At 38.4% G+C, this 72,089-nt stretch overlaps 3 protein-coding genes and 8 long non-coding RNA genes across 12 annotated transcripts; 6 read left to right on the top strand and 5 right to left on the bottom strand.

Annotated features, from left to right (window-relative positions):
• Positions 1-1,529: 1,529 nt before the first annotated feature.
• LOC125196767 (uncharacterized) lies at positions 1,530-3,429 on the bottom strand. The gene is made up of 3 exons (XR_007171941.2): positions 3,034-3,429; positions 2,890-2,957; positions 1,530-1,729 (listed from the first exon to the last, which is right to left on the bottom strand). It is a non-coding gene; the product is annotated as an uncharacterized LOC125196767 (long non-coding RNA).
• Positions 2,206-3,447, top strand: LOC148927484 (uncharacterized). Its single transcript, XR_016128734.1, has 2 exons — positions 2,206-2,617; positions 2,700-3,447. It is a non-coding gene; the product is annotated as an uncharacterized LOC148927484 (long non-coding RNA).
• Positions 3,448-10,160: 6,713 nt separating this feature from the next.
• Positions 10,161-11,792, bottom strand: LOC148927485 (uncharacterized). The gene is made up of 3 exons (XR_016128792.1): positions 11,666-11,792; positions 11,522-11,589; positions 10,161-10,360 (listed from the first exon to the last, which is right to left on the bottom strand). It is a non-coding gene; the product is annotated as an uncharacterized LOC148927485 (long non-coding RNA).
• On the top strand, positions 10,838-12,079 carry LOC125204958 (uncharacterized). Its single transcript, XR_007173681.2, has 2 exons — positions 10,838-11,249; positions 11,740-12,079. It is a non-coding gene; the product is annotated as an uncharacterized LOC125204958 (long non-coding RNA).
• Positions 12,080-20,571: 8,492 nt separating this feature from the next.
• LOC148927486 (uncharacterized) lies at positions 20,572-22,172 on the bottom strand. Its single transcript, XR_016128799.1, has 3 exons — positions 22,046-22,172; positions 21,902-21,969; positions 20,572-20,686 (listed from the first exon to the last, which is right to left on the bottom strand). It is a non-coding gene; the product is annotated as an uncharacterized LOC148927486 (long non-coding RNA).
• Positions 21,363-22,459, top strand: LOC148927487 (uncharacterized). Its single transcript, XR_016128800.1, has 2 exons — positions 21,363-21,629; positions 22,120-22,459. It is a non-coding gene; the product is annotated as an uncharacterized LOC148927487 (long non-coding RNA).
• Positions 22,460-29,172: 6,713 nt separating this feature from the next.
• Positions 29,173-30,858, bottom strand: LOC148927488 (uncharacterized). The gene is made up of 3 exons (XR_016128788.1): positions 30,732-30,858; positions 30,588-30,655; positions 29,173-29,372 (listed from the first exon to the last, which is right to left on the bottom strand). It is a non-coding gene; the product is annotated as an uncharacterized LOC148927488 (long non-coding RNA).
• LOC125193850 (uncharacterized) lies at positions 30,049-31,145 on the top strand. Its single transcript, XR_007171648.2, has 2 exons — positions 30,049-30,315; positions 30,806-31,145. It is a non-coding gene; the product is annotated as an uncharacterized LOC125193850 (long non-coding RNA).
• Positions 31,146-35,205: 4,060 nt separating this feature from the next.
• Positions 35,206-37,950, top strand: LOC125196754 (ATP12 protein-like protein). 2 transcript variants are annotated; one of them, XR_007171940.2, is made up of 5 exons: positions 35,206-35,666; positions 36,340-36,514; positions 36,600-37,007; positions 37,576-37,675; positions 37,781-37,950. XR_007171940.2 is itself a non-coding variant. In XM_048095367.2 (4 exons), exons 1-3 carry the CDS (start codon positions 35,268-35,270, stop codon positions 36,983-36,985), a joined length of 960 nt encoding a protein of 319 aa, XP_047951324.1. In that variant the 5' UTR covers positions 35,206-35,267; the 3' UTR covers positions 36,986-37,007; positions 37,576-37,950. The 2 variants fall into 2 exon arrangements, 1 of the variants encoding a protein (XP_047951324.1); XM_048095367.2 differs by having other exon boundaries at positions 37,576-37,950.
• A 6,761-nt stretch (positions 37,951-44,711) lies between these two features.
• On the top strand, positions 44,712-47,376 carry LOC125195710 (very-long-chain 3-oxoacyl-CoA reductase 1-like). Its single transcript, XM_048093882.2, has 3 exons — positions 44,712-45,399; positions 46,606-46,675; positions 46,887-47,376. The coding sequence occupies exons 1-3, from the start codon at positions 44,762-44,764 to the stop codon at positions 47,139-47,141; spliced, it is 963 nt and encodes a 320-aa protein (XP_047949839.1). The 5' UTR covers positions 44,712-44,761; the 3' UTR covers positions 47,142-47,376.
• On the bottom strand, positions 47,343-49,578 carry LOC125195709 (putative membrane protein At3g27390). Its single transcript, XM_048093881.2, has 7 exons — positions 49,466-49,578; positions 49,269-49,377; positions 48,989-49,181; positions 48,776-48,903; positions 48,192-48,693; positions 47,936-48,122; positions 47,343-47,861 (listed from the first exon to the last, which is right to left on the bottom strand). Exons 1-7 carry the CDS (start codon positions 49,557-49,559, stop codon positions 47,422-47,424), a joined length of 1,653 nt encoding a protein of 550 aa, XP_047949838.2. The 5' UTR covers positions 49,560-49,578; the 3' UTR covers positions 47,343-47,421.
• Between the last annotated feature and the right edge of the window lie 22,511 nt (positions 49,579-72,089).

Raw genomic sequence — 72,089 nt, forward strand, 5'->3', positions numbered from 1 at the left:
TAAGCTACTCGGCGTGCTAGACTAATCCCCCCGTGGCTCTGATACCACTGTAGGTATGAGATTAGTCTAGATCCACTAATTACCGAGACCTCTTTGTTCTTGTACAAGAGAACTCAGCCAAACTCTCAACCACGCGGCTGATTTATACAAATACAATGGTGTAAATGTACTAAGGATACAAGTAATTGAACCCTAACTATTACAAGCTTCTTGATCGAAACCCTAGCTGGTTCACCCACTTGATTCGTGCCCTGCACACTCAAGAAACGAGTCAGTAACTTCACACAAGATCCTCTTGGATCAAAGATGAGAGACTAACACAAAGAGAATAAACAAATCAGATGAGATCACAAGTCCAGAGCCTTTGTCCTAGCGGCAAGGAGCTTAGACATCAATGTATGAGGTGCCATGTTCGAGCCCTCTTAACCTCAGTTGTAATTTCCTCCTTTCTTAGGAGTTTATTATAATATCCTCCTTCACATAAGAGTTAATTTAAAAAAAAAAATCAGAATAGATCACAAAATATGGCTCAGAACCCGCCACAACCACACCGATCTATTCTACCAGAACAAGATCCAAGGGAGCACAACTGGACCGGTTAGAGTTCACCCTCACACCATCGATGCCTTCACCACAAGTTCCCCTCACACCAGATCAAGTTCCACCGAACAAAACCTCAGAACAGAACCTTCACGTCTCACAAACCCTAGTTCTTCTCCAGCACCCAAGCAATCGAAGAGATTGCCTTATTCCAGCACTCACAAAAGATCTACCACTCAAAGAATCGAGAGAGAATACACAGAATCGAGTGTAGAGAGAGAGATATTAGAGAGTGAATGTCACGCCCGTATTTTCTAAGGATAGAAAATACGGTTGATCGCGACTAGGGGATGATTAAAGAAGCGGGGAAGAAAGGGGGAAACATACATCTTTGACCAAAATATTTAAATAATTGAAATAACTTAGAAAACAACATAGTATCATTTCAACAAAGTACCAATTCTAAGAAATAAAGACTAGAAAGTAGACAATTTTAAAAAGAGTTAGGTTCTCAATACTAAAACAATTTTGAAGAAAAGACACCTAGCGGAAGCGTTCAAGACACGGAAAATGCCGAGTATGAAGACACGACATATCTAACAATATTAAGCCAAACATAAATAATCCATGAATTCTGCTCAACATCCTCCACACCCGTCGTCGCTCAATCTGCACATTAAGAAAAACAAATATGCAGGGCTGAGTACTTGATGCACTCAGTGGACCAATGCCAAATCAGTTTGTCAAGCCATACCGAGTGATCTTGGGGGTTTTAAATGAAAAGAACCCAAGTCACTAAAAAGCATTTTCACATAAAGTTCGGTTCCAACCATCTTCCATCCACATCACCATCACCATATCTGAACATACATGACAAGGAACGTGGCCACGAACCAAGTCACTAGACCGGCCAACTCCAAAGAGATAGCGTACGATCTACTGGGTGTACACTAGTCCGAGCAGGGTTTGCGGCCCTACTGGGACCCGAATTCGATTAAACATACATGGCATAGCCACTTCAGATAGGTTCATTCAAACACAAAACATGGCAAGACAAACAAATTTTCACCTCCTTTCACATAAAATAGTATTTAGGACATAGTCCTTATTTAAAACGAAAGCCCATCTCAAAAGCTTAGCTCCTCCACCAACTTCCTGTCCCAACCTCAACAACGTGCAAAAGTTCACCCTTTTTTTTAAAAACATGATATGCAAAAAATCAGGCTTTGCTAAATAATTTAATTAAAGACAATGCATGCATCCTATGTGGGTGTGAAAAATTTATCCATCGTACATAAATAATAAAACAGACTCATCAATCAAACACAAAACCCAATGGTGGCCGACATACTTGAACTCTCGGTTATTACTAAAAAAATAGACCAAGCGACTAAATTCTAAATCCCATAAATATAAGGTTCTCATATTTTCATGATTTAATTCATCGCCAAATAAACGGCCCGAAATAATTAATTAAACCCCCAAACTAAGCAAGTACTATTAAATTGGCCGAAACAAAATTCGATTGCAATTAGCAAACAATTCACTGGCCTAAACAAATCATATGCCAAAAGAATAAGGAACATACATACTATACTCCCAATCAAACTCACGTACAACTTCCTACACAACTCCATACACCATACTACCAAACCACCTAAACAATTAAACTGGTCCACTTCTAGACAAATGCCCCAGTAAGCCTATTATACAAAGAATTTAGTTAGAGGCCCAATTCATGAAATTAAAGTGGCCCATTACATAAATGAAACTAAAGAAAATGACAAGTAAATAAAAGGGTAAAAAGTATACTCCTTGTCACCACCATCGTATCTCTCTCATAAATCTCAAAAAGAACAGACAACCTCAACGGCACAACTCGTCTCTCTCTCATCTCTAACTCCTCTCAATTTTCATCTCAAATTACCAAATCAGAAACAGCAAGCTCATCTCCCTTCCTATCTACTATCTTAAAAAATTAAGGAAAACATCCATAGCTACTGTCACTGCCCCTCCGTCGCCGCTAAGCTCCAACCGGCTCAGCATCCGTCCTCGGCGGCGCCGCTACCCACAACCGGTAAGTCCCTCTTTGTTTTTCCCCAAATTTAGAAATTCTATTTGTTTGATTTCACTTATTAATGGGCAGAGGTATCTCACAGAATTTAGGTTGAAAAGAGATATAAAATGGCAACTTCTAAAGCATCAAAGATCGGAGCTTTAGGCGGTAAAAAAATATCCTTCAACAAGTTTCAAGAAATTCAAGACTAAATCTTTTCTAGCCGTGAACTACTATGAATATATATAACTATGATGTGAAATGCAGAGAATTTCAGGAATTTGTATAAATACCTTCGGAAGAGAAAATTGTCTAGTCAGGAGAATTGATTTCATGATAAGTCTCGGTTTCTCCTCTCAAACTGTGATATTGAGAATTTTGATTATGGAACCAAAGTATGGAGATTTTTCATATTCAATGGAATAAGGAGAATTTACCTTTGTGGAAGAAGATAAGAAAATAACAGCAGATTGGATGTTGAACTCACGGTATTTGCGATTTCTTTTCTCAGATTTTGGATGGAAGAATGGGTGAGGAAGAGATGGCTGCGTGAGTTAAAAATAAGGAGAGGAAAATCAGTTGGAGATTTTGAGGGAAGATGGAGATATGGCAAAACCGTGTGGGAGAAGTTGGGAGAATTATTTGACCAAAAATTTGACTGCAGAAAAGAATTTATTTTATTGGGCTTCCCAACAAAAAAAGGGGCTAGAACAAGATTGATAAAGTAATAGGCCCATATATTTAAGTCAGAACATAGGTTAAATTGTTGTGTCTTTATTTTAGTACTTTGGTGTTATTCCGAGTACTTGTCAACGACTGCCCATTTTTCTAATCAACGAATCTCACGTCAATCTCGTCGACTATTTTCACCACACGATTAACCAACAACAATTCGAGCATTCACTATTTCCAATCGTAACCAAACAAAACGAAGACGGTATTTTAATCAAGGTCTATCACTCACTCATTCTCAAAACAAAACTAATCGCGAAAGGTACTAAAAGACGGGTGTTACAATCTACCCACCTTCACAAAAATTTCGTCCCGAAATTTGCTTAGATTATTCGAACAGTTCCGGGTACTTCTCCTTCATCTTGTCTTCTAGATCCCACGTAGCTTCCTCAACACCATGATTTCTCCACCGAACCTTCACTGAAGCAATAGACTTGTTTCTTAACTCTTGAACCTTCCGATCTAGAATAGCTTCAGGCTTCTCTTCATAACTCAAATTCAGATTCAAGATCATCATCTCCTATTGATGAATTATGTGGCTAGGGTTGAACACATACTTCCTCAAATTCTGACACATGGAAGACATCGTGCACATTCCCAAAGCATGGTGGTAACGCCAATCTATACGCTACGGGACCTACTCTATCAAGAATCTCATACAGTCCAATAAATCGTGGTCTCAACTTGCCCTTCACACCGAACCGAGTTATCCCTTTAGACGAAGCTACTTTTAGAAAGACTTTATCACCTGTTTCGAACTGTAGATCGGTTCTTCGAACATCAGCATACGATTTCTGTCGATCCTGAGCTTCCTTGATCCTCTCACGGATTTGTCGGACAATCTCTATCATTTCTTCCACGGAATCAGGTCCAAGGACTCTTCTCTCACCCACTTCATCCCAATAAAGTGGAGATCTACATTTCTTCCCATACAATGCCTCATACGGGGCCATGTTAATAGTCGCCTGGTAACTATTGTTGTAAGCGAACTCTATTAGTGGCAGTACTTCCTCCCATCCTACTCCTCGATCTAGCACTACAGCTCTCAACATGTCCTCCAAAGATTGTATCGTCCTCTCTGTTTGTCCATCAGTCTGCGGGTGGAACGCAGTACTGAAATTCAACTTGGTGCCTAACTCTCGCTGTAGGCTAATCCAAAATCTAGATGTAAACTTCGAATCACGATCACATGTAATTGTCACCGGTACTCCATGTAAGCGTATGATCTCTCGCACATACATCTTGGACAACTTATTAGCTCCATAAGTATCACGAACCGGTACAAAGTGGGCAGATTTGGTGAGACGATCAATAATCACCCAAATAACCGTGTTTCCTCGTTGAGATCTCGGTAATCCTGTCACGATGTCTATTGCAACATGCTCCCCTTTCCATTCCGGAATCTCTAGTGGTTGCAGTCTCCCTTAGGGTCGTTGATGTAGGGCTTTCACTTGTTGACATGCTAGACACCTCTCCACAAATGCCGCAACATGTATTTTCATGCCATTCTACCAAAACTGTTTTTTCAAATCTTGATACATCTTGGTACTCCCCGGATGCGCAGTATACGGTGTTTCATGCGCTTCCCTCATGATTTCATTCCTAAGTTCTTCGTCTTTAGGCACACACAACCTTCCCTTGTAGGTGAGGGCATTATCCGCCTCCTCGTGAAAATTTTCTTGTTCTCCTGCCCTCACTCCCGAACGGATTTTCTCTAGTAGAGTATCGCATCTTTGAGCCTCGACAATTCTAGCTCTTAGGTCAGGTTCCATCACCAAGGTGGCGATCCTTCCTTGTACTGTCTTGGGCGCTCTCACGACTTCCAATTGCATCCTACTGAACTCTTATATCAAGTGCTCTTCATTTGTGAGAAAAGTGGCTAATTGAGGTTGAGACTTTCTACTTAGGGCATCAGCCACTACGTTCGCCTTTCCTAGGTGGTAGTTTATGTTACAATCGTAATCCTTCACCAACTCGAGCTATCTACGTTGGCGCATGTCAAAATCCTTTTGTTCAAAAAGTACTTGAGGCTTTTATGGTCTCTATATATATCTCATACCGAACTCCACAAAGATGGTGTCTCCAAATCTTCAAAGCATGTACAACTGCGGCCAACTCCAAGTCATGCGTCGGGTAGTTCAACTCATGTGGCCTCAACTGCCTTGATGCGTACACAACCACTTTCCCATTCTGCATAAGTACACATCCCAGTCCAACCTTCGATGCATCAGTATATACCACATAGTTAGTGTCGGGCTCTGGCACAGCGAGAATCGGTACGGTGGTCAACTTCTTCTTCAACAACTGGAAACTCGCCTCACATTCCGGTGTCCAATTCACTTTGACTCACTTCTTCAATTGTTGAGTCATTGGCCTTGCTATCTTTGAAAATCCCTCGATGAATCTCCGATAATATCCCGCTAGTTCTAAGAAACTCCGAATCTCATCTGGTATAGTCGGTGACTTCCATTGTTGTACCGCTTCTACCTTTGCAGGGTTCATTCGAATTCCATCCGCGGTCACTATGTATCCAAGGAAATTCACTTCCTTAAGCCAAAACTCGCATTTGCTGAACTTAGCATAGAGATTCTCTGCCCTTAACGTCTCCAAGGTAGTCCTCAAATGCTCTTCATGTTCCTCCTTGTTCTTTGAGTAGATAAGTACATCATCTATGAAGACTAGGACGAACTTGTCCAAGTATGGATGAAACACACGATTCATAAGGTCCATAAATACAGCCGGGGCATTTGTTAATCCGAAAGGCATCACTATAAACTCATAGTGGCCGTACCTAGTTCGGAAAGCCGTCTTGGGTACATCTTCTCGTCAGACTCTAGTTGATGGTATTCAGATGTCAAATCCATTTTCACAAGGATATCAGCTCCTCGAAGCTGATTAAATAAATCATCTATTCTCGATAGTGGAAACGTGTTCTAAAGTGTCATCTCGTTCAGCTCTCGATAATTTGTACGCATCTCAGCGTTCCGTCATTCTTCTTCGGAAATAGTATTGGTGCACCCCATGCTGGCACACTGAATTTGATGAAGCCCAGGTCTTACAGTTCTTGCAGTTGCATCGTGAGTTCTTCCAACTCCTTAGTCATCATTTTGTATGTTATCTTAAGTACTTAGGGTTGATCTTGGCTCCAAGTCAATTGTAAACTACGGCTGTCGATTTGTCACGAAAGGTACTCCAACATGAGTTTCCAACATATCATTAAATATTTCTTCCAACATTCCTTCCATTTTCTTCGTATGCGAAAAATCGTATAATAATGTTACTAACTCTTTACTTGGGTTGAGGAGGTATTGGGGCTACCACACGTTCTTTCTTTCGATTGCTTTTCCTACTTTACATATCTCGTCTAGGACGTTTCTCTCTTAGTTGATGGTATTTACCTTGTTAGCATACTCGTATTTTTGCCATGATTGTCGTATTGTAGTAGTGATATTTAAATACTCCATTCCTCGTGATTCACTTAGTTTTATTCATCATCCTCATATCTATCGATCAACTAGTTTCATATAGATCACTACACCGTACAAGATAATTAGGCCTATGTGCCTAAAATTTTCCTTAACATTAGGTTCTCCAATATCATTATCTATGTACATAACATGACATTCAATTTCTAGATCGCTACAAGCGGTTCGTAAATTCAAAATATTCCTCATCTCGTACTATTTGTCATGTCTATACTTCTAGTTGATGTATCATTTCAGCGCGTGTCTGTCTATAAAAATTTATTTCCCACATGTATCTCAAAAGATCAAGCTTTTGCCTTTCCTTACAGTGTTGCATCAAGAACTCAGAATACGTATCAAGAACTCAAAATTTAATCAAACAGTCTTAACTTGGATATGGACCGATTTCAAATTATAACAACACAGCTAAAAATGTCCTTAAATTAGAAGAGTTCCAGAATCACTCAACGAAACAATAATTACAATTTCAGCTCGACTTTTGTTTTGAATCTCAGCACTAACTTGCAACAATTGGTTTGGGTCATCCCAACGGAGCTTGAAAGATCATAAGATAGGTCACGAAAATTGGATGGAATTGAAATAAATCTCAATTCCTGAAATAGGCTACTAAACAAGATAATTCAGTTGTCCGACCAAATCTGAATGATCTATACATCAATGGATAATGAACCCAACATATCATGGCTAGAAACAATCAGTTGCATGAGGATTTACAAACGTAGGGAGTTGCCACGAAGCAACACTAATCATGGCTCAACAAAATTCATAATATGGAATAATGATATCACACCAATGGGTTCATAAGTTTGTGAAAGGCAGCCATAGTCAAGAGGACTTTTGAAAAAATAACTGGTTAAATCTGTTAAGGGAAAGTACAAAATGTAGGTCGTAACCTCGTTTTGCAGAAAGAAAAGTTCTAATATGGAGACGATACATGTATTGGGACTGGACCAAAAAGAATTTCACTTCTATAAGAAAGAACTTGTCACATACATGGTTACAAAATGAAAAGCTGAATAAAAGTTCGAAGAATAATATCCCATAGAAAACATGTATGAGAGACGTGGCCATAGTGAAAGACATAATTACAACATGTATGAGAGACGTGGCCATAGTGAAAGACATAATTACAAGCACTTTAGGAATAGAGAGTTCAATGGCGGAGGCTCACAAAGTCAAAATATTGTCCTTATGAATGATGAGTCAAAGAAGACTACAATCAATCCAGGTGTCCAAAGTTATAAAGGCAAATGCCAATTTCCAAGAACTGAAAGTGAGTTATGACTCAATGGAGGAAAAAAAATAATGGGCATTACTTGCAATTATGAGTCAAAGAAAGTGTTAAATGGACAAGGGCTCACGGTTATTCGAAAGGTCCCGAAGAAGAACTTCTTAAAATCCAAGTAAGTACTGTTGATTAAAATCGTTCGTTCTAGCTATTAAGGTCGCACCCCCTCATTCATCTCTCACAAGCCGAAACATGGTAACATCGTTCTAAGAAACTGTGGATTCCAAGTTGAGATTCTTCGTGCTGTTACCACCAATAACGATGATCAGAATCCATATCTTCATAATATTCTTTGCACGTCATAACAATCATTCTCTTAAAAACATTGTAATTATACTCCCGCTCTCAACATGCAATAACATCTGTTTTCGTCGCATCGCCACTTTTGACATAAGATTGGGTTTAACTTATTAGATCGCATGTACAATTTTCCCCCCGTTGTAGGATTACATCATTTAACATCTCCTCTTGTCTCGAATATTTTCTCGTTCGGAACTTCTCTTCAATTTGCACACCTTTTCCTCTTGAACTCATTATCGTACGTAATGTCTCTTCGCATTCTCATTATTCTTATCGTTCCGAAAGACAATAGTGAATTTGTAATTATCCAAATAAGTTCGAATTCGCACCACATATTTCCATTTGTCCTATCACTTAGAAAAGTGATATTGCCGTTGTTACAACTAAGTTCGATATCGTTCGATCTAACAGACATTTCGGGCATTCTATGTTTGCATACAAAGTTCATAGCATCATACTTCCATTCTATCAACAAATTCACAATATACCTCATACTTCACTGTCCATACTCTATTAATTAAAACGTTATTCATATACCACATAGCTAATCATGTATAAACGCATATTTTATACATCTCAAGACAAAACAACATCATACTTCTCATTCACTTCAAAATCTCAATTTCCCAAAAGAAATGAACTAGCAAGCTTTCATTTGAAGTTCAAAGATTTCTGAAATTTCAACAATTTTCCTCAACATAAATATTTTCCTCAACCAAATTTCCACCAAAACAACTAGTCATTACCACTGAAAGCATTCACCTCAAAATCTTTTTCCATATTTTTTTACAAGTATCAAACACCATGCAACTCTTTCAAAACTCATAACTCGTTCTTTTCTCCACACAACAAAATAACTCTTCCTTTACTATACCAACATTTTCAACTTCCTCTTTAAAAAAATTGCATTACCTCTTTTTAGGTTGAGCGCGACGGTCGGATGTTGAGCCATTGACCCTCTAAATTTTATTTATTTATTTATTTTGATCTAGAGAAACGAATCTAGATCACGACAGAAAGAAGACTCTTGGGTCCAGAGCGGAAAGAACTTGGCTTTGATACCACTTTGTCACGCCCGTATTTTCTAAGGATAGAAAATACGGTTGATCGCGACTAGGGGATGATTAAAGAAGCGGGGAAGAAAGGGGGAAACACACATCTTTGACCAAAATATTTAAATAATTGAAATAACTTAGAAAACAACATAGTATCATTTCAACAAAGTACCAATTCTAAGAAATAAAGACTAGAAAGTAGACAATTTTGAAAAGAGTTAGGTTCTCAATACTAAAACAATTTTGAAGAAAAGACACCTAGCGGAAGCGTTCAAGACACGGAAAATTCCGAGTATGAAGACACGACATATCTAACAATATTAAGCCAAACATAAATAATCCATGAATTCTGCTCAACATCCTCCACACCCGTCGTCGCTCAATCTGCACATTAAGAAAAACAAATATGCATGGCTGAGTACTTGATGCACTCAGTGGACACATGCCAAATCAGTTTGTCAAGCCATACCGAGTGATCTTGGGGGTTTTAAATGAAAAGAACCCAAGTCACTAAAAAGCATTTTCACATAAAGTTCGGTTGCAACCATCTTCTATCCACATCACCATCACCATATCTGAACATACATGACAAGGAACGTGGCCACGAACCAAGTCACTAGACCGGCCAACTCCAAAGAGATAGCGTACGATCTACTGGGTGTACACTAGTCCGAGCAGGGTTTGCGGCCCTACTGGGACCCGAATTCGATTAAACATACATGGCATAGCCACTTCAGATAGGTTCATTCAAACACAAAACATGGCAAGACAAACAAATTTTCACCTCCTTTCACATAAAATAGTATTTAGGACATAGTCCTTATTTAAAACGAAAGCCCATCTCAAAAGCTTAGCTCCTCCACCAACTTCCTGTCCCAACCTCAACAACGTGCAAAAGTTCACCCTTTTTTTTAAAAACATGATATGCAAAAAATCAGGCTTTGCTAAATAATTTAATTAAAGACAATGCATGCATCCTATGTGGGTGTGAAAAATTTATCCATCGTACATAAATAATAAAACAGACTCATCAATCAAACACAAAACCCAATGGTGGCCGACATACTTGAACTCTCGGTTATTACTAAAAAAAATAGACCAAGCGACTAAATTCTAAATCCCATAAATATAAGGTTCTCATATTTGCATGATTTAATTCATCGCCAAATAAACGGCCCGAAATAATTAATTAAACCCCCAAACTAAGCAAGTACTATTAAATTGGCCGAAACAAAATTCGATTGCAATTAGCAAACAATTCACTGGCCTAAACAAATCATATGCCAAAAGAATAAGGAACATACATACTATACTCCCAATCAAACTCACGTACAACTTCCTACACAACTCCATACACCATACTACCAAACCACCTAAACAATTAAACTGGTCCACTTCTAGACAAATGCCCCAGTAAGCCTATTATACAAAGAATTTAGTTAGAGGCCCAATTCATGAAATTAAAGTGGCCCATTACATAAATGAAACTAAAGAAAATGACAAGTAAATAAAAGGGTAAAAAGTATACTCCTTGTCACCACCATCGTATCTCTCTCATAAATCTCAAAAAGAACAGACAACCTCAACGGCACAACTCGTCTCTCTCTCATCTCTAACTCCTCTCAATTTTCATCTCAAATTACCAAATCAGAAACAGCAAGCTCATCTCCCTTCCTATCTACTATCTTAAAAAATTAAGGAAAACATCCATAGCTACTGTCACTGCCCCTCCGTCGCCGCTAAGCTCCAACCGGCTCAGCATCCGTCCTCGGCGGCGCCGCTACCCACAACCGGTAAGTCCCTCTTTGTTTTTCCCCAAATTTAGAAATTCTATTTGTTTGATTTCACTTATTAATGGGCAGAGGTATCTCACAGAATTTAGGTTGAAAAGAGATATAAAATGGCAACTTCTAAAGCATCAAAGATCGGAGCTTTAGGCGGTAAAAAAATATCCTTCAACAAGTTTCAAGAAATTCAAGACTAAATCTTTTCTAGCCGTGAACTACTATGAATATATATAACTATGATGTGAAATGCAGAGAATTTCAGGAATTTGTTTAAATACCTTCGGAAGAGAAAATTGTCTAGTCAGGAGAATTGATTTCATGATAAGTCTCGGTTTCTCCTCTCAAACTGTGATATTGAGAATTTTGATTATGGAACCAAAGTATGGAGATTTTTCATATTCAATGGAATAAGGAGAATTTACCTTTGTGGAAGAAGATAAGAAAATAACAGCAGATTGGATGTTGAACTCACGGTATTTGCGATTTCTTTTCTCAGATTTTGGATGGAAGAATGGGTGAGGAAGAGATGGCTGCGTGAGTTAAAAATAAGGAGAGGAAAATCAGTTGGAGATTTTGAGGGAAGATGGAGATATGGCAAAACCGTGTGGGAGAAGTTGGGAGAATTATTTGACCAAAAATTTGACTGCAGAAAAGAATTTATTTTATTGGGCTTCCCAACAAAAAAAGGGGCTAGAACAAGATTGATAAAGTAATAGGCCCATATATTTAAGTCAGAACATAGGTTAAATTGTTGTGTCTTTATTTTAGTACTTTGGTGTTATTCCGAGTACTTGTCAACGACTGCCCATTTTTCTAATCAACGAATCTCACGTCAATCTCGTCGACTATTTTCACCACACGATTAACCAACAACAATTCGAGCATTCACTATTTCCAATCGTAACCAAACAAAACGAAGACGGTATTTTAATCAAGGTCTATCACTCACTCATTCTCAAAACAAAACTAATCGCGAAAGGTACTAAAAGACGGGTGTTACAATCTACCCACCTTCACAAAAATTTCGTCCCGAAATTTGCTTAGATTATTCGAACAGTTCCGGGTACTTCTCCTTCATCTTGTCTTCTAGATCCCACGTAGCTTCCTCAACACCATGATTTCTCCACCGAACCTTCACTGAAGCAATAGACTTGTTTCTTAACTCTTGAACCTTCCGATCTAGAATAGCTTCAGGCTTCTCTTCATAACTCAAATTCAGATTCAAGATCATCATCTCCTATTGATGAATTATGTGGCTAGGGTTGAACACATACTTCCTCAAATTCTGACACATGGAAGACATCGTGCACATTCCCAAAGCATGGTGGTAACGCCAATCTATACGCTACGGGACCTACTCTATCAAGAATCTCATACAGTCCAATAAATCGTGGTCTCAACTTGCCCTTCACACCGAACCGAGTTATCCCTTTAGACGAAGCTACTTTTAGAAAGACTTTATCACCTGTTTCGAACTGTAGATCGGTTCTTCGAACATCAGCATACGATTTCTGTCGATCCTGAGCTTCCTTGATCCTCTCACGGATTTGTCAGACAATCTCTATCATTTCTTCCACGGAATCAGGTCCAAGGACTCTTCTCTCACCCACTTCATCCCAATAAAGTGGAGATCTACATTTCTTCCCATACAATGCCTCATACGGGGCCATGTTAATAGTCGCCTGGTAACTATTGTTGTAAGCGAACTCTATTAGTGGCAGTACTTCCTCCCATCCTACTCCTCGATCTAGCACTACAGCTCTCAACATGTCCTCCAAAGTTTGTATCGTCCTCTCTGTTTGTCCATCAGTCTGCGGGTGGAACGCAGTACTGAAATTCAACTTGGTGCCTAACTCTCGTTGTAGGCTCATCTAAAATATAGATGTAAACTTCGAATCACGATCACATGTAATTGTCACCGGTACTCCATGTAAGCGTATGATCTCTCGCACATACATCTTGGACAACTTATTAGCTCCATAAGTATCACGAACCGGTACAAAGTGGGCAGATTTGGTGAGACGATCAATAATCACCCAAATAATCGTGTTTCCTCGTTGAGATCTCGGTAATCCTGTCACGATGTCTATTGCAACATGCTCCCCTTTCCATTCCGGAATCTCTAGTGGTTGCAGTCTCCCTTAGGGTCGTTGATGTAGGGCTTTCACTTGTTGACATGCTAGACACCTCTCCACAAATGAAAGAATGGGTGAGGAAGAGATGGCTGCGTGAGTTAAAAATAAGGAGAGGAAAATCAGTTGGAGATTTTGAGGGAAGATGGAGATATGGCAAAACCGTGTGGGAGAAGTTGGGAGAATTATTTGACCAAAAATTTGACTGCAGAAAAGAATTTATTTTATTGGGCTTCCCAACAAAAAAAGGGACTAGAACAAGATTGATAAAGTAATAGGCCCATATATTTAAGTCAGAACATAGGTTAAATTGTTGTGTCTTTATTTTAGTACTTTGGTGTTATTCCGAGTACTTGTCAACGACTGCCCATTTTTCTAATCAACGAATCTCACGTCAATCTCGTCGACTATTTTCACCACACGATTAACCAACAACAATTCGAGCATTCACTATTTCCAATCGTAACCAAACAAAACGAAGACGGTATTTTAATCAAGGTCTATCACTCACTCATTCTCAAAACAAAACTAATCGCGAAAGGTACTAAAAGACGGGTGTTACAATCTACCCACCTTCACAAAAATTTCGTCCCGAAATTTGCTTAGATTATTCGAACAGTTCCGGGTACTTCTCCTTCATCTTGTCTTCTAGATCCCACGTAGCTTCCTCAACACCATGATTTCTCCACCGAACCTTCACTGAAGCAATAGACTTGTTTCTTAACTCTTGAACCTTCCGATCTAGAATAGCTTCAGGCTTCTCTTCATAACTCAAATTCAGATTCAAGATCATCATCTCCTATTGATGAATTATGTGGCTAGGGTTGAACACATACTTCCTCAAATTCTGACACATGGAAGACATCGTGCACATTCCCAAAGCATGGTGGTAACGCCAATCTATACGCTACGGGACCTACTCTATCAAGAATCTCATACAGTCCAATAAATCGTGGTCTCAACTTGCCCTTCACACCGAACCGAGTTATCCCTTTAGACGAAGCTACTTTTAGAAAGACTTTATCACCTGTTTCGAACTGTAGATCGGTTCTTCGAACATCAGCATACGATTTCTGTCGATCCTGAGCTTCCTTGATCCTCTCACGGATTTGTCGGACAATCTCTATCATTTCTTCCACGGAATCAGGTCCAAGGACTCTTCTCTCACCCACTTCATCCCAATAAAGTGGAGATCTACATTTCTTCCCATACAATGCCTCATACGGGGCCATGTTAATAGTCGCCTGGTAACTATTGTTGTAAGCGAACTCTATTAGTGGCAGTACTTCCTCCCATCCTACTCCTCGATCTAGCACTACAGCTCTCAACATGTCCTCCAAAGATTGTATCGTCCTCTCTGTTTGTCCATCAGTCTGCGGGTGGAACGCAGTACTGAAATTCAACTTGGTGCCTAACTCTCGCTGTAGGCTAATCCAAAATCTAGATGTAAACTTCGAATCACGATCACATGTAATTGTCACCGGTACTCCATGTAAGCGTATGATCTCTCGCACATACATCTTGGACAACTTATTAGCTCCATAAGTATCACGAACCGGTACAAAGTGGGCAGATTTGGTGAGACGATCAATAATCACCCAAATAACCGTGTTTCCTCGTTGAGATCTCGGTAATCCTGTCACGATGTCTATTGCAACATGCTCCCCTTTCCATTCCGGAATCTCTAGTGGTTGCAGTCTCCCTTAGGGTCGTTGATGTAGGGCTTTCACTTGTTGACATGCTAGACACCTCTCCACAAATGCCGCAACATGTATTTTCATGCCATTCTACCAAAACTGTTTTTTCAAATCTTGATACATCTTGGTACTCCCCGGATGCGCAGTATACGGTGTTTCATGCGCTTCCCTCATGATTTCATTCCTAAGTTCTTCGTCTTTAGGCACACACAACCTTCCCTTGTAGGTGAGGGCATTATCCGCCTCCTCGTGAAAATTTTCTTGTTCTCCTGCCCTCACTCCCGAACGGATTTTCTCTAGTAGAGTATCGCATCTTTGAGCCTCGACAATTCTAGCTCTTAGGTCAGGTTCCATCACCAAGGTGGCGATCCTTCCTTGTACTGTCTTGGGCGCTCTCACGACTTCCAATTGCATCCTACTGAACTCTTATATCAAGTGCTCTTCATTTGTGAGAAAAGTGGCTAATTGAGGTTGAGACTTTCTACTTAGGGCATCAGCCACTACGTTCGCCTTTCCTAGGTGGTAGTTTATGTTACAATCGTAATCCTTCACCAACTCGAGCTATCTACGTTGGCGCATGTCAAAATCCTTTTGTTCAAAAAGTACTTGAGGCTTTTATGGTCTCTATATATATCTCATACCGAACTCCACAAAGATGGTGTCTCCAAATCTTCAAAGCATGTACAACTGCGGCCAACTCCAAGTCATGCGTCGGGTAGTTCAACTCATGTGGCCTCAACTGCCTTGATGCGTACACAACCACTTTCCCATTCTGCATAAGTACACATCCCAGTCCAACCTTCGATGCATCAGTATATACCACATAGTTAGTGTCGGGCTCTGGCACAGCGAGAATCGGTACGGTGGTCAACTTCTTCTTCAACAACTGGAAACTCGCCTCACATTCCGGTGTCCAATTCACTTTGACTCACTTCTTCAATTGTTGAGTCATTGGCCTTGCTATCTTTGAAAATCCCTCGATGAATCTCCGATAATATCCCGCTAGTTCTAAGAAACTCCGAATCTCATCTGGTATAGTCGGTGACTTCCATTGTTGTACCGCTTCTACCTTTGCAGGGTTCATTCGAATTCCATCCGCGGTCACTATGTATCCAAGGAAATTCACTTCCTTAAGCCAAAACTCGCATTTGCTGAACTTAGCATAGAGATTCTCTGCCCTTAACGTCTCCAAGGTAGTCCTCAAATGCTCTTCATGTTCCTCCTTGTTCTTTGAGTAGATAAGTACATCATCTATGAAGACTAGGACGAACTTGTCCAAGTATGGATGAAACACACGATTCATAAGGTCCATAAATACAGCCGGGGCATTTGTTAATCCGAAAGGCATCACTATAAACTCATAGTGGCCGTACCTAGTTCGGAAAGCCGTCTTGGGTACATCTTCTCGTCAGACTCTAGTTGATGGTATTCAGATGTCAAATCCATTTTCACAAGGATATCAGCTCCTCGAAGCTGATTAAATAAATCATCTATTCTCGATAGTGGAAACGTGTTCTAAAGTGTCATCTCGTTCAGCTCTCGATAATTTGTACGCATCTCAGCGTTCCGTCATTCTTCTTCGGAAATAGTATTGGTGCACCCCATGCTGGCACACTGAATTTGATGAAGCCCAGGTCTTACAGTTCTTGCAGTTGCATCGTGAGTTCTTCCAACTCCTTAGTCATCATTTTGTATGTTATCTTAAGTACTTAGGGTTGATCTTGGCTCCAAGTCAATTGTAAACTACGGCTGTCGATTTGTCACGAAAGGTACTCCAACATGAGTTTCCAACATATCATTAAATATTTCTTCCAACATTCCTTCCATTTTCTTCGTATGCGAAAAATCGTATAATAATGTTACTAACTCTTTACTTGGGTTGAGGAGGTATTGGGGCTACCACACGTTCTTTCTTTCGATTGCTTTTCCTACTTTACATATCTCGTCTAGGACGTTTCTCTCTTAGTTGATGGTATTTACCTTGTTAGCATACTCGTATTTTTGCCATGATTGTCGTATTGTAGTAGTGATATTTAAATACTCCATTCCTCGTGATTCACTTAGTTTTATTCATCATCCTCATATCTATCGATCAACTAGTTTCATATATATCACTACACCGTACAAGATAATTAGGCCTATGTGCCTAAAATTTTCCTTAACATTAGGTTCTCCAATATCATTATCTATGTACATAACATGACATTCAATTTCTAGATCGCTACAAGCGGTTCGTAAATTCGAAATATTCCTCATCTCGTACTATTTGTCATGTCTATACTTCTAGTTGATGTATCATTTCAGCGCGTGTCTGTCTATAAAAATTTATTTCCCACATGTATCTCAAAAGATCAAGCTTTTGCCTTTCCTTACAGTGTTGCATCAAGAACTCAGAATACGTATCAAGAACTCAAAATTTAATCAAACAGTCTTAACTTGGATATGGACCGATTTCAAATTATAACAACACAGCTAAAAATGTCCTTAAATTAGAAGAGTTCCAGAATCACTCAACGAAACAATAATTACAATTTCAGCTCGACTTTTGTTTTGAATCTCAGCACTAACTTGCAACAATTGGTTTGGGTCATCCCAACGGAGCTTGAAAGATCATAAGATAGGTCACGAAAATTGGATGGAATTGAAATAAATCTCAATTCCTGAAATAGGCTACTAAACAAGATAATTCAGTTGTCCGACCAAATCTGAATGATCTATACATCAATGGATAATGAACCCAACATATCATGGCTAGAAACAATCAGTTGCATGAGGATTTACAAACGTAGGGAGTTGCCACGAAGCAACACTAATCATGGCTCAACAAAATTCATAATATGGAATAATGATATCACACCAATGGGTTCATAAGTTTGTGAAAGGCAGCCATAGTCAAGAGGACTTTTGAAAAAATAACTGGTTAAATCTGTTAAGGGAAAGTACAAAATGCAGGTCGTAACCTCGTTTTGCAGAAAGAAAAGTTCTAATATGGAGACGATACATGTATTGGGACTGGACCAAAAAGAATTTCACTTCTATAAGAAAGAACTTGTCACATACATGGTTACAAAATGAAAAGCTGAATAAAAGTTCGAAGAATAATATCCCATAGAAAACATGTATGAGAGACGTGGCCATAGTGAAAGACATAATTACAACATGTATGAGAGACGTGGCCATAGTGAAAGACATAATTACAAGCACTTTAGGAATAGAGAGTTCAATGGCGGAGGCTCACAAAGTCAAAATATTGTCCTTATGAATGATGAGTCAAAGAAGACTACAATCAATCCAGGTGTCCAAAGTTATAAAGGCAAATGCCAATTTCCAAGAACTGAAAGTGAGTTATGACTCAATGGAGGAAAAAAAATAATGGGCATTACTTGCAATTATGAGTCAAAGAAAGTGTTAAATGGACAAGGGCTCACGGTTATTCGAAAGGTCCCGAAGAAGAACTTCTTAAAATCCAAGTAAGTACTGTTGATTAAAATCGTTCGTTCTAGCTATTAAGGTCGCACCCCCTCATTCATCTCTCACAAGCCGAAACATGGTAACATCGTTCTAAGAAACTGTGGATTCCAAGTTGAGATTCTTCGTGCTGTTACCACCAATAACGATGATCAGAATCCATATCTTCATAATATTCTTTGCACGTCATAACAATCATTCTCTTAAAAACATTGTAATTATACTCCCGCTCTCAACATGCAATAACATCTGTTTTCGTCGCATCGCCACTTTTGACATAAGATTGGGTTTAACTTATTAGATCGCATGTACAATTTTCCCCCCGTTGTAGGATTACATCATTTAACATCTCCTCTTGTCTCGAATATTTTCTCGTTCGGAACTTCTCTTCAATTTGCACACCTTTTCCTCTTGAACTCATTATCGTACGTAATGTCTCTTCGCATTCTCATTATTCTTATCGTTCCGAAAGACAATAGTGAATTTGTAATTATCCAAATAAGTTCGAATTCGCACCACATATTTCCATTTGTCCTATCACTTAGAAAAGTGATATTGCCGTTGTTACAACTAAGTTCGATATCGTTCAATCTAACAGACATTTCGGGCATTCTATGTTTGCATACAAAGTTCATAGCATCATACTTCCATTCTATCAACAAATTCACAATATACCTCATACTTCACTGTCCATACTCTATTAATTAAAACGTTATTCATATACCACATAGCTAATCATGTATAAACGCATATTTTATACATCTCAAGACAAAACAACATCATACTTCTCATTCACTTCAAAATCTCAATTTCCCAAAAGAAATGAACTAGCAAGCTTTCATTTGAAGTTCAAAGATTTCTGAAATTTCAACAATTTTCCTCAACATAAATATTTTCCTCAACCAAATTTCCACCAAAACAACTAGTCATTACCACTGAAAGCATTCACCTCAAAATCTTTTTCCATATTTTTTTACAAGTATCAAACACCATGCAACTCTTTCAAAACTCATAACTCGTTCTTTTCTCCACACAACAAAATAACTCTTCCTTTACTATACCAACATTTTCAACTTCCTCTTTAAAAAAATTGCATTACCTCTTTTTAGGTTGAGCGCGACGGTCGGATGTTGAGCCATTGACCCTCTAAATTTTATTTATTTATTTATTTTGATCTAGAGAAACGAATCTAGATCACGACAGAAAGAAGACTCTTGGGTCCAGAGCGGAAAGAACTTGGCTTTGATACCACTTTGTCACGCCCGTATTTTCTAAGGATAGAAAATACGGTTGATCGCGACTAGGGGATGATTAAAGAAGCGGGGAAGAAAGGGGGAAACACACATCTTTGACCAAAATATTTAAATAATTGAAATAACTTAGAAAACAACATAGTATCATTTCAACAAAGTACCAATTCTAAGAAATAAAGACTAGAAAGTAGACAATTTTGAAAAGAGTTAGGTTCTCAATACTAAAACAATTTTGAAGAAAAGACACCTAGCGGAAGCGTTCAAGACACGGAAAATTCCGAGTATGAAGACACGACATATCTAACAATATTAAGCCAAACATAAATAATCCATGAATTCTGCTCAACATCCTCCACACCCGTCGTCGCTCAATCTGCACATTAAGAAAAACAAATATGCATGGCTGAGTACTTGATGCACTCAGTGGACACATGCCAAATCAGTTTGTCAAGCCATACCGAGTGATCTTGGGGGTTTTAAATGAAAAGAACCCAAGTCACTAAAAAGCATTTTCACATAAATTTCGGTTGCAACCATCTTCTATCCACATCACCATCACCATATCTGAACATACATGACAAGGAACGTGGCCACGAACCAAGTCACTAGACCGGCCAACTCCAAAGAGATAGCGTACGATCTACTGGGTGTACACTAGTCCGAGCAGGGTTTGCGGCCCTACTGGGACCCGAATTCGATTAAACATACATGGCATTGCCACTTCAGATAGGTTCATTCAAACACAAAACATGGCAAGACAAACAAATTTTCACCTCCTTTCACATAAAATAGTATTTAGGACATAGTCCTTATTTAAAACGAAAGCCCATCTCAAAAGCTTAGCTCCTCCACCAACTTCCTGTCCCAACCTCAACAACGTGCAAAAGTTCACCCTTTTTTTTAAAAACATGATATGCAAAAAATCAGGCTTTGCTAAATAATTTAATTAAAGACAATGCATGCATCCTATGTGGGTGTGAAAAATTTATCCATCGTACATAAATAATAAAACAGACTCATCAATCAAACATAAAACCCAATGGTGGCCGACATACTTGAACTCTCGGTTATTACTAAAAAAAATAGACCAAGCGACTAAATTCTAAATCCCATAAATATAAGGTTCTCATATTTTCATGATTTAATTCATCGCCAAATAAACGGCCCGAAATAATTAATTAAACCCCCAAACTAAGCAAGTACTATTAAATTGGCCGAAACAAAATTCGATTGCAATTAGCAAACAATTCACTGGCCTAAACAAATCATATGCCAAAAGAATAAGGAACATACATACTATACTCCCAATCAAACTCACGTACAACTTCCTACACAACTCCATACACCATACTACCAAACCACCTAAACAATTAAACTGGTCCACTTCTAGACAAATGCCCCATACTACCAAACCACCTAAACAATTAAACTGGTCCACTTCTAGACAAATGCCCCAGTAAGCCTATTATACAAAGAATTTAGTTAGAGGCCCAATTCATGAAATTAAAGTGGCCCATTACATAAATGAAACTAAAGAAAATGACAAGTAAATAAAAGGGTAAAAAGTATACTCCTTGTCACCACCATCGTATCTCTCTCATAAATCTCAAAAAGAACAGACAACCTCAACGGCACAACTCGTCTCTCTCTCATCTCTAACTCCTCTCAATTTTCATCTCAAATTACCAAATCAGAAACCGCAAGCTCATCTCCCTTCCTATCTACTATCTTAAAAAATTAAGGAAAACATCCATAGCTACTGTCACTGCCCCTCCGTCGCCGCTAAGCTCCAACCGGCTCAGCATCCGTCCTCGGCGGCGCCGCTACCCACAACCGGTAAGTCCCTCTTTGTTTTTCCCCAAATTTAGAAATTCTATTTGTTTGATTTCACTTATTAATGGGCAGAGGTATCTCACAGAATTTAGGTTGAAAAGAGATATAAAATGACAACTTCTAAAGCATCAAAGATCGGAGCTTTAGGCGGTAAAAAAATATCCTTCAACAAGTTTCAAGAAATTCAAGACTAAATCTTTTCTAGCCGTGAACTACTATGAATATATATAACTATGATGTGAAATGCAGAGAATTTCAGGAATTTGTATAAATACCTTCGGAAGAGAAAATTGTCTAGTCAGGAGAATTGATTTCATGATAAGTCTCGGTTTCTCCTCTCAAACTGTGATATTGAGAATTTTGATTATGGAACCAAAGTATGGAGATTTTTCATATTCAATGGAATAAGGAGAATTTACCTTTGTGGAAGAAGATAAGAAAATAACAGCAGATTGGATGTTGAACTCACGGTATTTGCGATTTCTTTTCTCAGATTTTGGATGGAAGAATGGGTGAGGAAGAGATGGCTGCGTGAGTTAAAAATAAGGAGAGGAAAATCAGTTGGAGATTTTGAGGGAAGATGGAGATATGGCAAAACCGTGTGGGAGAAGTTGGGAGAATTATTTGACCAAAAATTTGACTGCAGAAAAGAATTTATTTTATTGGGCTTCCCAACAAAAAAAGGGGCTAGAACAAGATTGATAAAGTAATAGGCCCATATATTTAAGTCAGAACATAGGTTAAATTGTTGTGTCTTTATTTTAGTACTTTGGTGTTATTCCGAGTACTTGTCAACGACTGCCCATTTTTCTAATCAACGAATCTCACGTCAATCTCGTCGACTATTTTCACCACACGATTAACCAACAACAATTCGAGCATTCACTATTTCCAATCGTAACCAAACAAAACGAAGACGGTATTTTAATCAAGGTCTATCACTCACTCATTCTCAAAACAAAACTAATCGCGAAAGGTACTAAAAGACGGGTGTTACAATCTACCCACCTTCACAAAAATTTCGTCCCGAAATTTGCTTAGATTATTCGAACAGTTCCGGGTACTTCTCCTTCATCTTGTCTTCTAGATCCCACGTAGCTTCCTCAACACCATGATTTCTCCACCGAACCTTCACTGAAGCAATAGACTTGTTTCTTAACTCTTGAACCTTCCGATCTAGAATAGCTTCAGGCTTCTCTTCATAACTCAAATTCAGATTCAAGATCATCATCTCCTATTGATGAATTATGTGGCTAGGGTTGAACACATACTTCCTCAAATTCTGACACATGGAAGACATCGTGCACATTCCCAAAGCATGGTGGTAACGCCAATCTATACGCTACGGGACCTACTCTATCAAGAATCTCATACAGTCCAATAAATCGTGGTCTCAACTTGCCCTTCACACCGAACCGAGTTATCCCTTTAGACGAAGCTACTTTTAGAAAGACTTTATCACCTGTTTCGAACTGTAGATCGGTTCTTCGAACATCAGCATACGATTTCTGTCGATCCTGAGCTTCCTTGATCCTCTCACGGATTTGTCGGACAATCTCTATCATTTCTTCCACGGAATCAGGTCCAAGGACTCTTCTCTCACCCACTTCATCCCAATAAAGTGGAGATCTACATTTCTTCCCATACAATGCCTCATACGGGGCCATGTTAATAGTCGCCTGGTAACTATTGTTGTAAGCGAACTCTATTAGTGGCAGTACTTCCTCCCATCCTACTCCTCGATCTAGCACTACAGCTCTCAACATGTCCTCCAAAGATTGTATCGTCCTCTCTGTTTGTCCATCAGTCTGCGGGTGGAACGCAGTACTGAAATTCAACTTGGTGCCTAACTCTCGCTGTAGGCTAATCCAAAATCTAGATGTAAACTTCGAATCACGATCACATGTAATTGTCACCGGTACTCCATGTAAGCGTATGATCTCTCGCACATACATCTTGGACAACTTATTAGCTCCATAAGTATCACGAACCGGTACAAAGTGGGCAGATTTGGTGAGACGATCAATAATCACCCAAATAACCGTGTTTCCTCGTTGAGATCTCGGTAATCCTGTCACGATGTCTATTGCAACATGCTCCCCTTTCCATTCCGGAATCTCTAGTGGTTGCAGTCTCCCTTAGGGTCGTTGATGTAGGGCTTTCACTTGTTGACATGCTAGACACCTCTCCACAAATGCCGCAACATGTATTTTCATGCCATTCTACCAAAACTGTTTTTTCAAATCTTGATACATCTTGGTACTCCCCGGATGCGCAGTATACGGTGTTTCATGCGCTTCCCTCATGATTTCATTCCTAAGTTCTTCGTCTTTAGGCACACACAACCTTCCCTTGTAGGTGAGGGCATTATCCGCCTCCTCGTGAAAATTTTCTTGTTCTCCTGCCCTCACTCCCGAACGGATTTTCTCTAGTAGAGTATCGCATCTTTGAGCCTCGACAATTCTAGCTCTTAGGTCAGGTTCCATCACCAAGGTGGCGATCCTTCCTTGTACTGTCTTGGGCGCTCTCACGACTTCCAATTGCATCCTACTGAACTCTTATATCAAGTGCTCTTCATTTGTGAGAAAAGTGGCTAATTGAGGTTGAGACTTTCTACTTAGGGCATCAGCCACTACGTTCGCCTTTCCTAGGTGGTAGTTTATGTTACAATCGTAATCCTTCACCAACTCGAGCTATCTACGTTGGCGCATGTCAAAATCCTTTTGTTCAAAAAGTACTTGAGGCTTTTATGGTCTCTATATATATCTCATACCGAACTCCACAAAGATGGTGTCTCCAAATCTTCAAAGCATGTACAACTGCGGCCAACTCCAAGTCATGCGTCGGGTAGTTCAACTCATGTGGCCTCAACTGCCTTGATGCGTACACAACCACTTTCCCATTCTGCATAAGTACACATCCCAGTCCAACCTTCGATGCATCAGTATATACCACATAGTTAGTGTCGGGCTCTGGCACAGCGAGAATCGGTACGGTGGTCAACTTCTTCTTCAACAACTGGAAACTCGCCTCACATTCCGGTGTCCAATTCACTTTGACTCACTTCTTCAATTGTTGAGTCATTGGCCTTGCTATCTTTGAAAATCCCTCGATGAATCTCCGATAATATCCCGCTAGTTCTAAGAAACTCCGAATCTCATCTGGTATAGTCGGTGACTTCCATTGTTGTACCGCTTCTACCTTTGCAGGGTTCATTCGAATTCCATCCGCGGTCACTATGTATCCAAGGAAATTCACTTCCTTAAGCCAAAACTCGCATTTGCTGAACTTAGCATAGAGATTCTCTGCCCTTAACGTCTCCAAGGTAGTCCTCAAATGCTCTTCATGTTCCTCCTTGTTCTTTGAGTAGATAAGTACATCATCTATGAAGACTAGGACGAACTTGTCCAAGTATGGATGAAACACACGATTCATAAGGTCCATAAATACAGCCGGGGCATTTGTTAATCCGAAAGGCATCACTATAAACTCATAGTGGCCGTACCTAGTTCGGAAAGCCGTCTTGGGTACATCTTCTCGTCAGACTCTAGTTGATGGTATTCAGATGTCAAATCCATTTTCACAAGGATATCAGCTCCTCGAAGCTGATTAAATAAATCATCTATTCTCGATAGTGGAAACGTGTTCTAAAGTGTCATCTCGTTCAGCTCTCGATAATTTGTACGCATCTCAGCGTTCCGTCATTCTTCTTCGGAAATAGTATTGGTGCACCCCATGCTGGCACACTGAATTTGATGAAGCCCAGGTCTTACAGTTCTTGCAGTTGCATCGTGAGTTCTTCCAACTCCTTAGTCATCATTTTGTATGTTATCTTAAGTACTTAGGGTTGATCTTGGCTCCAAGTCAATTGTAAACTACGGCTGTCGATTTGTCACGAAAGGTACTCCAACATGAGTTTCCAACATATCATTAAATATTTCTTCCAACATTCCTTCCATTTTCTTCGTATGCGAAAAATCGTATAATAATGTTACTAACTCTTTACTTGGGTTGAGGAGGTATTGGGGCTACCACACGTTCTTTCTTTCGATTGCTTTTCCTACTTTACATATCTCGTCTAGGACGTTTCTCTCTTAGTTGATGGTATTTACCTTGTTAGCATACTCGTATTTTTGCCATGATTGTCGTATTGTAGTAGTGATATTTAAATACTCCATTCCTCGTGATTCACTTAGTTTTATTCATCATCCTCATATCTATCGATCAACTAGTTTCATATATATCACTACACCGTACAAGATAATTAGGCCTATGTGCCTAAAATTTTCCTTAACATTAGGTTCTCCAATATCATTATCTATGTACATAACATGACATTCAATTTCTAGATCGCTACAAGCGGTTCGTAAATTCGAAATATTCCTCATCTCGTACTATTTGTCATGTCTATACTTCTAGTTGATGTATCATTTCAGCGCGTGTCTGTCTATAAAAATTTATTTCCCACATGTATCTCAAAAGATCAAGCTTTTGCCTTTCCTTACAGTGTTGCATCAAGAACTCAGAATACGTATCAAGAACTCAAAATTTAATCAAACAGTCTTAACTTGGATATGGACCGATTTCAAATTATAACAACACAGCTAAAAATGTCCTTAAATTAGAAGAGTTCCAGAATCACTCAACGAAACAATAATTACAATTTCAGCTCGACTTTTGTTTTGAATCTCAGCACTAACTTGCAACAATTGGTTTGGGTCATCCCAACGGAGCTTGAAAGATCATAAGATAGGTCACGAAAATTGGATGGAATTGAAATAAATCTCAATTCCTGAAATAGGCTACTAAACAAGATAATTCAGTTGTCCGACCAAATCTGAATGATCTATACATCAATGGATAATGAACCCAACATATCATGGCTAGAAACAATCAGTTGCATGAGGATTTACAAACGTAGGGAGTTGCCACGAAGCAACACTAATCATGGCTCAACAAAATTCATAATATGGAATAATGATATCACACCAATGGGTTCATAAGTTTGTGAAAGGCAGCCATAGTCAAGAGGACTTTTGAAAAAATAACTGGTTAAATCTGTTAAGGGAAAGTACAAAATGTAGGTCGTAACCTCGTTTTGCAGAAAGAAAAGTTCTAATATGGAGACGATACATGTATTGGGACTGGACCAAAAAGAATTTCACTTCTATAAGAAAGAACTTGTCACATACATGGTTACAAAATGAAAAGCTGAATAAAAGTTCGAAGAATAATATCCCATAGAAAACATGTATGAGAGACGTGGCCATAGTGAAAGACATAATTACAACATGTATGAGAGACGTGGCCATAGTGAAAGACATAATTACAAGCACTTTAGGAATAGAGAGTTCAATGGCGGAGGCTCACAAAGTCAAAATATTGTCCTTATGAATGATGAGTCAAAGAAGACTACAATCAATCCAGGTGTCCAAAGTTATAAAGGCAAATGCCAATTTCCAAGAACTGAAAGTGAGTTATGACTCAATGGAGGAAAAAAAATAATGGGCATTACTTGCAATTATGAGTCAAAGAAAGTGTTAAATGGACAAGGGCTCACGGTTATTCGAAAGGTCCCGAAGAAGAACTTCTTAAAATCCAAGTAAGTACTGTTGATTAAAATCGTTCGTTCTAGCTATTAAGGTCGCACCCCCTCATTCATCTCTCACAAGCCGAAACATGGTAACATCGTTCTAAGAAACTGTGGATTCCAAGTTGAGATTCTTCGTGCTGTTACCACCAATAACGATGATCAGAATCCATATCTTCATAATATTCTTTGCACGTCATAACAATCATTCTCTTAAAAACATTGTAATTATACTCCCGCTCTCAACATGCAATAACATCTGTTTTCGTCGCATCGCCACTTTTGACATAAGATTGGGTTTAACTTATTAGATCGCATGTACAATTTTCCCCCCGTTGTAGGATTACATCATTTAACATCTCCTCTTGTCTCGAATATTTTCTCGTTCGGAACTTCTCTTCAATTTGCACACCTTTTCCTCTTGAACTCATTATCGTACGTAATGTCTCTTCGCATTCTCATTATTCTTATCGTTCCGAAAGACAATAGTGAATTTGTAATTATCCAAATAAGTTCGAATTCGCACCACATATTTCCATTTGTCCTATCACTTAGAAAAGTGATATTGCCGTTGTTACAACTAAGTTCGATATCGTTCGATCTAACAGACATTTCGGGCATTCTATGTTTGCATACAAAGTTCATAGCATCATACTTCCATTCTATCAACAAATTCACAATATACCTCATACTTCACTGTCCATACTCTATTAATTAAAACGTTATTCATATACCACATAGCTAATCATGTATAAACGCATATTTTATACATCTCAAGACAAAACAACATCATACTTCTCATTCACTTCAAAATCTCAATTTCCCAAAAGAAATGAACTAGCAAGCTTTCATTTGAAGTTCAAAGATTTCTGAAATTTCAACAATTTTCCTCAACATAAATATTTTCCTCAACCAAATTTCCACCAAAACAACTAGTCATTACCACTGAAAGCATTCACCTCAAAATCTTTTTCCATATTTTTTTACAAGTATCAAACACCATGCAACTCTTTCAAAACTCATAACTCGTTCTTTTCTCCACACAACAAAATAACTCTTCCTTTACTATACCAACATTTTCAACTTCCTCTTTAAAAAAATTGCATTACCTCTTTTTAGGTTGAGCGCGACGGTCGGATGTTGAGCCATTGACCCTCTAAATTTTATTTATTTATTTATTTTGATCTAGAGAAACGAATCTAGATCACGACAGAAAGAAGACTCTTGGGTCCAGAGCGGAAAGAACTTGGCTTTGATACCACTTTGTCACGCCCGTATTTTCTAAGGATAGAAAATACGGTTGATCGCGACTAGGGGATGATTAAAGAAGCGGGGAAGAAAGGGGGAAACACACATCTTTGACCAAAATATTTAAATAATTGAAATAACTTAGAAAACAACATAGTATCATTTCAACAAAGTACCAATTCTAAGAAATAAAGACTAGAAAGTAGACAATTTTGAAAAGAGTTAGGTTCTCAATACTAAAACAATTTTGAAGAAAAGACACCTAGCGGAAGCGTTCAAGACACGGAAAATTCCGAGTATGAAGACACGACATATCTAACAATATTAAGCCAAACATAAATAATCCATGAATTCTGCTCAACATCCTCCACACCCGTCGTCGCTCAATCTGCACATTAAGAAAAACAAATATGCATGGCTGAGTACTTGATGCACTCAGTGGACACATGCCAAATCAGTTTGTCAAGCCATACCGAGTGATCTTGGGGGTTTTAAATGAAAAGAACCCAAGTCACTAAAAAGCATTTTCACATAAATTTCGGTTGCAACCATCTTCTATCCACATCACCATCACCATATCTGAACATACATGACAAGGAACGTGGCCACGAACCAAGTCACTAGACCGGCCAACTCCAAAGAGATAGCGTACGATCTACTGGGTGTACACTAGTCCGAGCAGGGTTTGCGGCCCTACTGGGACCCGAATTCGATTAAACATACATGGCATAGCCACTTCAGATAGGTTCATTCAAACACAAAACATGGCAAGACAAACAAATTTTCACCTCCTTTCACATAAAATAGTATTTAGGACATAGTCCTTATTTAAAACGAAAGCCCATCTCAAAAGCTTAGCTCCTCCACCAACTTCCTGTCCCAACCTCAACAACGTGCAAAAGTTCACCCTTTTTTTTAAAAACATGATATGCAAAAAATCAGGCTTTGCTAAATAATTTAATTAAAGACAATGCATGCATCCTATGTGGGTGTGAAAAATTTATCCATCGTACATAAATAATAAAACAGACTCATCAATCAAACATAAAACCCAATGGTGGCCGACATACTTGAACTCTCGGTTATTACTAAAAAAAATAGACCAAGCGACTAAATTCTAAATCCCATAAATATAAGGTTCTCATATTTTCATGATTTAATTCATCGCCAAATAAACGGCCCGAAATAATTAATTAAACCCCCAAACTAAGCAAGTACTATTAAATTGGCCGAAACAAAATTCGATTGCAATTAGCAAACAATTCACTGGCCTAAACAAATCATATGCCAAAAGAATAAGGAACATACATACTATACTCCCAATCAAACTCACGTACAACTTCCTACACAACTCCATACACCATACTACCAAACCACCTAAACAATTAAACTGGTCCACTTCTAGACAAATGCCCCATACTACCAAACCACCTAAACAATTAAACTGGTCCACTTCTAGACAAATGCCCCAGTAAGCCTATTATACAAAGAATTTAGTTAGAGGCCCAATTCATGAAATTAAAGTGGCCCATTACATAAATGAAACTAAAGAAAATGACAAGTAAATAAAAGGGTAAAAAGTATACTCCTTGTCACCACCATCGTATCTCTCTCATAAATCTCAAAAAGAACAGACAACCTCAACGGCACAACTCGTCTCTCTCTCATCTCTAACTCCTCTCAATTTTCATCTCAAATTACCAAATCAGAAACCGCAAGCTCATCTCCCTTCCTATCTACTATCTTAAAAAATTAAGGAAAACATCCATAGCTACTGTCACTGCCCCTCCGTCGCCGCTAAGCTCCAACCGGCTCAGCATCCGTCCTCGGCGGCGCCGCTACCCACAACCGGTAAGTCCCTCTTTGTTTTTCCCCAAATTTAGAAATTCTATTTGTTTGATTTCACTTATTAATGGGCAGAGGTATCTCACAGAATTTAGGTTGAAAAGAGATATAAAATGACAACTTCTAAAGCATCAAAGATCGGAGCTTTAGGCGGTAAAAAAATATCCTTCAACAAGTTTCAAGAAATTCAAGACTAAATCTTTTCTAGCCGTGAACTACTATGAATATATATAACTATGATGTGAAATGCAGAGAATTTCAGGAATTTGTATAAATACCTTCGGAAGAGAAAATTGTCTAGTCAGGAGAATTGATTTCATGATAAGTCTCGGTTTCTCCTCTCAAACTGTGATATTGAGAATTTTGATTATGGAACCAAAGTATGGAGATTTTTCATATTCAATGGAATAAGGAGAATTTACCTTTGTGGAAGAAGATAAGAAAATAACAGCAGATTGGATGTTGAACTCACGGTATTTGCGATTTCTTTTCTCAGATTTTGGATGGAAGAATGGGTGAGGAAGAGATGGCTGCGTGAGTTAAAAATAAGGAGAGGAAAATCAGTTGGAGATTTTGAGGGAAGATGGAGATATGGCAAAACCGTGTGGGAGAAGTTGGGAGAATTATTTGACCAAAAATTTGACTGCAGAAAAGAATTTATTTTATTGGGCTTCCCAACAAAAAAAGGGGCTAGAACAAGATTGATAAAGTAATAGGCCCATATATTTAAGTCAGAACATAGGTTAAATTGTTGTGTCTTTATTTTAGTACTTTGGTGTTATTCCGAGTACTTGTCAACGACTGCCCATTTTTCTAATCAACGAATCTCACGTCAATCTCGTCGACTATTTTCACCACACGATTAACCAACAACAATTCGAGCATTCACTATTTCCAATCGTAACCAAACAAAACGAAGACGGTATTTTAATCAAGGTCTATCACTCACTCATTCTCAAAACAAAACTAATCGCGAAAGGTACTAAAAGACGGGTGTTACAATCTACCCACCTTCACAAAAATTTCGTCCCGAAATTTGCTTAGATTATTCGAACAGTTCCGGGTACTTCTCCTTCATCTTGTCTTCTAGATCCCACGTAGCTTCCTCAACACCATGATTTCTCCACCGAACCTTCACTGAAGCAATAGACTTGTTTCTTAACTCTTGAACCTTCCGATCTAGAATAGCTTCAGGCTTCTCTTCATAACTCAAATTCAGATTCAAGATCATCATCTCCTATTGATGAATTATGTGGCTAGGGTTGAACACATACTTCCTCAAATTCTGACACATGGAAGACATCGTGCACATTCCCAAAGCATGGTGGTAACGCCAATCTATACGCTACGGGACCTACTCTATCAAGAATCTCATACAGTCCAATAAATCGTGGTCTCAACTTGCCCTTCACACCGAACCGAGTTATCCCTTTAGACGAAGCTACTTTTAGAAAGACTTTATCACCTGTTTCGAACTGTAGATCGGTTCTTCGAACATCAGCATACGATTTCTGTCGATCCTGAGCTTCCTTGATCCTCTCACGGATTTGTCGGACAATCTCTATCATTTCTTCCACGGAATCAGGTCCAAGGACTCTTCTCTCACCCACTTCATCCCAATAAAGTGGAGATCTACATTTCTTCCCATACAATGCCTCATACGGGGCCATGTTAATAGTCGCCTGGTAACTATTGTTGTAAGCGAACTCTATTAGTGGCAGTACTTCCTCCCATCCTACTCCTCGATCTAGCACTACAGCTCTCAACATGTCCTCCAAAGTTTGTATCGTCCTCTCTGTTTGTCCATCAGTCTGCGGGTGGAACGCAGTACTGAAATTCAACTTGGTGCCTAACTCTCGTTGTAGGCTCATCTAAAATATAGATGTAAACTTCGAATCACGATCACATGTAATTGTCACCGGTACTCCATGTAAGCGTATGATCTCTCGCACATACATCTTGGACAACTTATTAGCTCCATAAGTATCACGAACCGGTACAAAGTGGGCAGATTTGGTGAGACGATCAATAATCACCCAAATAATCGTGTTTCCTCGTTGAGATCTCGGTAATCCTGTCACGATGTCTATTGCAACATGCTCCCCTTTCCATTCCGGAATCTCTAGTGGTTGCAGTCTCCCTTAGGGTCGTTGATGTAGGGCTTTCACTTGTTGACATGCTAGACACCTCTCCACAAATGAAAGAATGGGTGATGAAGAGATGGCTGCGTGAGTTAAAAATAAGGAGAGGAAAATCAGTTGGAGATTTTGAGGGAAGATGGAGATATGGCAAAACCGTGTGGGAGAAGTTGGGAGAATTATTTGACCAAAAATTTGACTGCAGAAAAGAATTTATTTTATTGGGCTTCCCAACAAAAAAAGGGGCTAGAACAAGATTGATAAAGTAATAGGCCCATATATTTAAGTTAGAACATAGGTTAAATTGTTGTGTCTTTATTTTAGTACTTTGGTGTTATTCTGAGTACTTGTCAACGACTGCCCATTTTTCTAATCAACGAATCTCACGTCAATCTCGTCGACTATTTTCACCACACGATTAACCAACAACAATTCGAGCATTCACTATTTCCAATCGTAACCAAACAAAACGAAGACGGTATTTTAATCAAGGTCTATCACTCGCTCATTCTCAAAACAAAACTAATCGCGAAAGGTACTAAAAGACGGGTGTTACAGTGAATGAGACTCAAAATAGTCGGCTCTCACATAACAAACACAACCCTACATCCAACGGTGGAGAAGCATGATCCAAGAGAGGGGGCACGTGGTAGCATCGGTGGAAGGAGATAAGTCATTGGGCTCAGCCCAATTAATTCTTTCTGGGCTCAAATAAAAGGCAGCCCAAATAATAGTCCAAAACAATATCCAACAAATCACAACACAAACTGGAGCAATACACAAGTAATAACCAATTTCTTAATTCAATAGAACCAAAATATGCGGTGGCCATAATCTTTAATCAAAAGAAAATTTGATAGAGTGCGGAAACACCGACCACAGAAAACATCCAACCAAATAAAAAAAAAATCTCAGTAACCATACGGAATAAAATTCCCATAAAATTCACCATGATCAATTCATATGTATATAACCAGAATAGATTCATAGTCCAAAAATTAACGGTGGCCGTATATATATACATTGGAATAAAACCCTAATTTTCATTTTCTCAATTCTCAATTCTCAGAGAATCATCAATAGAGTGGCTCTGATACCACATGTTGTAATAATTGAATGAACAATTACTTAAAGCTCTCTACGAAGATTAACCGAGAACGACGGAGAAGGAGTATAAACTGTAGAGCTGAAGCGTACCTTGATCCATCTAGAATTGAACGGTGGAATCGCTTTGTAGCGGCTATGGATCTTTTAAACGACCAGAGACATTCTTTGCAATAGTCTGCCGAGAGAATACAGAGATATCGAATGTTCTTCGGACGTCTGGGGACCATAATCCTAGCTTATATTTATATTAAATCTAAACCCCTTTATTTTCTATTCGGTCCCTCATCAAATAGAAAATCTCATATTGTATCTACACTTATTTCCATAACAAAATAAATACACTTTGGCCCAAACTTTAATCTTTAATAGATCACTTTAATTGGGCAACTGAAAAATAGTCATCACATTAAATTAGTCATGTATCACATTAAATTAGTCATGTGAAAGCCCAAATTTCTAACAAATTTCACATAATAATAATAATGTCCTAGTATACATGAAAAATTATGAAAACTAAACAAAATTTTCCATTATTTAATCGGCGATCATTTAGTTAAAATTAAGTAACCAATTTGAAATTTTATGTCCGCTAAACAAAAATCTAAATTAATACATCACATTTTACTTTTCTTTGACCAAAATAAACACAGCACATTTATTTTTCCATTATCAACCGCATTTTAAACGTACGATACCATAACTCCCAGTATAATAAAAAATGCACTTATAATATTCTCTCCGTTCTATAGTAATTGAGTCATTTTGTCATTTTAGTACATTTCATAGTAATAGAGTCATTTTATTTTTTAGTGAAAGTCAACACATTTTTCCACACCTACTTTACTCTCTCTTACTTTATTTTCTCTTAATTTATCTATCTTTTTCATTTTCTACTTTACTTTCCCTTTACTTAACTCACCTAACACAATTTTTCTTAATCTCCATGCTGAAAAGAAACGCCTCCATTACTATAAAACGGAGGAAGTATTATAGTATTATAATAATGCTTTTATTATAATAATATTATAGTATTAATTTTATTAATACTTTTTGTTATTCTTTTTCCTCTACAACTTTTTGTTCCCATGTTATTTTAGCCCTTCTTGTCATTTAATTTTTTAAGATTCCGTCTTCAATAGCATTAGTTTGGTGAGGGCTGGTGATGGTTTTCGAAAATTTTAAAAATTTTGGAAGGAGAAATAAAGGTAGATATTTTTTTGGGTAAGGGCTTAAGCCCTCCTCACCTCTTACTTTGTCCGCCCCTACTAGACGCCCACGACATTTTTAGCAACACTACCAGCGACTCGCCAAATTCATGCCTTACAGAATCTGGCGACTCGCCAGACCCTTACGGCGTTTCTAAAATGTGACAAACCAAAATAGAAGTAGTTTTTAATTTTAAAGGATAAAAGATGAAGATGATATTAGTTTTATAATAAAATATGAGTGAAATAAATTAATATAATGTGTAGTTTTTATAGTATTTATGGTAATAAATTAAAATGATTCTTAATGTTGGGCCGAGCTAAAATGACAAAGAGAATAAGATTCATCTAAACTACCCCTTGGCGTTGATAACATCCACAGGTAAATTTTCTAAAATGGGCTTGACAATTATAAATAACGGGCCTTTGCTAGCCAATACTTGGCGGTGAAAAACACACTTATTCTTTGTCTCTCTTACACACAATCAGTTCTCTGAAAGCGAAGAAGATGGCATCATGGATGGTCGGAAAAGCCCTAAAAACCCTAAATCCCTGCGCTCTGAGAACCCTCACCTCCTCCGCTCGCCGCTTCAGTGTCGCGGTGGCATCCGGCGAGTCATCATTCACCTTCTCCTCCAAAGATCCAAGAGCCGGCGAGGGAGACGACACAATATACGTGAAGGGCCGGGAAAGGGCGTCCGATTCCGTGAGCATGCCGATGTCGTTTATGACTGGCTCGATTGTTGGAAAACGGTTCTACAATGAGGTGACGACGAAAGAAGCTGACGACGGGATTGGGTGGAGCGTCATGCTGGATTACAGGACGCTCAAAACCCCCTCCAAGAGGAATCTCAAGTGCCCAACCCTAGCTCTGGCTAAGGCCATTGCAGCTGAGTGGGAGTACCAGGTGCATTCCAGTTCGTACCTTGTGTTAGGGTTTTAACTTTTCTCTGCAATTTGTTTTCGAATTGAACGTTCTGATGCTGGTTAGGATTTACCTTTTCTTAGAATTTTAGGTTTTCTGCGTTGATTTTAGCAACTGTGTTGTTCAAGGTCTGCAATTTTTTTGTTGAATTGATCTTGAAGTAATAGCTTTGCCGTCACAATTTCGATTTCGAATGTTGGGTAATCTCGATCTTATTCGGTATATGCGAGTTCAGCTTCATTGTAGAACATTTTATGCACTTAATTGTGGATCGAAATTGTAATTTTCTACTCTTTTTTACTCCAATTTATATTATGTGGATTCCGTCTGATTCACATCTTCCCTAGTTATTAGCAATTTTTATGTCTTTCCAGTGTCTCTGTTAGTTTTCTGTGTATTGTAGTCAAGAAATTCTTTTAAATATTTTCAAGGCCATCTTACATTTATTTTTCTAATTGTGATAGTGCCATGATATTTTCTGTTTAGCTGGTGTGGGCAATCGACTATCATATTCATGTAGGCGGCCGATGTGTGTCATAGCCTTTCCTTTGTGTTTAGTTATAGGGTTCTTCGCAGCTTAAAAAAGTAAAGTTTGTATTGAATGTCTACAATGTACTTTGATTAGACGTTTAAGGGGAAAATCTTTGTCTTGTAGCAAACAGATGGAATTAGACCATTTACAATGCCTCTGATGAAGCTTGCTTGTACTGCATTGGAAAGAGTACCAGTCACTAGGCCAAAGATAATTGGAAATCTGATGCAAAAGTTCCATCAAGATCTGGTATTTGTTCGTGCTCCCCGAGACAATGATCTTACAAGAGATCTCCGAGGTGTGTATAATATGTGTACGAGTCTAGTTATGCCAGTATTCTGCTCAAAATCTATGTGATGTGAACATATAGTTGCTTCTTTCAGAATTGCAGGTGGAGAAATTCGGTCCCCTAATTAAATGGGTGGAATTGGAATTTGGCTTTAAGCCCGTTGTGTACACTAGTTTCTTTGGTGGAAAGCAGGAAGAGGGTCTTGCTAAGGCTTTTGAGAACGTTCTTATCAAAACGGATGATTATGAACTAGCTTCAATAGATGCAATTGCTGCAGCTGCACACTCTTTGATCATTGCAGTTGGCATGTTTCGTGGGAAGTTGAGTATTGAGCAAGCAATTGAGTTGATAAGACTGGAGGAAGATTTACAGGTTGATAGGTGGGGTTTGGTTGAAGGGGGCCATGATCTTGATATTGCCGATCTTAGAGTTCAAATTTCATCTGCAGCTGTGTTTCTAAGACTTTCAAGAAAACATTAATTTCTGCCTCAATTATAGTCAGGTAATATTCCAAGAGCGAGTTTTCCCTTCCTGCTTACTAAGTGCCATATCTTGCAAGAACCAAATGATTGGTTGGTGGATTTTTGACATAGCAAGTTATGTATTCGACCTAAAGATAATAAACATAATAAAAGAATGTTGAGAAGTCAGAGTTCTTGTTTGTAATGCTCAGATTTTTCCTGCTCTTTCCTACACCGGTTGTGACATTGAAATCTTTCTTACACACGTGTTTTAAGACTATGGTTTGAATATTACTTGGTGAATCAAAGGAAGCACCTCATTGTTACTGCACTTTCTTTTTCTTTACCGTTGAATACCCATCACGAACTACCAAGATAGATGGGGGGTGAAAAGAGAACTGCCTTATGTAGGTGTATGTCGATCTTATCTCAGATTACATACATGACTCATATTTTTGTGGATCAGATCGTTCCTAAGTGATTTTTCATAAGATTTCAATAATGTTATGTATCTTAAGTGCTTATAGAATTCCTGTACATTGTTTTAGAAGATGGTGTAAGTTAATGTATTCAATACATATATGTATACATGTATATCATACTTTGCAGATCAAGGATCGCCTTTGCAGCACTGGATGCATACTGGTGGCTGTGTCGTGATATCACAGTAACAGCAGGCTACATCACAGTCACTGCTACAACCTGCAAGGTAAAGCAACCATCAGAGTAGTTTTAGAAAATAGAAGAGTAAGATGTATTCACGTTGAGCTGTGCAGAGCGCACCAGTTATAGTAACATATTCAGACATTCTTAGGGTTTGAGGATTCACAAGGAGGGGGAGACGGGCATTTGCTCCTGTAACTTGTGACACTAAGTGATGAAAGATCACTAGATTTATTAGGCAAACAACAGCTAAATTTGTGATCTTTGTGAACATGATGGGTTGTGTGGTTAGTTCTTAGGTTGTTGAAGATGTTACGAGTCTCTCTCTCTCTCTCTATATATATATATATAATGGGACCATATTTTACAACATTGTCATCCATAAACTGTGCCAAGATTAAGAAGTGGGTGTCCAGAAAAGAATTCTGTTAAGAATTGAACCCATTCTAATCGTATGTGTGGAGGCCACATCTTTTAATGGGGCATCTAGTTTTTGCCGGGACTTTAATTTGGATGTGAGTGAGTCGAGCTCGCTTTAGCTGTATTCGGGTTGGTAGCCTCGCAAGGCTGCAACTCGAGCTTGACAATACTTGACTTGGCCTTATTATATGGTATGTTGAGCTTGAGTCTAGGGTTAATTGAGATTCAGACATGTTTTCAATCTAAAAATTGAGTTGGGTTTAGCCCTTAATTGAAGCTTACTAAACTTGGTACTACTAATTGGTCTCCTTCTTTAATAATAGGCTTAATATAAATTATTTTAATACATGATTGGGAGAGACAAAAGTTGGCATAGTGAAAAAGAGAAAAATGATGGGTTTTTTTACATAAATAGAAGTGATTAATTTTGATGGATGAATCAAAATGAGAAAATAAAACTGTTTATAAAAGTAGATTATTAGGTTGGAGATGCAATATTTGCTTTTCAAAAAGACAATGTAAATTAATGGTCGATTGAAAACAATTTTGGAGAAGCTAATCAAAATACGAAACAAATCAAGTAGGAGAGTTCGATTTGCAAGATTGTATTTTGCAGAGAGTTCGATTTGCAAGATTGTATTTTGGGATTAAATATGTAATGTGTTGGTTTATAAAATTCGATCACACAACTTAATTTTAGATGGATAATCATGAGATAATTAAGTCTTAGCTAATCCTTTATGACTAAAATAATTTTACAACTCAATTATAGATATAGATTATATCTTGATATTATTTTATCTAGAAAATTGAACACGACCTATATTCATTAATGGCCATAAATTATTATATATTGGTTTAAATTTGAAAAATTGGTACTTAAAAAAATAATACTCCTAATAAGTTATAATACGTGCAACGTAGTGGGATGCTATGTATATTAAAATATGGTAGAAATGTGAATTATAATGTCAACCCAAGGATTATGTAATAAAAATTTGGATTGCAGTTTGCAAGATAGCATATGTTTATGTGGAAAAAATTGTAACAGTTGCTATTTCCTCACCTCCTAAAAAGGCGTTGAGTTCTCTCATATAATCTTCATCATCTCATTCTTTCTCTCTAGAAAAACACAATTTTAGTTTTTCTCTTCCACCTGAGCTCTAAAGCCTGCAATAATATGACGTCTGTAAGTTTCACCTTTTTTCCTAATCTTTTTTCTAGTCTTATTTTTGTTGATTGATTTGCATATCATCAATAAGACGATTTGATTTAGTAATTTTTATTTGATTTTAGATTTATCTGCCAAGACATGATCAAATTCAATTCATGTTTTTGTCGGATCAATTTATGTTTGATGTAATTCTTGTAAGAATCTGGATTTCTTCCTCATCTTTTCAAATTTGTTTTAGTTTTTTGGGTAATTTTTAGCCCCTTCTGTTTTTATTTCAAACTTTTTATTTTGTTTTGAGGGAGAATGAATAACGTGCGACATAAAGACAAGCATTTATATGGAGTATTAATTACTCCTATCACATTAATGTACCTAATTGGTCGGTTCGATCATTGTTAACGTCAATTATATGGACTAGGTTGGAACAACATGTACATGTAGCAATTGATGAACATTAATAGTATATTTTTCTCTTTCTCTTGATGGGATAAAGTGATTTCAATTTATTCGTTTCGAAAAGAGGTGGTTACGAGTTGCTAAAATTAATATTACATGGTCAAATTTTGGTGGCATGTGAATTTTGTGGAGCGTAGCAGAACGAGAAAGGGCGGGCATTACCTAAATTCGGAGAATGGGATGTGAATAATCCGGCCTCAGCGGATGGATTTACGGTCATATTTGCAAAGGCAAGGGACGAGAAGGCCAAAGGCTCGGCAGGGGGATCTGACCAGCCGGCCCGTACTCAAAGCACGGCCCACCACGACGCACCCCGCAAGGTCTTCTATATAGATCCGCGTACTTTTGTTCCACCTCAAAATAATTATTATGGAAAAATATGACCTTTTTCTAATAATTTTTTTCTTTGTATTCATAAATCATACAGACGAGTTGGCTTTGTTGTTTCTGAGACGTCAATTTGCGTTTTGGAGCCCTGGAGATTAAAATTGGAAATGTGCAATTGACAAGAAATAGACACACACATATATAGTGGTCAAATTCTATTTGAGACTATTGTCACTTTTTTACTTTGTTTTTTGTAAATGCATATATGTGTAACCAATAAATTGATAATCGATCGGCAGATTTCCATATTTCCTTTCAATTATTATTCTTTTAAGACTGATCTCTCTCTATTCTGCCTCTACACACACTTAAAAGATTAAGTAATGCAAAAACAAGAGTTAGGATGAAGAATATATCACTTGGATCATAGTGTACAATTGATTTTGATCTGCGAAATGATATTACATTATTACTGTACGTGATATTCATGGGATGTGATCAATTGCTAACTCATCATTTAATTGTTGTACGTGATATTTATGGGATGTGATCAATTGCTAACTCATCATTTAATTACTGACTGCAACTAATTTAAGATTATATGATTTTAGAAAATTTGGACTCTACAATTTTTCACGTGTAATTTTCGTTTTAATTAATAAATAAAAAAAAGATAAAAAAATACCAAATTAGGGTTTTGAATGAAAATGTCAATATAGTGTTTCAAAAATATCAACACAATGCTTTGAGAATGTCAACACAATGCTTTGAGAATGTTAATGCATTTCTTATATTGACATTCTTCATGTATTATATTGACATATTTTATATAGAGTAAAGGCCAAATGTGGTCCTTAACATATGACCATTTTATCAATTTGGTCCTAAACATTATCTGTTTGATTATTTGGTCCCTCACAAATGAGCTTGGACTAGAATCGGTCCTAAATTAACAGAACCGTCTATTTTTACACGGTCAACTCATTTAATCAAGTTTTGACCAAAATTAACCTAGTCACACCAAATCAAACCCTCTACCGCCTCTCAAAACCCTCTGCAACCTCCGATCATATCGATGACGGCGGCGGCAGAGCTGCTTCTTTGATCGGCGGCGATTGGTCGGAGTTCACCCTCACCGGTGGAGACGCGTACACCGGAATCACGGACCTGATTTGCACTGCCAGCGCGAATTTGAGGATTGATCAAGTTTGGGGATTGTGACAAGTTGAGGGAATTTTCATTAACGGAGGCGGAATCGACCGAATTCTGCCGTCTTCTCCCCCAAATTGATTGTAGACTCCTCCAATTTTCCTTCCATAAATCGAATTTGAGCTGTCAGCATCTGTTCTTATGGCCTCGCTTATCTTGTTAACCCATTCCTGATCGTCTCCAAAAAACTCCTCCAACACCGGCAGCGTTTCCTTAATTGTAACTTTGGGAGTGGGGGTTTTGGAATTGGGCAAGTTTGGGGGCAGGATTTTGGATGCCGTCAGCGGCGGCAAAGGGAGAAGAGAGAGAAAGCTTCTGTGCTTGCGCAACCCATACTGCTCAGGCGGCGGGTGTTCAGGCAGCGGAGGTTGCAGAGGGTGTTCAGGCGGCGGAGGTTTTGCAAAGGGGTTTGAGAGGCGGCAGAGGGTTTGATTTGGTGTGATTAATTACCATTAAAATGGTTAATTTTGGTCAAAACTTGACTAAATGGATTGACCGTGTAAAAGTAGACGGTTCTGTTAATTTAGGACCGATTATGGTCCGAGTTCATTTGTGAGGGATCAAATAATTAAAAAGATAATGTTCAGGACCAAATTGATAAAACGGTCATATGTTAAGGACCACATTTGACATTTACTCTTTTATATATCATGTTGTCGACATTTGTTGCTGTACGAAAAAATAGAAATTTTTTAAATTTTTTTTCAAATTTTGACATCGGAACCATATGCAAGTGAGATCTCGTTAGAATCCTTATGAAATTATCTTTAATTTGATATATGTTGTGCAAAAAAATAATTTTAATTGAAAAAGTTATATGCGTTTTAAAGTTTTGGGATATTTTTTTACAGTTATTTGTTGAAAATTGACCTTAATACCCTTATTGACGTTTTATTTTATCGTATTGACATTCCAGGACTAATGATCTAGGTCTTTAATTTGAATATTTAATGACTATTTTTTAGTTATAGTTAACAATTAAGTATAGAGTTAGCAATATAACACTCCCCTGATATTTATTAATTCATAAACTTACAAAAGAAAGCTGCTAAACCCGAGAGAAAGCTGCTAAACCCAAAATGAATCAACTAACGAATATAAGAAAGACATAATCTATTATGGATTAACCAACTACTGAGGTCAAATGATGGCGATTCTAAAATATGAATTCCTCTATGAAAAATCAACAGAAATTTATTTTCTCTATGCATGTGATGAATTACTACTAAATCAAAGTCTTATGGAGTAGTAAACAACACACTTTATGGACTATGGAGTGACAATTAAAAGACACCAACTGCTCCATGATCATAAAAACTCGTAAAGCTATCAATTTTCACCTCTAACTTATGAAAGCCTAACAATTGGTCCGCTGAAGCCCATAAAATATGCACCAAAATTTTATAATCAAAATGGAACAAATTCGGTATTGACCACAATGCCCGACTTCCATGCTTTGAAAGCATCAAGAAACAAACCTCAACCTAAGCTCGCCTTGAACCCCTTCCAAAGAAATATTCGTATTAAACTTGATAGAATCCATCATTGGGGACTCCTACCTTCAAAGATAGGCGCTCTAATTGCTTCTATGCCAATACCATCCAAAACATGAGTCTTCCCTACCACCTTCGCCATACTAAAAATTTAACCCCCTTTGAAAATAAACCAACATCTATATTTCCAAATATGTTAACATCCTATCTTAAAAATAAAACTCCATATTATGCAGCCAAATTCGAATACCCACATACATAGAATAAGCAGTAATATAAACCTTTCTTCACAATATCTATTAAGACAGATGTTACGTATCAAAAGTTCTTAACTACCGTTGTTTGCGGGTATATAAATACTAAATATTAATTTATGCGATATATGCTAAATCATACTCCCTCCATTTCTTACAGAGGTATTTTTTTTTCGGCACAGAGTTTAAATTTCTTTTCGGCACAAAGTTTAAGAATATTACGTTAAATAGATGGTGAAAAAGTAAGAAATAGTAGAGTAAAAGAGATAAAGAGAGATTAAAGTAAAGAGGAGAATTACTTTTTGCCAAAAATAGAAATGACTCAATTAATTTGGAACTTACCGAAAAATGACTCAATCAACATAGAACGAAGAGAGTATTTTTTTTCTTTGTTTCACTAATCCATGATGAGCACGTCTAACATAACTTTTTTATAGGGGGACAGGGACACGACTTAGTTATTGTATAACACAACTTTTATACATAAAAGAGAAAATTATTAATACAATAAAAAAATAACATGATGAATAAAAAATATTTTAATGAAGCCACGTATATATGCGCCAACATATCGCCAGCACGGACAAATAGTAGTACAGTAGTATTTAAGAAAATAACTAGTATAATTTAAAATAGATAAAAAAAAAGAATAAATACATGGATACTACTATTATAAATTTGGAATGCCAACACAAAGTAGGAAATGTTAGAGGCGATCCTAACCGGACCGCATATATTTATTGATTAGGCTTCACAGATCTGACCGTACAAACATCAACAAAATAAAATTACTCACCATAAAATGACAGAATTTATATTAAAACATTTGGTTTCTATTTTTGTTAAATATAATTTCATTATCGATTATATTTTATTTGCAGAATGTATAAATATAGGTGAATTAGTGAATACTATAAAGTTGTTATTGTTGTTCACCTAATTGGCTCAATTTCTGGCCATCTGATTCAACCAACAACTGCAAATATGAAGTCTTTGAAAAGCTCAACTAATTTAATCTCCAAATTGAATGCTACTGCTATCCATCCAACTGTCTCCCTCTCACCATATTATCTCATTATTATCTATATTTACCCTTGTAAATTTAGTTAAAACCTATTCAATATAATTAAGAGAGGGTACCTATCTAAAGTTTTAAATCTGCAGCGTATATATTTGTGCCAATGTTTTCGAATTTGTACGGATTATATTTAAAATACTTTTAAGAGAATATACGAAGAGATTGATATAGAAGAAACTAATGAAACTTGAATTAAAACTAAATCATTTGAGGAGAGTGGCAGTAGATATTCCCATTCGACAAAGAAGTCTAATATGAATATGAACGAAATTAACGAAGGTAGATCAAACTTTATTAGACTTTTGTTATTATCAAGTTGACATGTTAAGAATCTGATAATTTTGTATTAGGTTCGAGTAATCTTTTAAAAAATATTACTGCTACTATTATTTATTTTAAATATACTTTAATTTCGTTTTCTAAATTTGTATAAATCAAATTTAAATCAAAGTAAATAGTAGCATGTAAATGAGAAAGAAGTATTTTAGAGCACAATTTTAGTTTCAAATTAAATACTAATTTCTTAAATTTCAAATATATTTAAAAGATCAAACAATTATGGGATAGATTACCAACTTCCATAAAAATAAAATAAAGAAGCAATTTATTCATTTTCACATTACCATAAAACAAACCTACATAGTAGACCTATATAAATAAAAATCAATTTGTAAACTAAAACCTCAAATCTCACTCTCACACTTCCTCGAAATCATCTCTCATGGCGGATTGCATCTTGGAGCAGCTCAAATCTCAGCCCACATGGCTTCTCCTCCTCTTCTCCCTCGGCTCCTTCTCTCTCCTCAAACTCTCCATCTCCTTCCTCAATTGGGCCTACGTCAATTTCCTCCGCCCCGCCAAAAATCTCAAGAAATACGGCTCCTGGGCTTTAATCACGGGCCCCACCGACGGCATCGGCAAGTCCTTCGCATTCCAGCTGGCGCGAAAAGGTCTCAACTTGGTTCTAGTGGGGCGAAACCCTAGCAAGCTCGAGGAGGTCGCGGGCGCGATTAAATCCAAATTCGGGGCGATTCAGATCAAGACGGTGGTGGTGGACTTCTCGGGCGAATTGGACGACGGGGTGTCGAGGATTAAGGCGGCGATCGAGGGTTTGGATGTGGGTTTGCTGATTAACAATGTTGGGGTTTCGTATCCGTACGCGCGATTCTTCCACGAGGTGGATGAGAAGCTGCTGAATGATTTGATTAAGGTGAATGTGGTGGGGACCACGAAGGTGACGCAGGCGGTGCTGCCTGGGATGGTGGAGAGGAAAAAGGGGGCGATTGTGAATATTGGCTCCGGTGCTGCTATTGTTATTCCTTCTGATCCGCTTTACTCTGTTTATGCTGCTACTAAAGCGTTAGTCCTTTTGCTCTTTTTCTTCAAAGATTTCTTTTAAAAAAAAAAAAAATCTTTTCTTGTTACTTTGTTTGATGTTTAGCTTATTTTCTCGTGGCTTGATCTGTTTGCTCTTTGTTTTTTTTCGTGTTTGGATATCTCTGTTTTGTTGCGTCGATTGATTGATTTGCTGGTAACGTGTGAGATTGGTTATTTGATATTTAGCATCTTTTGTGAGGTTTGAACTGTTGATCTCTCTCTCTCTCTCTCTGTAGCTTGATACTGGGATTTAGATCTAGTAGAGAAGTTGATGGATTTCAAATGCTGGGGAAATGTTTTTTTTTGGTGCCTAACCTGGAATTTCTTTAGATTAGTTGATGTTTAGCCTATCTTGGCTCTCTGCCTGTGGATTGATGCTGGAATTTAGTATGAGAGGTGAATAGATTTGAAATGTGAGGAAAAAATTGGTTTCTTTGTGTGCCAAATCTGGAATCTGGTTAAATTGTTTGCTGTTTAGCTCATCTACGTGAGTTTGATCTGTTGCTCTCTCTCTCTCTCTCTCTATGCTGGAATTAGTCGAAGAAGTGGATATATTATAAATGCAGGGGGTAATGGTTGGTTGTTTGATGTTTCACCAGCTTATCTTGTTGGTGGTTGATTTGTTGCATTTTGGTGTTAAGATTGAAATTAATGAATCTGAGACTGAGTTGCAATTGATTCTGTAGTTTTTAGCTGTCTTTCTTTTTAACTTGAAAAGTAGATATATGTAAAAAGTGGTTGTTTATTGTGTGCCTATCTTAGAATCTGGTTGCAATTTTGGTGTTTAATATTATGTTCTTAGTGAGGTTGATTTGCTGATTTATTTGTTTAGATTGAACCTTTTTGAAATGCGTATTAGGAATTAATGTGCTGTTATAAGTTTGGTGGTTTTTGATGTATGCCATTTTCAATTTTGCTTCCTACTGAAATTTGAGTATTGTATATGTTAGATGTAAAAAGTGGTTAGTTTTTGTTCCCATTTTAGAATGAAGATTATTGTGGTTTTGAAATATGAACGAATAAGTATGTGTATGCTCGTGTATTACTGTTTTATCAGGTGACTGGAATTATATGAAGGATTGAAGGTTATTTTTATGACTCACTAATTTGAGTGAGATAATAAAAGGGGGATTCAACTCTGTTTGTTGGAACTACTGTTTTACTAATTTGAGGTTGTTTGTTTTTCAGGTACATTGATCAGTTCTCAAGATGTCTTTACGTTGAGTACAAGAAGAGTGGAATTGACGTACAGTGTCAGGTATGTCCGCTCACCTATTCAGCATAGTTACTTTTTCTTTCTTTGGAGTATCAACTTTGTATCAAGAATCCCATTGCATTAGTCATAGATAGAGCCTTTTAATTTCCATAAATTAGGGCTCATGTTTAGGTCGGCAGATTTCAAGCTCCAGTCGACGTCAGTCGCTAAATCACGAAAATTAGGGCTAAATCTGGTATTCTGCTCCTGGTAGGTACCGCTCTATGTTGCCACAAAGATGGCATCAATCAGAAGGTCGTCTTTCTTCGTTCCATCAGCAGACGGTTATGCTCGTGCAGCTCTGCGTTGGATAGGCTATGAACCCCGTTGCACTCCTTACTGGCCGCACACCCTCCTCTGGGCTGTGGCGAATTCAGTGCCTGAGTCAGCCATTGATGCTTGGCGTCTCAAGTTCTGCCTCGCCATTAGAAAGCGAGGACAGCTCAAGGATTCGAGGAAAAAGGAGTAGAAAGCCGTTCTATCTCTACGTTTCATTCTTTCATTTCCACACTCATCAACTATGAATGTTGTCTAAGAAATTAGTTATTTGTGTAACTTATATGTAACTTTCTTTGCTTAGAACTTGGATGTATTTTCTCATTTTTCTTGAAAAATTCTTAGTGTGTACTACTATGGATCTTAGTGTGTGTCCGTGTTTAACGTGGACTGATGAAATGAAATACGAGACGAAGCTTATGATTCTATTGAAACCAAATGAGTAACAAATCAAGAACTGAGTTTTCTATTTCTTACACTGTTGGATCTTCTTGACCCGATCCGCGTTTTCGTGTAAAAACACGAGCGAACATGCTCACCGACCTCCTCGGTGTACGAGCCTTGCTGCTGCCTGATTTCTTACCAAGCTGACCTAAGACGTCCCTCATACTCTGATCAAACCGGCGTCTGAACGTAGGGTATCTCGATATTGACTTGGTGATCCCGATTAGCCTTCGCCCTAGAGCCTCGAGCTCGGCCTGTTTAACTTCTGATTCAGACTCTGGCCCGACGTGGGCGCTCTTCAATCTCATGGCGTCGCCGCTAAACAGCACCAAGTTGCCCAAATAATGCTCTTCTATCTCAGAGAGGCTAGCAGCTTTGATTTGCTCTTTGATGATCAGCAAAGGGTTGAGAAACCACTCATAAAACACGTGTTTAGGCCTATTTGAAGTCGTTATTTCCACGCCTTCACCTGTATCAACGATCTTTCTTTCTATCACGTTTCTTAAAAACACAGAAAAAATTAGAAACATTTCTTCAACTTACTCAACAAAATGCCACCACAATCAGCTCTAGCTGATCTCACAAGTGTTTGAAGAATGCAGTAAGCAGGCAATCCAACGGTGAGCATTCTCCGGTTCATGGCCTCTTCGATGTCGATCAGTTTAATCGTGCCTTCGGAAACTAAAACATCGCCTAGCCGCTGACACTCCTTGAACAAGGCATTAGCTAGCTACACGAAAGAGAAGGCGAAAATCTTAGCATTACACAAGATAAAAGTTTTGATGACTGCATTGCATACCTCGAGGGGCTTCAGCTCGAGCATCCGGGAAGCCCTAGGAGAAGGCGGGGAGCTCAGGCTGGAGAGGGCAGATGGCAGTGGAGAGGCCTTCTCTCTGTAACGCGGTCTGGGGAAGTACGACCCCTCGGGCATGCCAAGAACGTCGTTGCTGTATTCATCATATATCGACACCGAGGCAACAATGTAGCACAGTCCGAACCAGATTGAGCTCTCCTGATACACGACGACAGCTGCATAAGCACCCAAGAAGACAGACGACACGATGGAGCATAGAACGGCTGCAGCCACGACCAACGGCCAGAGCAAGATCGCGAGCCCTGCAAAGGGCACACATATGGTCTCCAAGAAAGGCCCTTCACGGCCAACGCAGTCTTGCAACAGGCGATGCCACCCCTTCACGAGCATGTAGGGGCTCTTGCACAAGGCGAGAGCCGAGATCACAGGCAGGTCCACCACCACACCCACAGCTCCAGCAACGAGAGCCAGAGGAACGTGCAGCAATCTGCACACACACACGCCAGCTCAAATTGACATAAGATGAAACAGAGAGACGGCCTATTGACAGAAGGGAGGGGAAACAACACCGGATTTCATAGCGTTCCCCCTCTTGATGGAGAAGATCATCCATGATTGAGAGGTAGGAATGGTAGCAAACATCAGAGAAATCCCTTATCATAGTGAAGCTCCCCTCCACAGCACTCCATGTTCCATCCTGCAAATAATTAGAGAGAAACACAAACCACACCATTTGAGAAATGGAAGGACTTAAGCTCATTAGCTAAGAAACAGTTGCATACACAAATGCAGTGAGATAACTTGCTGCTCTTCCCTTCTCCGACTGCCCGAAAAGTGGCAAGAATCGGGGAGAAGAGGCCGTATACTGCCCCGGACAGAACGCTGCAGGCAAGGCCAATCGGTGGCCATGAAATTAAGGCAGCAGCTAAACATATGCAGATTATGAGCTTCAAAACTGGACCAAATTGCCTTGTGCTGCAAATATGAAGGCATTCAATACAATATGCAATGGGTTTGCAATGCAATCAGTGTCAAAAAAAGGTTCAAACTTCAAAAACTAACCTTAAAACACAATAATATGTGTAGAAACAGTGCATAGGCCAAAGAAGTAGTATTGTCCCAGAAATTCCAATTGTCACTATGACAAGTATTACAGGAAACATAATGATACCTGAAATGGAAAATAAAATCTTCTATCTTTAAGCACATATTAATTCAAGAATCTGAGATTGAAACAAGGTGATGGAATTGATGCAAACCTTTAATGAATCCAAGAAGCAGAAGACTGCTGAAGAAAGGCAAGAAACATACCAAGTTCCACAAAGAAGCCCAAAACCCTCTAGAAGTGTCCATTTTTGCCTCTCAACTCAATCAAAAACCTATCTCAGATTTCTACCAATGAAGTAATTAAAAAGACTAATGGGGCTCTCAAAACGAGGGAAAATGAGCTAATCGAAGAGTATCATTAGGTTGCAACTGAGGTTAATGTTGATTAAAAAATTGTTCGAATTTTGTTGTGATGAAATAGTTTTTGCATTTGAAAATGAAGTAGAAGATGCAGTGGATTTTTTGTGTGCCATAACTGTGGAATTTGTGATGATGAAATAGTTAGTTTTGCAATTGAAATAATTTTTACCACCTTAGAAGAATGGATTTAATTAGTCATACAATCCAAATATGATCTTTGAGTACTTATGGACAATATTTATATTGGATGATTTTGTAAATTTCTAATGTACTGAAAATTTCAAGTTATCGTTGAAAATCAAATACGTACGACCATTCAAAATCTAATTCGACATTTAAAAATTACACACACCTAGTTATGTTTTACTCTCATACAAAAGGAGTTGGAAATATGGAATCTTTACATTCTATATCATTTTCGAATTTCAACATTGTTCCAGCAAAATATGCATCCAACAAAGATTTTGACAACCTTTATTCACCCTTTAATGTATAAATTCTTTTCCTATCAAACGATTTACTTCTTAATGAAATATCACCTAAACCAGAAAATTTCTTAATCAACTATACTGAGATAGATTTATGTGATTGAGATCCATCTAATAATTCCAAGACAGGCTCAATGGTGTTTGATCTCTAATTAATCATAAGCAAAAGGGGATAAATCAGATCTAGCCACAAAAACTAATCCCAAAGGGATTGGATGGGAGGGAAGAAAGGGGAAGAAAATGTATATTATGAGAGATCTAACTTGGAACCTCAACCTCCTCCAAAATATAATGGCAATCCTGAGAAACTTTCACCATGCTACCTCCTCCAAAACAATAATGGCAGTCCTGAGAAACTTTCACTATGCTAGATCACTCTTCCGCTTATCTTATCCATCAAACAAAACCAAAACAACAAAGGCAACACTGAGAAACTTTCACCTTGCTAGATCACTCTTCCGCTTATCTTATCCATCAAACAAAACCAAAACAACAAAGGCAACGCTGAGAAACTTTCACCTTGCTAGATCACTCTTCCGCTTATCTTATCCATCAAACCAAATGCCGGAAGGTAATCAGACCCAAAGAAAGAGGTCGCGAGCACTTCATATTCCTCAAGAATCTGAAGGAATCTCTTCATCTCTGACCCAATCTCCTCGTACCTCTTCCCAAACACAATCCCACATACCATACGGATGTTGGCTGCCATGGCCAACTCGCTCAAATTCATTTCTTGTCCGAGAGGGGAAGAGGTCGACATCTTCGTGATCATGTGAGCGATCTCTTGTTCGCGAATGGGGCAATAAGATTGAACCCTTTTGGTGTCTCATCTTTTTCATCTCCCTCCATTGTATGGCATGAAGGTTACGTTGCAACTGTTGTCTATTTGGGATGCCCCATAAAATTATCCCATTTTATTTTTTGGTGTCATATTTTTTACTAACATGAACTTTACCAATTATGTATTAATGTGTTGTCATAAATATCTCATATTTTTTGTTTGAAAAAAATCTTGGTGTGTAGTATGGATCTTAGTGTGTCCGTGCTTAACATGGATTGAAGAATGAACATCAAGATCTGAGTTTGTAATTCTTAGACCGTCAGATATTCTTAACCCGATCCACAGCCGCTTGCATCAGCTCTGTCTTCGTGTAAAAAGGTATCAACCGATTTTGATTCCAAATTTTAGAACTCAGATTTTAACATCATCATCGTTCAATACCTTTTCCCGAGCCTCTCAACCAAAATCCGGCAACAATCACATCCCCATCTCCCAAATCAAGTGAGCATCGAACACCTTATCAAACTCCAAGGCTATGTCAAAAGAGCCTCTGTTGCGATGTATAAGGAGTATGAGATCTAGGGCAGAAATAAAATTGTGGTATAAACAAGGAGAGAGAAGCTGCGCAAGGGATGTAGTAATACTAGTATAAAAACAAGGAATACTTAGAGCGTCTCCGGTGGTGCCCCTCCCACTAGGACTTCCCGCAATAAAATTAAATTCACAATTAAAATTAAAATTCGACACGAATATGAACGGAGAAATGCGAATATTTCATTAAAAAAAAAACATACATCATTCGGAAAAAAAAAATTACATAGGAGATAGAAATAAAAGCAACCACATCAACGTCCACCCCTCCGCGTCCAAACCTCTTCGATGATATCCTCCTGAAGTCGAATATGGGCATCTCTTTGCCGCATGTCGGCAAATGTGCGCAACCGCTCAACCTCTCCATGAGGTACCCCCATGTTCACATTCGCACTGGCCATGCCGTGGCTTGGACCATCATTTTCGTTGGTCCACTGAGTCAGTCTGTCCTCTTCACTTTCGATAATCATGTTGTGCAAAATGATACATGCGTACATGATGTCGCCGATGTTGGGAATTACCACTGCCGTGCCGGACCCTTCACCATCCCCCATCGACTCTGGAGCACACCAAATGCGCGCTCAACATCCTTACGCGCTGCCTCCTGACGGCTCGCAAAGTAGGACTTCTTTGGTCCAACCGCATGCTTGATCGTCTTCACAAAGACGGGCCAGTTTGGGTATATCCCATCCGCCAAATAGTATCATATATTGTGCTAGTTGCCGTTGGCGACGAAAATGATGGCGGGACCAACGCCATTGCACTGATCGTTGAACAGGGGCAACGATTGGAGGACGTTGAGGTCATTGTTCGACCCGGCGACTCCAAAATAAGCATGCAATATCCACAGCCGGTAGTCAGCTACAACTTCAAGGATCATCGTGGGATGCTTGGCTTTGAAGCCGGAAGTGTGTATTCCCTTCCAGGCGACGGGGCGGTTCCTCCGCTCCCAATGCATACAATCTATGCTGCCCAACATCCCAGGGAACCCGTGCACCGACCCGTGCATATTTATCAGCCGCTGGCAGTCTTCGGGGCTCGGATGCCGAAGATACTGATCCCCGAATATCGATCTAATGCCCGCGCAAAAATTCAGCAGACACTCGACGGCTGAAGACTCGCTAATGTGGAGGTACTCGTCGAACATGTCGGCCGGGCCTCCGTACGCCAGTTGCCTGATTGCGGCAGTGCACTTCTGTATTGCCGTGTGTCCAGGTTTGCCAGCCGCATCCTCCCTGATCCTGAAAAACTCGTATCTTCTCTCTAAAGCACCAACGATATGCATAAACAGAGGACGATGCATCCTAAAACGCCGCCGGAATAAGGCATCCCCAAAACGCGGTTGCGGAGCAAAGTAGTCCTCATACAACTGAATATGTGCAGCAATGTGGTCCCAGGGTACATGACGTCGGCGATGGATCGGCCGAGGTACCGCCGCCGCCGCCTGCTGCCTTTGCCGGAGCAATCGATCAATCGCCTCTTGCACAACGAGATCCAATTCATTATCAGTTTATCACTATCAGCATCACTATCGCTAGCGCCTCCACCACTACCACCCGCACCGACTACTCGTCATTCTAGATATATTTGAAAATAGAGTTTAGAGAGAGAAACTTGTCAACACAAGTAGTGTGAATGAAATGAAGTTCAACGAGCCCTATTTATAGAGTTTTTTTTTTTTTTTTAAATAAAAAAAATTTAAACTCGGACGTCCGAGTGGGACGTACTCGGACGTCCGACCGTCGCCACTACGACGGACGTCCGCCCGCCATGGGGGTGACGGGCGAGGTCATGGGACGGGCGTGGGCGCCCTTCCCGTTCACTACGGCAGACGTCCTACCGCGACGTCCGCCATTGGAGACGCTCTTATATATTTTGGGCTTTGTAGGGCTAGGCCAACGCTGGGCAATGGCCTGAATTTGTGCATATGTACTACTTCCTCCGTCTCACTTTAGCAAGTTTAAGAAATATAAAGAAAAATTATTGAAAAAAGATATTAAAATCTGGATCATACATACTTTTAGATATTAAATAATTTTATAATAAAATGTGATTGAAAAAAAATTAGTGAAATGTGAGTTCTATTACTAGAATATTCAAACCAGAACTCCTAAAATGGGACACCCACAAATGGTAACTGGAACTCCTAAAGTGGGAAGAAGAGAGTATTAAAGCTTCATTGCATAACATTAAATACTAACAAAATTGCATCAAGGTTAGTCACAAAACTCTCTCCCTCCGCCTCATTCAAGATGTCTACTTTTATATTTAGAAATAAATCTTTCTTCTCTTTACTCGTTAAAATATTTAATTACATTTTTCTCTCTACTTACTCCATCTAACAACTCCTTCTAAAATCTCGTGTCAATCAAGAATGTGGACATCTTGAGTGAGACTGAAGGAGTACAATATTGGCATAGATTTATCGGTAACATCTTTCATGGACTCATTTCCCATATTTCATCCGTTGCCTCTCCATTTTCCAAAATCATGGAATATAACTAATTGGATTGCTTGCTTTAACCATTTCCCTTTTTGTTGCAAAGAATCAGTATAACAAATATTCAAGGTTGTTGGCCTAGGAAAATTGCCTAAAAGCATAGAATGAATCAAGGAAAGGCAATATGACAAGAAAAATTCGCACTGCCTAGCTCATGGGAAGCTAAAAAATTTTCTTCAATACTAAGGTCAGAATAGTTAGTAAAAATATCATATTTTAAAGAAAGATAAAAGAAGCTACAATCAGCTCTCCATCTTCAGATAAAAAGCATAAAAAGAAGAGTTTGGTGTGCTTCTAGGGGCAGGAGGGCGCGGTCGCCCCTCCCCGGCGGCCAAGAGGGTCGAATTTGTCCTATGGGTTGGCCGGAAAAAGCCATCCGTCGAAAAAAAATGAGGAAGAAGAAAACCTGTGATGAAGTGAGTGGTGGTGGAGAACCTTCCAAGATGAGAAGGTGACTTGAGATGAGAAGGTAGTTTGAATAAACGACGCCGGCGATAATTGAGATTGAGGTTCGTTCAATGAATTGGGGAAGGAAGCCTGGGAAGAAGATGACCATATTGGGCTTATTTGGAGAAAGATAAGGTTTAATGAATTGTTCTTTTGTTGGGCTAAATCTATAAAAGGGCCCATATATTTTACTTAAGTACAGTAATTTATTAAATGGGAGACACACGTATATTACGTTAATTTATAATATGGAATGCACATTTTTTTTAATTATACTTTACTTGGACAATTGTATATACTATATTTTAGAAAATTATACTCAATTATACTATAGATAAAATTTAAAAATGAATTATGCATTAATCCAATTGTACTAAACATATCACTTACTCATATCTTTATAGTAAAAGAATTTTAAAATACTTTTAAGATATGGGTACTTGAAGAAATTAATTTCGCAGAATGATACGTGAATATTAATATACTCCCTCCACCGAATAAATATGAAATATTTAAATTTTGGGATTTTATATAATATTTTTTTGTGAGTTAATGAATAGAAAGTAGAAAGTAGAGTAAGAGAGATAAAATATAGAGATGACATTGTTTTTAGAAGGGAAAGTATTATTTTATTATTAAAATATATATTAAATATTATATTTATTTTTTATATAATACTAATAAATTTTGCCCCCTCCGTTTCGAAGGGCTGGATCCGCCACTGATATATATACCCCCTTCGTTCCTGAAAATTTGTCACCTATTTCCTTTTCCGTCCGTCCCACAAAATTTGTCACCTTTGAAATTTACCTAAAATAGACTATCAAAATACCCTTCATTTTTCCCCCAAATTACCCCATCCTCCATTAATGAGAATTGAATTCCCATTTACTCATCTTCAACAACCCGTCACCCACCCACCCACATTTATCTCTCTCTCTCTCCCACCCTTCTTCTATAATCAATTAGAATCCCTAATTTTTGGTTTCAAATCACTGCCTCTTCACCGTTTTCATCCCTGAGTTGTCGATCGGCCGATTTTCCTTGTTTAAATGAGTAACCCCACCGCACCTCCTTGGTTCTCGGCGGTCGATCTCGTTGTCCCTGACACCCCCATCGATCTCGTCATCCCTGACTCCCCAATCGAAATCATCGTCCCTGACTCCCCCGTCGACGACTTCGTCCCTGACACTCTCGATAACTCTTTCGTCCCTGAAACACTCTTCGACTCACTCGTCCCTGAAACACTCTTCGATTCTTTCATCCCTGAAACCCCTATCGACGTGCCTCCAGCCACCCCCTTCAACTTTCCTCCAGCCTTTCCCGTTAACCCACCTCCAGCCGCCCCTGTCAAAATCTATAGTGAAAATGAAAAGATAATGCTTGCTATTTTGCTGCCTGGATTTTTAGATCTACTCTAAGTATGTTCTTATTTCTTGATCCAACGTCTTGTCTTCTCATTATTGGTTTGGAGGCTGTTGTTGTCGATGGGTTTGGAGGCTGATCTTGTGGTTGTCGTTGGGTTTGGAGGTTGTGGCTGTTCATGGGTTGAATGCTCTGTGATGTTTTCGATGGGTTTGGAGGCTGAGCTTGTTGTTTTCGATGGGCCCAATTAGAGACTGATTGTGTCACGACCGCCCTTTAGGGTTAATAAATACGAGTGGTCGCGACTTTAAGAAATTTAAAACATACAAAGAATAAGACTAGGGTTTCATTAAAAGTTTGACCAACAATTATTTTGCAAAAGAAAAGACAAGAGTTTGACATTATCTAACAAATAAGTCTTAAATTCTCAAAGATAAACGGGTTCAAATTCAAACGAGTAATGAGTAAAAATAAATTCCTAGCGGAAACGTTCAAGAGAAGGAGTGACGTCATGTGTGAAGACACAACGACACCCAAAGTTTAAAGACAAGCAATTAAGACTCAAATCTTTATTTGTGCTCAACACTAGCAAGTGCTCGTCGTTGCTCAACCTGCACATAAGTAAAACACATGCAGGGCTGAGTACTATAAAAATACTCAGTGGACTATGCCGAAAACAAGTTAATAAAAATAATATGTATCATGCCAATAAGCAACCATCGGGGTTTTATCTTTGAAAAGGCCCGAGGCACTAAAAATCATTTCCATTGTAAAAAGTCGATTGATCAGTCATTTTTCTCATAGACGTTAACCATATCTGCTCATACATGACTTGGAATGTGGCCACAAACCAAGTCACTAGACCGGCCACCCGTACGCTGACACACGGTCTACCAAAGGTGTACACTAATCCAGGTAGGGTTTGCGGCCCTACAAGGAACCGAATTCGATTTAAATAATAAATGACAAAAGCCATATCAGATAGGCATGTTAAAATTTAACAAGGCATGATAAACAAAAATTTCATTCCCATCGATGAAAGCATTTAGGACAATGTCCTTATTTAAAGAAAGCTCACCTCAAAGTGCTTAATTCCCAACTATATTCTTCCCCTTGGTATCACATTTAGATATTAAATAACACATATATCAACATAAGAAATCAAGCAGTAGCTTAGATGCAAGCATCCTAAGGCCTCAATTATTCAATCGATACAATTATGAATCCTTCCCAATTAGAACTTAATCTTTTCGCTATATTTTAGATTTAATTGAATTCCGTCCCAACTCACATAATTATTTTAAAACAGCCCGACAAGATAAAAACAAGGCAGCCCAACTCAAATACGAAATCGGTCCATGAAATAAACATTAGGACAACCCCATTTGGGTAATTATAGACCGACTCACCAAGAGTGCACACTTCATACCGATTCCCATAACTTATGGATCAAACAAGCTAGCTCAGATTTACATAAGGGAGATAGTGCGATTGCATGGAGTCCCAGTGACGACCACGTCCGACCGTGATTCAAAATTCACCTCAAGATTTTGGATCAGTCTACAACGTGAGCTAGGAACTCGTGCATAACTTATGAAATTTTGTGCACGAGATGCCTAGTACAAGACAAATAATCTATGGGGAACGTACCGTGATTCGATGAAACGCGAAAACACACGAACCATTACCTTGGAAACGAAATTCCGTTTAGTCTTGACATGATACTACCACCGTACCACCATCTTTTGATATATATATATATATATATATATATATATATATATATATATATATATATATATATATATAGGGTAACATTAAACTCCTTTTACCCCTTTAGATACTATTTCCCTCTTAATCACATCCATTAGATTAGTATGATGGATGGACTAGATGAAGCCTCACAAAATCATCCCGTGTTGCATTATTAGGTTCATTCTGTGCATTATATGGGTAAAATTGTAAAACAGCCATGAATTAAAACGGCAGGAACGAGATTTCAGCGAGATTTTCATAGACCTTCCATCTACCCACTCTCTCTCTCACTCCTCAAACCCACGATTCAACATCGTCTCCCCTGATTCCCCCCTCCCCAATTTCCAAACCCTAGCCGCCACTCCAAGCCACCGGAAATCAACAACTACACGGAGAAGAGAATTCTGCCAGATTTTTCTCACTCGCTCGACGCAACAACGTTTTAATCGGTGGAAGACTTGCAATCAACAACAAGGTAGGGTTCCTGATTTTGGGTTTTTCAATTGGGTTTTTCTTCAGTATTGATTGATTAGTTTGCTAAATCGGAGCAACTACACGGAGAAGACGAATTCTGCCGGATTTTGCTCACTCGCTCGACGCAGCAACGTTTTAATCGGTGGAAGACTTGCAATCAACAACAAGGTAGGGTTCCTGATTTTTGGTTTTTCAATTGGCGTTTTATTCTCTGTTGTAACAAATTCATTATATATACCGTTTGTTACATTATTGAACTCTATCTGCTGCATCATTTAGATCTGCCATTGTGGTAGATTTAATTTATGCTACATTATATGGACTTATTGGTACATAACTGATTTGCATGAAAAATGAAATAGCATTTGGTAATTTTTTTTATGTTTTTCCTTGAATCATCTACTTCAACTTGACTGTATTGAAGTTAATAGTTAATTACTGCTTTACAATTGGGTATTGCTCGATTTTTGAGGAAGTCTTATTGTGTTGTAGTTCCTGGTCTGTATCACAGAACAAACAATGTCTAAGAGAGGAAGACTGTTCAAAAGCCAACGAACCCAGAATGCAGGTGAGCAATGTAATGGAGTAGTTGTACATTGTGGTAGGCGGTTGTGTACATTATGTTATTTTTATATGGTGAAACTATTGGTTGCATAGTATGCAATTAATTCTATTGAATTTTCTGTGCCCCCGAGTTGTGTTGTTGCGTTGGAGTGGATGTTTTAGTTCGTTTGTGCATTATTCGATTGCTTTCGTACATTATTTGCTTGCTTTGGTACATTATTGTTAATGTCGTGTCTAATAATCCTATTTATTATAGTTGTAATGTACGACTATATTTATTTAATGTATATTTCTTACTGAGTAATGTACGAATATAGTATTTTAATGTATGTTTTTCTGATTCCGTTTGTGATCAGATGGGCCACCATGATTCGAGAAACTCTACAACACTGAAAGATATAGAGAATGGCAAGGAGAAGCATACGTGGAAGAGAAAATATTGACATTTTTTAGTTTGTTTTCAAGATATATTGTTTTTTATACTTGCTTTAAGTCGTACGTTATTTAGTAGTTAAGTATTACATTGTTTTGGAGTTGATCTACTTTATAATTTTATCTCTACTATTATCATATTATAAGTTTACTATATACGTTTGACCCATGGATTGGTAAATCCAAAGGGCATAAATTCAAGTTCTTTGTAACATTATTCTCTGTAATCAGTACATTATTCACTGTTACGAATGTACATTATTAGATACTATTGGTACATTATTTACTGTACCAAATCTAAATCAAACATTAAAAAATAAAATTTAATTCATATGGTGGTACTATACCCTAGTCCCATGGGTTGCTAAACCCAAGGGGAGTGATTCAAACTCTCTGCCTTTTGTGATGGTTCCGTTTGTGAGTGGGTACTACAACCTAGCCCCATGGATTGCTAAACTCAAAGGGCATGAATTCAATTTCCTGTCAACATTATTCTATTCAATTTGTACATTATTCACTGATCCATGCACATTATTAGATAATATTGGTACATTATTTACTGTACCAAATCTTAAACGCATTAAAAATTGAAATTTAATTCATGTGGTGGTGTTATAGCCTAGCTAGCAACCCATTGGGAATGATTCAAACTCTCTGCCCTTTTGTGATGGTTCCGTTTATGAGTGGGTACTACAACCTAGCCCCATGGATTGCTAAACACAAAGGGCATGAATTCAATTTCCTTTCAACATTATTCTATTCAGTCTGTACATTATTCAATGATCCGTGCACATTATTAAATACTATTGGTACATTATATACTGTACCAAATCTTAAATGCATTAAAAAATAAAATTTAATTCATGTTTATGTTGCTATAACCTAGCCCCATGGGTTGTTAAACCCAAGGGGAATGATTCAAACTCTTCGTGCTTGGTGATGGTTTGGTTTGTGAGTGGGTACTAAAACCCCATTGATTGCTGACCCAAAGGGTATGGATTCAACTCTCGCCAATCATTAAATACTTACACAAGTACATCATTTAGTATTACACACGTACATTATACGCCACTTGACGTACATTATTTAGTTCTACTTAGCCTAAACATTATTCCCTGAAACATGTACTTAATTCAACAATGAATTTTGATGTATGAGTTAGTAATATGCCCTAGCCCTATGGATTGCTAAATCCTATGGTAATGGCTCTAACTCCCTTTTAGTAGTCAAGGTTTTGTTAGTGAGTCAGTACTATACCCTAGCCCCATAGATTGCTAAACCCTTTTGAGAATGGATTTAACTTCTTTCACACATTAAACTCATTGTAATCTACATTATTCAAAGACGACATATACATTATACAACTATAATCGTACATTAATACAATCTGCATTATACGCTTAACATTGTACATTATTTGTCGAAAATTTACAAGCTATAACTTACGAAAAAAACACGAAAATCTGTAAATGTCAGACGGATTTCATGAAAATAAAACGATAATTGATGCAAAATAATAGTAAATACAAGAACGAACTAATCACAAACAAATACAGAAAACCATTGATGTCAATTACACGACTAATACAATAACTTTCTACCAAAATTTATCAATAATTCTCGAAATCGATGAAAGAATTAATTAAATGACTTTCTTCCATTGTTGAAAAAACCGAAAGGAATCGAGGGACACCACCAAATTTTGGGAAAGAAGAAAGAGAAATGAACGACTTCTCTCACTGATCGGTATATTTCGAGAAGAAATACAAACCCAGAATTCTTCGATTTAGAAAAGAGAGAAAAGATTAGGAATGAGAATGTCATCAATGGAGAACTCACGCTGAAAGTTTAGGGAGAGAAGAATGATTTCAGTGTGTAATCGTGAAAAATAATTGTTGTAATCTTTAATAGAGATAATTAAGGGAATTACCATAACAAAATAATTAGTGTATACCCAATTTGACCTTTTCGATTTTTTTAAATAATATAATTAAATACATGTGGCACTATTTTCAGCCATCAGATCTTGAAAATGGATGGTCGAGATTGAGAAGGAAATAGAACAAAAGATAGAAAAAGTATATGAATACATCCCTATATATATATATATATAGGGAGATGATCAAAATAAGAATGCAATATATATATATATATATATATATATAGGGTTTTGATCTATGAAGACCAGATTTAAATACAGAAACGCAGAACACGGTCATACGTAAGACATTTTTAGGTCATAGTTAGTTTATTTTTAGGTCATGCTAACAAAACATGACCTAAAATGATCTTAACATGACATAAACCCAAATCTTATAATATGACCTAAAACTACTTAATTATGACCTTCCGTGTTTTGGGTTAATTATTGACCATTAGATCATCTAATCCTAGGGCCAAGATTTGGGCTGCATTTCTGGATTTAAACACATACTTGTTTTGATCATCTCCATATATATATATATATATATATATATCCATTATCCACAAATCCACTCTTAGAGACCGAACCACCGAACCCTACCAAATTAGGGCTTTTAGATCTAGTTTTTTATGGATAAGATACAGAAATTTATAAATTATTTTCGCCTTCATCACGAGCCTATTTTAATTCATTTGAAGGTAAATAAGTCATACTAACATGTTACGAAGATTTAACTTCGTTCCAGAATATATTACTTCATTCTAGTAGGTTTTTACTTCATTCTAGTAGGTTTTTACTTCATTCCAGTAGGTTTTTTACTTCATTCCAGTACGTAAATGTGGTTTCGCCGTCGCGTGCCGTTCTTTCTCTCTACAATATCTATCACCAACGCCATGACGCTAATATGGTTTAATAAACATATAGAATAATATAATAAATTATTGGAATGAAGGATGTGTAGAAGCATTTGAAGTACAAAATGAAGTAATAAACATATATAATGAAGTAAAATGGGCTTGTAATGAAGCCGAAAAAATTTTCACAGCAGCACATCTCATCAAAAATACTAGATCTAATGGCCCAGATTTGGTCTCTAGTTCGGTCTTTAAAATTGGTTCGACATTGATCACAACTCTATATATATATATATATATATATACATCCATCATATTCTCAACATCATTTGAAACCTTATACACTCATCGTTTTCTTTCTACCCTTGTGATGATGCTGAATTTTTTTTTATAGATGGTTCAACGGTATTATGCTCCGATGCGTCATCGTTACGCCAAAAATAAGAACTTTCCTGTTGAGAGCTACAAAGAATTGGAGTGGGGTGGGAAGACTTTCCTCCTGAACTATGTCACTGACTTTTACGACCATTGGATGGACGCCTATGCGTATGGGGGAGCTACACATCACGCAGGAATCACGAGACTTATCCACACCCTACCAACCCCTTGGAGTGAGTGTACCGCCTAGGCGGCGGAACCGTTCACATGGTACAGTCCGCATAGTATGAACCGCGAGGGGACATGATCGGTCTTTTAGGGGTACTACTTCCGGCCATGATGACTGCAGCCGACGGACCCCCACTTCATCCACCTGCGCATAAAATCCCGCCGGGTCAAGCCCGCCAGTGGAAGTATCGTTACGATAAGGAGCCACATGTCTCTTGCGTTCCCAGGAGAACAACGCTTAGGATGCGCACTTCGGCCGCTTTAAGAATAAAGAGAGTGTCGAGGAGATGCTCGCGATAACCCCTCCACTCCCGAACATCGAGGAGGAAGACGAGGAAGCAAAACCATTCGAGGTGGAGGAGGACTCAAATATAGAAAGTGTTGGAGAGTCTGAGGAGCCGGAAGATGATGAGGACGGAGATAATCAGAAATGATAATTGCGTAGTAGATTGCTTTGTTTTCTTTCCCCATGTTTTTTATATTCTAAAGTTTTGCTTGACATTTACCATTGTCCTTTCACGTTTTGCTTTACTCTTTTGCCTTTGTTGTGATTGATACTAAGACCTCTTCGAGGCAACGTTTTGATATTCTATAGAAAATTCTCATCTTTTTCTATCCTATCATGCAATGATATGTTACTACTCTTTTTTATCTTATTGTGAAATTATCTTTACTATTCCATTGCGCAGTTGCCTTTTTCTATCTTCTTGCACAAATGTATTCTTCCATTCTATTTTGCAAGTGTCTTTTGTTATCCTGTTGTGCAACTGTCTTCTGCCATTCCATTGTGCAACCGCCTTTACTATCCTATTGTGCACGTATATGTTTTGCTATTCTATTGCACAATTGTCTTGTTATGCTATTGTACAATTACCTTATGCTATCTTATCGTGCAAATGCCTTTTTCTATCTTATTGTGCGAATGTCCTTTGCTATGCTATTTTGCAACTGCCCTCTTGCTATCCTATTGCGCGATTGTCTTTTGATACCCAACCTTGCAAAAGCCCTTTTACTATTCTATTTGTGCAATTGTCCCTTGATCCCTACTTATGAGATGATGCATAACTTTTTAACTATACCACATGACTATTGTTGGATTTTGAATAAGTGCGATAACTCGTGTGATAATGAATCAAAATGCCACCAAGACGTAACATAAGACGTGAGAACCAGGAACCTACCCCTCAGACGATGGAAGAAGAAAGTGTGACACAACCAATGCCGCCACCACCACCTCCTCCACCTTCGGTAGATCGGGAAGTTGTGAAGTTGTTTCTAGAACAAAAACCTCTCGTCTTCGATGGAATTGGAGAGTCAGCAAAGGCCGAAACTTGGATACGCGCATTGGAGCGCATTTTCAAAGTTCTGGCGTGCAACGATGAGCAGCGAATGACTTGTGTGACCTACCAACTAACTGGGTCGGCCGACATCTAGTGGGATACCAAGATGAAGACCATGCCACGAGATCAAGTGGATAGGATGACGTGGGAGAATTTCAAGACAGAGATATACAATAAATACATACCAAAGAGCTACTGAAAAGAAAAGGCAACTGAGTTTTACAACTTAACCCCTGAATATGATCGCGCGCTCTGCGACATGACTCAGTATACATCTGAACAAGTGGATACCAACGAGAAGCTGACCGATAAGTTCCGTGAGGGTCTAAGGCATGAGATAAAGATGGAATTGGCTGTTCGTGGGAGACTTACATATGCGGAAGCGTTGGCCCTCGTACTAGATGTTGAGGCAGCTATGCCCAAGGAGAGGGTAACAGGAAACACTACATTGGCATTACCATCGCCACAACATCCCCGAGAGAAGAGGAAATGGGATGAGACTATGAAAACAAGAGATACCACTCTACACAAAGCCGACCACAGTACGGGGGAGGACAAAATTAATCTAATCAGAGGGGTGACTTCCAACCCAAACCACCACAATGCAATGTGTGCTCCAAGTACCATTTCGGGGAGTGTAGAATGCAGAATAGTAATGATAAGGCTAATTTCATGCATTGGTTATGGGGTAAATTCTGTAATTTCTTAGGTCTAACAAGGTTTTTTAGGTCAGGTGTATAGAGAAAATGCCAGATCTAAGGAGAGAAGAGAAGATTGCCTGAGGAAGGAGGCTGACAGAGAAAATGAGCAGAAAGAAGAGAGTTTACCAGACGGAGGAGCATTCTAGACAAAGGGCAGAATGGGGAATTCAAGGAAGGATCTAGAAGCTCAACTCCTTATAAATGAAAGGACTAAACATATTGAAGTTGATTGTCATTTCATTCGAGAGTGTGTTTTGAATCAGACAATTACTACTCCTTTCACTTCATCGTCCAACCAGATTGCTGATATATTCACAAAACCGTTGCCTGTGAAGCGTTTCTCAGAACTTTGTACCAAGCTGGACATGATCAATATATATGATCCAGCTTGAGAGGGAGTGCTAATATATTAAATGTATTATGTCCCACATCGGAGATGTAACATAGTCTAGTTTTGTCTCTTGTACTATATATATATTTGCCTATATTTACTAATGAATATACACCTACTTTCTCCACTATGTCTCTATATTCTACTGTTCTACAGTATAAACTAAAATCGTTACTAACACATCCCTAGAATCCTATAAATTTCGTCACTCATAGACAAATAATATAAATCCCTAGTTTCAAGGGAAAATAATTAAAACATAAAAACAAGAAAGATAAAACCCAAAGGTAGAGTCTTCTATTCTTCAATCTTCACTCCAAGTTTTAAACTCCACGCAAGAACAATGGTGGAATTTATGTGGAAGAATTAGGGTTTGAGAGGAGCCTCGGAGGCTTTCCAATTTTGGAGGCAGTGAATGATTCATATTATGAGCTTGAAAAAGGTTTGGAGAAGGTAAATTTTGTGCTCCATAGGTTAAGGAAAAGATTTGGCTTCACAAGGTAATATCTTATTTCCTTCCTTGAATTTCCGTCTTAATTCAGCACTTGACAACATTTCGCAACCTTCGTAGAATTCCCATAACTTTTTCCAAAGAACTCCGATTGAGATGATCAAGGTATCAACGCGAAGCTCTTTCAAAGACAAAGAGAATAGTATGTAGCATGCTCACTTCAGAATCGCCAGAAAATTGGGATTGAACTGAGGCATCTGTGCACGACCCCGCCCAGCGACCCCCAGGATGAGTCCAGCAGGCCACTGGGAAGTGTATGAGCTCTCTAGACTACTTTCAGCGACCACTGTCTTAGATCCAGTGGTACGCTGGGTTGCGCTTCTTCCCTAGTTTCTAGATTTTGACCTTTTTATTCCCCTTTTCAGCTCTATTTTGCACATTTCTCATAAAACACGTCAAAATACGAAAATGGATAAAATATGGAAATAATAGACATGTAATGCAACTTTGACACTCAAAACGGACCAAATAATGGCCTCAAAACAGTGCAAAATTTGAGCGTATCACATACAACTAACTTTTTCAACCCACTTTCTATTAGTACATTCATAAAACTCATGTCGGGTAAAATGGTGACAAATTATCATGGACTGAGGGAGTAACTTTTAATGAGAACACGAATTGAGATGATTGCATAATTTGGAAGCAGACTATTTTTTGCTTTATGTTTTAGTATCTAATTTCTAGAAAGAACTTGAAATTCTATAGATTCTTATAGTACTGCTGTTGAAGCTAAACAAGAATCACAACATTTGAAAAATAACGTGGTAATTGATCACCCAGAGGAAATTAAAATCGATGAAAAAGAGATTGATGTCGATCCCGGATTTCAAAAGCCTATTGATGGATTTGATATAAACATTCGAGATCGTATACTTAGAGAATACGTGGCAAGAGATCCCTGTCAATCAAAAGGACTTGATTTTCCTAGAAAAATATATGGAAAAGATTTAATTAGTCATACAATCCAAATACGATATTTGTGTATTTATGGACAATATTTATATTGGATTTTTTTTGAATTTCTAATAAACTGAAATTTCAAGTTATCGTTGAAAATCAAGTACGTACGAAACCATTCAAAATATAATTCAACATTTTAAAAAAATACACACACCTAGTTGTTTTATTCTCATACAAAGGAAGTTGGAAACATGGAATCTTTACATTCCATATCACTTTCGATTTTCAACATTGTCCCAACAAATCATGCATCCAACAAAGATTTTGACAACTTTTATTCTCCCATTAATGTATAATTTCTAAATCTGTTATGTTGGTACTGGTTGTTACTGCTATACGTTGCCACGAAGATGGCATCAATGAGCTATGAACCCCGTTGCACTCCTTCCTTTGGGCTGTGACGAATTCACTGTCCGAGTCAGCCATTGATACGTGGGGTCTCAAGTTCTGCCTCGACATTAGAAAGCGAGGACAGCTTGAGGATTTAATGAAAAGGGAGTAGAAGCCGTTCTATCTATACGTTTCATTCTTTCATTTCATCAACTAGGAATGGATGTTGTCTAAGAAATTAGGGAGTATTTTTGTAACTTGTACTCCCTCTATCTCAACTAAGTTGAGTGGTCTTCTTTTTTTAATATCCCAACAAAGTTAAATCAGTTGGGATGGAAGGGAGTACTATGTAACTTTGGTTGTTTCGAACTTGGATGTATTTCTCATTTTTCTTGAAAAAATTCTTAGTGTGGACGAGGTTAATATGGATTGATGAAATGAGTTACAAATCAAGAACTGGGTTTCTAATTCTTAGACCGTCAGATTTGATTCGCGGATCTTCTTAACCGATCCACAGCCGCTTGATTCTTGCTTGGCATTGATTGATTTCTTACCAAGCTGCGCTAAGACAGCCCTACTTCTCTACAATTCAATATGTTATCAAGCGATTTTAGAACTCAGATTTTAACATCATCATCGTTCAATACCTTTCCCGAGCCTCTCAGCCAAAACCCGGCAACAATCACATTCCTATCTCCCAAATCTCGAACCTGCCAAAATCAAGTGAGCATCAAACACCTATCAAACTGTCAACGAGCCTCTGTTGTGATAAATAAGGAGATTTAGGGCAAAAATCAAATTGGGGTATAAACAGCGAGAGAGATGCTGTGCTTGACATTTAGTAGTAGTAGTACTAGTATATAAACATGGTGTGCTTGACATTTAGGTCACAAATATATTTTGGGCTTTGTAGAGCTAGGCCCACGTTGGGCAATGGCCTGAATTTTACTACTAAAGCTTCACTGCATAACACTAAATATTACTCCATTCGCCCCACACACTTAGAAAATGACATCGAGATTTTAGGAGATGCTCCCTCCTTCCGCAAATAGGAGTCTCATTTTTCCATTTTAGTCTGTCTGTGAACATGAGTCCCGATTCACTTTTATCATAAATTGTAACAGGGTTCCACATTGCACTCACATTTCATTTAAAACTAATATACAATATATAAGTGAGACGCATATTCCACTAACTATTTTCCACCCTCTATTCTTAACATTTCTTAAAATACATGCCGCCAAGGAGTGAGACTCCTAATGGTGGACGGATGGTGATGTGGATCAAAGTATTTTGTGATCCATTTCCCAAGGATTTACCCAATTGTGATGCTTGATCTAGGTATTTTTGTGAGAATTGGTTTTCTATTTTATCAATAAAGGCAACCCAACAAGAGTTAAGGAAACTAAGATGATCAAAACAAGAAGTAACATTGGATAGAGTGAAAATTGAGATACATAGTCATTGATGAGGCAAGCTAAGACACTTACAACATACTAACATGCATCCATGGCTAGATCTTCAAGGAAACCACAAACCTTGAAGCATACCTCTACTTGATCCATACTTCACTAAGAATTGATGAAGCAAGCAACCTAAATCTAGGAATTGGATAGGAAACCCTCTTAAAGAGGAACAAATCTCTCAAGCATATAATTCAGCAAAAACCTAAGGAAAAGAAATGACATCAAGAGGTATTTATACTATGGGTCCAAAAATAGAAAGTTGGCCCACAAAATCTAAAATCGGCAGAATCGCCCGGTCGGGCGTTTTTCACAGGCAAAAACGCCCGGACCGGGCTTTACACTGTCCCCGGGCGAATTCCCACAGTGAGCCGGGCGCGCGAAACGCCCGGCCGGGCATCCTTCTCCACGCTTTAATCAAATCGCTCGGTCGGGCGATTTCCACATGTGAAAACGCCCGACCCGGGCGTTTCCTCTGGAAATTCCGGTCGGCCCTCGTTCTTCAGCACGATCCTCAACTTTGGCTCATCCGTCCTCCTAGGCTCCTCCCGCTTGGACTTTTGAATGAAAGTTGCGAGTCCATCCCGAAGTCGCCTCATCATGGCTCTCGTCATGGGTCCGCCACGTGAGGTCGTATCATCCTACCCTTCTTGGAAAGGATTTGTCCTCAAATCCGGACTCCCTACAAAATCAAACGGACTCAAATCAGTGACGTTGAACGTGCAACTAACATTATACTCACCGGGCAAGTCGATCACGTAGGCATTGTCGTTGACGCGTTCCAACACGAGAAAAGGTCCATCTCCTCTAGGGGCTAGCTTTCCCTTGGTCTTATCGGGGAAACGTATCTTCCTAAGATGTACCCACACCCAATCACCGGGTTCAAAAACCACCTTCTTGCGTCCCTTGTTCACGTGGCGCGCTACTTGCTCTCCCTTCTCTCGGATCCTCTCTTGCACTTGAGTATGCATCTCCTTCACGAACTTAGCCTTTTTCTCTCCCCCTACATCAAGCATAATTGACAAAGGCAAATCCTCCGCGGACAAATCCAACGGGGTGAGGGGGTTAAATCCATATACAACTTCAAAAGGAGACAATTTAGTAGTGGAATGAAAAGTCCTATTGTATGCAAATTCGGCAATAGGTAGACACTCTTCCCAAGTCATATTATTCTCAAATACTAGAGCACGAAGGAGGGCTCCGAAGGACCTATTCACTACTTCCGTTTGTCCATCCGTTTGGGGATGAGCGGTAGTAGAAAAAAGAAGTTTGGTTCCAAGACTTCCCCAAAGGGTCCTCCAAAAGAAACTCAAGAATTTGACATCCCTATCACTCACAATTGTTTTTGGAATCCCATGCAATTTGACCACCTTCTTAAAAAACAAATTTGCAATGAATATAGCATCATTCGTCTTCCTACATGGAATGAAATGAGCCATCTTGGAGAACCTATCTACCACTACCAAAATACTATCATTCTTTCGAGAAGACATGGGTAGGCCTAGCACGAAATCCATGGAAATGTCCACCCAAGGTTGTGTAGGTATAGGTAAAGGAGTATAAAGCCCAAAGTTACTAGACTTAGACTTGGCTTGCCTACACTCTATGCATTGACCACAAAATTTCTCAACATGTTTCTTCATACAAGGCCAAGAGAAATGTTCACTCAAAATGTCAAAAGTTTTTGACACCCCAAAGTGCCCCATCAAGCCTCCCAAATGAGATTCCTTAATCAACAAGTCACGAAGAGAGCAATTAGGAATGCAAAGCTTATTCTCTTTATATAAGTAACCATCCATCCTATAATATTTATCAAAAGATCCTTTTTCACATGCTTAAAAAATAGTGACAAATTCGTGATCATGCTTATATAAGTCCTTAATGAACTCAAAGCCAACATACTTGGAAGCACACACAACAAGCACTTGTTTTCTCACATGCATCATATGATTATCAATTAAGACATCATCACTTGAAAGAGCATGAGGCTTCCTAGAAAGGGCATTCCCCTTTTTATATTTGATCACATAAGGGAAAGTTTCTAGAAAAGCACTCCACTTAGCATGTCTTTTATCAAGTTTATGTTGTCCCCCTAGGAACTTAATGGATTCATGGTCGGTGTGAATTACAAACTCCCTATGCATGAGGTAATGTTGCCAATTCTCTAAACACCTCACTATAGCATACAACTCCTTGTCATATGTGGGGTAGTTTAATTGGGCTTGGCCAAGCTTTTCGGAGAAATAGGCTATGGGTTTCCCCTCTTGCATGAGCACTTCTTCTACCCCCACTCCACTAGCATCACACTCTAGCTCAAAAGTCTTGTCAAAATTGGGAAGGGCTAACAAAGGATCATGAGTAAGGTCATTTTTCAAGGTGTTAAAAGCTCTTTCTTGCTCCTCTCCCCACTTAAACTCTACATTCTTTTTCACAAGGTGATTAAGGGGAGATGCCTTAGTAGAAAAATCCCTCACAAACCTCCTATAGAAGCTTGCAAGACCATGGAAAGATCGAACTTCACTCACACTCTTTTGTGTAGGCCACTCCCTAATCGCCTTCACTTTCTCCTCATCTACTTTCACACCATCCCTCCCCACAACAAATCCAAGAAAAACAACCTCATCAACACAAAAAATTCATTTGGATAACTTGGCATATAAGGCATGCATTCTCAACACTTCAAGCACATCCCTAAGATGATTAGCATGCTCTTCTACACTCTTACTATAAATCAAGATATCATCAAAATACACCACCACAAATTTTCCAATGAAAGGACGAAGCATATGATTCATCAAACACATGAAAGTGGAAGGAGCATTAGTCAATCCAAAAGGCATAACAAGCCATTCATATAAGCCAAATTTGGTTTTAAAAGCGGTTTTCCATTCATCCCCTTCTTTCATGCGAATTTGGTGGTACCCACTTGCTAAATCAATTTTGGAGAAATAATTAGAGCCACATAGATCCTCAAGCATATCATCTAACCTAGGTATATGGTGTCTATACTTAATGGTGATCTATTGATGGCTCTACAATCCACGCACATTCTCCAAGTTCCATCCTTCTTAGGTACCAAAATAACGGGTACGGTACAAGGTGAGAGAGATTCTCGAATCAAACCTTTGGCAAGGAGTCCCTAGAATTGCCTTTGAAGTTCTTGAGTCTCCTTTGGGTTTGCTTTGTATGCCGCCCGGTTGGGAAGAGAGGATCCCGGTACAAAGTCGATTTGGTGCTCAATCCCTCTCACGGGTGGGAGCTTGTTTGGAAGCTCGTCCGGGAAGACATTGTTGAAACCTTGCAAAACACTTTCAATCAACAAAGGACAAGGATTAGTGTTAGCATTTAAACATAAATCGTTCCGGACCATGAGGAGGATGGTTGATCGGCTTTTTAGTGCCCACCCAAGGTCGGGAGCCCTAGCTAACAAGCAACCTTTTCCCTCCTTGCTTGTTGTTTTTCTTGCTTGGGTACTTTATTTTTTCTCTCACCACCCCCTCTCTCACTTGGCTTTTTTAGCTCACCCTCACTCACAAGCCTTTTCTCTCTATCCCTTTCCCTTTCCCTTTGTAGATGTTGGTGTGCTTCAAACACATCCTTAGGTAAGAGGGGCTTCAACCTAACCTTCAAACCATTCACCATGTAGAAATATTCATTGGTGAAACCATTCTTATACACCCTCCTATCAAACTCCCAAGGTCTTCCAAACAACACATGGCAAGCCGTCATTGGAATGATATCACACATCACCTCATCCTCAAAGACACCATTCTTCTAAGGAACGAGACATTGATCCTTCACCTTTAGCTCCCCGGACTCCCCTAGCCATTGAAGCTTGTAAGGATTGGGATGTTTGTCAACCTTCAACCCCAACTTGGCTACCAATTGTTCACTCACCACATTAGCACAACTACCTCCATCAATAATCACCAAACA

This window comes from Salvia hispanica, chromosome 4, assembly GCF_029641045.1.
Source record: "Salvia hispanica isolate PSC_SH4W2 chromosome 4, Shi_PSC_v1, whole genome shotgun sequence".
Lineage (NCBI taxonomy): Eukaryota > Viridiplantae > Streptophyta > Magnoliopsida > Lamiales > Lamiaceae > Salvia > Salvia hispanica.

Excerpts from the sequence above, each read along its gene's own strand:
- LOC125196754 (XM_048095367.2), top strand. The coding sequence starts at position 35,268 with ATGGCATCATGGATGGTCGGAAAAGCCCTAAAAACCCTAAATCCCTGC. Across the intron at positions 35,667-36,339 it reads CAGCTGAGTGGGAGTACCAG|CAAACAGATGGAATTAGACC; the intron begins GTGCATTCCAGT and ends TTTGTCTTGTAG. Across the intron at positions 36,515-36,599 it reads TCTTACAAGAGATCTCCGAG|AATTGCAGGTGGAGAAATTC; the intron begins GTGTGTATAATA and ends TGCTTCTTTCAG.
- LOC125195710 (XM_048093882.2), top strand. The coding sequence starts at position 44,762 with ATGGCGGATTGCATCTTGGAGCAGCTCAAATCTCAGCCCACATGGCTT. Across the intron at positions 45,400-46,605 it reads GTTTATGCTGCTACTAAAGC|GTACATTGATCAGTTCTCAA; the intron begins GTTAGTCCTTTT and ends TTTGTTTTTCAG. Across the intron at positions 46,676-46,886 it reads GAATTGACGTACAGTGTCAG|GTACCGCTCTATGTTGCCAC; the intron begins GTATGTCCGCTC and ends TGCTCCTGGTAG.
- LOC125195709 (XM_048093881.2), bottom strand. The coding sequence starts at position 49,559 with ATGGACACTTCTAGAGGGTTTTGGGCTTCTTTGTGGAACTTGGTATGT. Across the intron at positions 48,694-48,775 it reads GGGGAACGCTATGAAATCCG|ATTGCTGCACGTTCCTCTGG; the intron begins GTGTTGTTTCCC and ends GTGTGTGTGCAG. Across the intron at positions 48,123-48,191 it reads TCGAGCTGAAGCCCCTCGAG|CTAGCTAATGCCTTGTTCAA; the intron begins GTATGCAATGCA and ends TCTTTCGTGTAG.